This window comes from Wolffia australiana, chromosome 6 (assembly GCF_029677425.1).
Source record: "Wolffia australiana isolate 7733 chromosome 6, ASM2967742v1".
NCBI classification, from domain to species: Eukaryota; Viridiplantae; Streptophyta; class Magnoliopsida; order Alismatales; family Araceae; genus Wolffia; species Wolffia australiana.
This window is the reverse complement of record NC_135840.1, coordinates 1,165,369-1,237,457: the sequence shown is the minus strand read 5'-3', so window position 1 is coordinate 1,237,457 and position 72,089 is coordinate 1,165,369. Positions and strand designations below refer to the sequence as shown.

Here is a 72,089-nt window from a genome sequence, read left to right as displayed (position 1 = left end):
AATTACAGCTTGTGGGACAGTAATTCTTCATGGGTTATACTGCTCTGATTCGTTCGAATGCCCTTGAGATCATCGTGAAATTTACGATTTATGCTGTTATCTTTACTCCGCTTGATGATGACCTCATGGGTGGGGTTCTGCGCATGACAAAGCATACACTGGTACTTGTCCGGGTCAACTTCAAGAAATTGATCTAAAACTTTAGATCGATTGTGTCTTACGCTTCAAGATGACACATCATCATCGACCTCTACGGCATAGCACTCCGCATACACCGATGGCGTAGCCCTAGCCATTGATTTAGGAGCGGTAGCAGATGTGGAATCCATATCTCTATCAAAATTATTCAAAATATGCAGTCATTCATATGAAGTATGTGACGAGCAATTTCAACGCCGTATTAGAGTGACACTCAAATATAATAAAATTAATGGAGACTCTAATAGATGGTTACAACATTCGATGTTCATAAGGAAAACAAGTGCAGGAAAATCCTTTGGAGCTGACCATTGATATTACGCTCAAAACTTGGACTTATTGACTAATAATAGATGAACATATCGATAACCATTCTGGTGGACTCAAACATGGTAGTCACATAACACATGCAACAGAATGATTTATGCGCAACTTAAATTTTTTTTTATACAATTTGTATATCGGAACGATTGATATATGTATCAAATTGATATATAAATACCTCTTTTGGGTCACCAACAAATAAAGCTACAGTCCACAAGCTCCGAAAAGACGTGTACGGATCAACTGAAAGTACGTATAAGTGGCAAAATTAGATTATATTGGGCCCACTATGTATAAAATTAATGTTCTGTTGAAATAATCCAGGCATGATTAAAGAAACAATTACTCATTTACTAGAGTACCCTGGGCTACATGATATGGAACCAGAATTGTTTTGGTAAACATTGAGTGGCAGGGGGAGAATATAACAACTCAGTCAAAAACTCATTCAAATAAGCAACACAGATAGATAGATAGATAGTGAAATAGATAGGTCGACACTGAGATAGATAGATAGATAGTGAAATAGATAGGTCGACACTGAGATAGATAGATAGATAGTGAAATAGATAGGTCGACACTGAGATAGATAGATAGATAGATAGATAGATAGTGAAATAGATAGGTTGACAGTCAGATAGATTGATAGATAGTGAGATAGATAGTGAAATAGATAATGAAATATATAGGTTGACAATGAGATAGAAAGATAGATAGATAGATCATAAAATAGATAGGTCAACAGTGAGATAGATATATAGATCATAAAATAGATAGGTCAACAGTGAGATAGATATATAGATCATAAAATAGATAGGTCAACAGTGAGATAGATAGATAGATCGTAAAATAGATAGGTCGATAGTGAGATAGATAGATATATACTGAAATAGATAGGTCGACAGTGAGAAACATAGATAGATAGTGAAATAGATAGGTCAACATTGAAATAGATAGATAGACAGTGAAATAGATAGGTCGATAGTGAGATAGATAGAAAGATAGATAGACAGACAGTGAAATAGATAGGCTGATAGATAGATAGATAGATAGATAGATAGATAGATATTGAAATAGATAGATAGACAGTGAGATAGATAGATCAATATTGAGATAGATACGTAGCCATTGAGATGGATAGATTGATAGTGAGATAGATAGGTAGACCGTAGACATTGAGATAGGTAGACCATAGACAGTGAGATAGATAGGTAGATATTGAGATAGATTGATCGACAGAGAGATAGATAGGTGGACTGTAGACATTGAGATAGATAGATAGACAGTGAGATAGATAGGTAGATAATGAGATAGATTGATCGACAGTGAGATAGATAGGTAGACCGTAGACATAGAGATAAATAGATAGACAGTGAGATAGATTGATCGACAATGAGACATATAGGTAGACCATAGACATTGAGATAGATAGATAGGCATGGAGAATTTGAGATAGATTGATCGAGAGTGAGATAGATAGGTAGACATTGAGATAGATTGATCGACATCGAAATAGATAGGTAGACATTGAGATAGATTGATCGACAACGAGATGGATAGATAGACAGTGAGATAGATAGGTAGACAGTAAGATAGATAGATTGACAATGAGATAGAACGGCAGATATTGAGATAGATTTATCGACACTCGACAGTGAGATAGTGAGATAGAAAACATCAAGTGATGGATAGAGAGGCACATACCTCAACGTCGGGGAAGCGCTCCGCGACGATGCAAATGGGCGGGAGCCGACCTGGTTGATGGGGGGGAAGCCAAGAAGGTCTTCTTCTTTCGTTTTCGAATGACACAACTAGGGCGCGCTTGGTTCTTTCAAAAGGGAGTAGAAAATAAATTTCTTTAATACATAAATTTTCTTCCGGGACGAAGGACGAGACAGTTTTGCCCCGGACAGGACAAAAAACCATGCAGGAAATTTGGGACAGTATGGTTTTTTAATCACCGGATGAAAAACCGTCCCGTCCTTTGTCTCGGAGAAAATTCTGGATGTCAGAACGGACTCAATTTGTCCCATCCCGTCCATCATCCCCGTCCAGGACAATCCGGATCTATACATCCAAGGAGTTGCGGAGCTACGTGACACAGTTGCACTTAGACCCCCCAAGTACAAAGGTCATGAAGTAGTGGACGATCCAATTGCATGGCTGCATGAAGGAAGAGGTGAAGAAGCAATGGGAGAACGTGGACCGAGTGTCCCTCACTGTAGACGCACGGACCACGGAGAACGGTACTAGTCTTCTAGGCATCATCATTCATTGGGGACACCATGTCCTCCATCGTTCTCTAGGTCCTTGTAGATTTTTGCTAGCGGCCAAAGGTCATCATTCAACATCGAACTTCTCTTTGCAATTAAACATGTGATTTTATACGTGACCTGAGTTTATGCAGGTTTACGCTGTGACTACTGATGACAGTGATTGTGAAGAAGACAAAGAGTGTCAAGCCAACGTTTAGCGCCAAAATGCATCTCCCATGTGTTGCAACCATTCTGAACATTGTGATCCAAATGGCAATTATTTCTCATAGATGGTCTCATGCGCCACATTGAGGAGTTGGTCCAGAAAATTGAAGAGGATACTTTCTTCACTTGCGTATGGCGTTTGCATGAAGGAGATCATTGTAACATGGCGCAAGTGTGTAAGGCGATGCAACACAAGCTAGCGTAGTATGCAGAAATCTTGTGGGTGAATGATGCAATCATTAGTGTGGCAGAAATCTTGTAAGGGTCCATGTTTCGTGAGGGCGTCAGAGAGGCAACCATTGCATATGTAAGATCTCTATTACCTTGTGACTCGATGAGACATGCAACGGCTGGGTACTTTGAAACTGAGCACCCAAAAGGTAGAGAGGACTCTTGGCTATAGAGCACTATGTGAAAAGCCAACCTGCACTTGTGTCAATGAGGTTGACAGTGGACGAGTTCAATCAATACTTAACATAGGTCGTGCCTAATGAGGGAGTATTTACCCCGCTATCTTGGTGTGCAAGCATATGGGCAAAATGCTTCCCCTTACTTGCCTCCATTACAAGGGAGCTATTGTCCGTATGTGCAACAAGCACTCCAGCTGAACGCATGTTCTCTGTGGGCAACGCTATTGTCACGTACAAGAGAGCACGTTTGACACCTATAAGCATTAAAATACTCAACAATGTAAACTGTTGGCTTGCGGCGGACAACAAGATTTGCTCGAGGTACACATCCCTTACGTTGACTATCGTATGATGGGGACCATCTCACCGCTAGCGTAGAAAGACACCAACACCCCATCAAGCAGCTCGAGCCGACGCCCACGACACATCGTTCGAGTGCTATGCTTGACGACACATCAGCGAGCAGTCGTATATTACTGCTTATTTTGAATATAATTATCTTTTCAAATTGTGGACATGCCTATTTGTGTTTTGGGCCTCGTCCTTTTGCACTGATTTATTTTCGTTGTGTTGGGAGGGCTGCTCGTCATTAGATGGTTCCTTCCGGTTATGGCCAATTGGGAATGCCTTCGACCCTATATAAAGGCTGGCATGCCCAAGAGGACCCTTAAGTGAATTTAAAATGAAAAGTTGAACGTTGAGTTTCTTCCTTAGTTCTTTCATTCTTCCAGCAGATAGTTGTATGTAGATTGTGGGATCGTGGTCGACTCTTCACTCTGAAGATTACCATGGAACGCCGCCATCACCACCAGGTTCCTGATCTGATTTCTTCAAGATTCGCTCAAGAAATGCCGTCTTGAAGCATTTCTTGAGAAGCCTTTGTTGTTCGTCCACCGTGCCATCCTCTCATCGCGCTCAGTCGAGCCAAGTGCCCACGCCATACCTGCCCGCGCATCTACGTCTTGCCCGCGCGCCCGCACTCCGTCGCACGCACCTCCACCTATCGCATGCACCGCCTCCTTGCCACGCTCAGCTCACCTGCACGCCCACGCCCGGTGACGAGTCACAAATCGGGTATGTAAATCAATATTCATTAGGAGCTTAAGAAGTCATAAAATGAAAGAATTATGCATTTTTATGTTAAATTCTACCTTTATGTAATCTTTCAGTCATTATGTAAAACGTCACATTTTTAATAGGTTTTTGCGTTTATAAGCATCGAATGAAATTTGATGGTTAAATAAAAAGAAAATCAAAGAATAAAAAATTTATAAAGTAAAAAGGATATTAATAATATAAATAAAAAGGATCCAAGCCGAGCGCACTGCACGCGCCATCCGTAGTCGCAGCAAAGATGGCAACCGCAGGCGGTATGCGCAGCTCAAGCCCAGTCCAAGGTCGCGTCTCAAAGTAGTCATAGTACATTCGCATGCAACGCCCAAGGTAAGCGGTTAACTTCATTTCAAATGAAAACAAAATAAATATATACGAATCCCATATCTTAACTGCGAGCGGGCTGGGCCAGAGATGGAATGAGAGTGCTCGCGGCCCATCGGGCTGGGATTTAAAGAGGAAGACAAATAAACGCGACTGGGTTTCGAGCCAACCTGGCCCGAAGGCCGAATGAAAATGGTCTTTACTTAAAAGCTTTGTTTTAATCTTGACCGTCGATCTTCCTTCGGAAGATCGAATAGTCAAGATCTTATTTAATACTCTTTTCTCTTCTCTTTTATTTTCAGCTTGATAGCTCAACGCAGAGCGCCACCCTGGACGAATCGAACACGGACAGCTGGATGTTGAGGCTGAGGTGGCGCCGCAGACAAATCAGGGGACTACCGGAATAGAAGGGTTCCACGGCTATGATTTAATCGTAGCCGTTGGATCCTTTCAAGAGATGATCGGACGGTCAGAAACTCCTCGGTCGTTTTCCTCATCCCACCTCCATCTCCGTCGTCGGCAAAGTCAATCCGGCGACGAGAAGGCAGATTTCTGCCTAGTCGTTGCCGGAGACATCGCCGGAGATATCCCATACCGGTCAGGAAGGTCTTCGGACCATTCCTGACCTATAAAATGATCTTAAGTTGCAATAAAATGTATCTTTCACCACCGGAATATTGAATTTAGCATTTTAAAATTTAATCACCGGAGGAGAAGATCCTCCGCCTTCTTATCATTCTCCTCGGTCTCTCGGTCAATGACAGAGACAGAGCCGTGACCTGAAGGGAGATTAGAAGAGAGAAAGGAATAAGACAGAGAAGAAATGCTTACCTGAAGGACGACGCGACCGGAGCAGAGTCTGGAGCTGTTGGCAACTCCGAGTCGGCGCAAAAATCTTGTAAGTATTTCGATTGTTCTAAGCATAGAAGTTTAATCGAGAAAACACACCTTTTATCCTTTTTTTTTCTCAAAATTGAATTGAATCAATTTCGAGCAAAAACCCAAACTATCCCAAATCGTCTCTAAGCCATTTCTTCAAACTTTTGTTATGCACATCCTCTGAACGACTTTCAAACCATCATTTTAAATACTTTTTAAAAATTAAAATTATATAAAAATATTTAATAAACTCTAGGAAGATATAATTCCTAATCTACATCCATACTCTGATAAATACCTTAAAAATTCTATCTCGTTCCTTATAAAAAACCATAAAAATCTCAAATACTCCGCTAGGCATTTTTTCAAACATTTGAACTTCAGTATTTGCCCCTGCATTTTCTCCTACAAGTCGACCGCTAAACATTCACAAAAATATCCTAAAATTACTAATCTACTCCCTCTATCTATCTATAAAATCTGAAGTCTACATAAAATCTATAGGGAGGACTTTGTTTATAAAAATATTATTCAATTCTTCCCTATTCTCTCTTAAACACTACAACAAACACCTAGTGGTGTTTGCTGACTCTCCTACTCACTAGTTGAATTCTAGCTCTAAGTGCCAATCCCTGTGGAGACGACCTTGCTCATCTCTATACGATTTTGAGTAAGTTTACATATAGAATTTTTTATTTGATTGAAGCAAAAATAATAGTGACAATTTACACCCCATTTTCGCCTTCGTCACCCGGACTTGCCCGTGCGCCGGTGTCTTGCCCAGGCGCCCGCACTCCATCGCACGCACCTGCACCTACCACATGCACCGCCTCCTTGCCACGCTCAGCTCAGCCTCGTGCCCACGCCCGGACGTGCCCGTGCGCCGGTGTCTTGCCCGTGCATTGCCCATTGATGGAGGCAAATTGCAGTGTTAATTTTAATTTGTCATTGCAATTATTTTGCCTACAATCAAATAAATTTGATAAAATGTAGAACTTACTCAAATGTATAGTTGGAGTAAGGTTTTCTCCACAGGGACTGGCCTTTAGGTTTGTATTCAATAATTGAGTTGTCATTTATTAAGATATAGTAATAATATTAAAGATAAGACGGATAAGAAAACATAAGTAATAAGAAAGTATAGAGAATATTAGTTTAATAAGAAAAGTAGAGAAGAGAAAATATATGAGATTATAAATATATGTACTAGAGATACTAAGAATAATAAACAAGAAGAAGTGGTTTATTAAGAGTGAAGAATAAGTATAAGTAGAAGAAGCTAGATAGCTATATTAAGAGAGAACGAAAGGGTTAGAGTAGTATTTATAAATATTAAGAAGATAGATAAAGAGAGATTTAAGGACTATCTGATCTTAATATTCTAAGTAGTTATAGAGGTATATAGATATTAGAATAGGATAGACAGATTAGTATAGTAAATAAGAAGTATGCATATTAGTCAAGGTTCGTTTATAGTTATATACGTATAATATTTGTTCTATAGTTAGTATATATCTTCTAATAGTTTTTGTAGCTTTATATATTTTTATATGGTTTTAGTAATTGATTTAATGCAATAATAGGTCAATTTAGTCGAACACCCGAGAGGTGCTCGACCAAATACCCGTTAGGAAGTTGAAGAAGATATATATATATATATATATATATAGTATTTACTTAATAATAAGTTTTTGTATGAATTTTATAAGATTTTATGAGAGGAAATCGAATATTAGAGGGTGATTATGTCGAACGCCATGAGGTGTGCGACAGAATGCCGGAAGGAAGACGGAAGAGAGGGGAATATATTTTTATGTTTTTATAAAGTAGAGTGGGGTAGAACTTAGGTAAATGAAGAAACATTTATCAAACACACTAGGTGTTCGATGAAATGCCTGAACAAAATTGCGGTAAAACTGTTTGGATCATAGTGGATCAGATTTGGGATAAAACAAACTTGAGGCCAAATTTCACTATAAAACTGATGAAATTCAACAAAGAAGAGTTCGTATTACGAGATTCCGTCTTGAATCGAGGCAAGGGGATGGCGGCACCAATCGCCGCTGCCTTACTTTAGTATGCGGTCTGCCCCGTGCTTTTCTCCCTTGTTGGCGCAGAATCTAGCGATCCTAGCCCTTCTTTGAAGCCTCCCCGGAGCTTCTCAAATGATCAGGAGGTTGTCATGACCCTCTTGCCATCCTCGCCGCCGCCGGACGGGTCCTCCGCCGTTCTCAGATCTTGGTTGAAAGATTGGTTGGAAGATGATGGAATTCGAGGCATTCGACCCCTTTTAACGGATTGGGAGGGACCACAGAGGCCGTTCAATGGAGGGGAATGGCCTTGGTGGCCCTCCCCGGTTGTCGGATCATGGCTCGTCCCCTCTTCGCCAGCCGAGAATGGCCTTTGGCTGGCAAAGTTGATGGCCAGGGGTGAGAGAGGACATAAATGCCCTTGGCCGTTGGATCGCTCTTATAAAATGCCAACGGCTGTGATTAAATCGCAAGCGTGGACCCTATGATCTGTTGTACCCAAAGCCATGTCAGCATGTGTCATCACTGCCCCGTCATCAGTACACGTCCCCTTCACCTCTTTTGATTCATCCGTCACGGGCACGAACGAATCAAAAGAAGCCCAATTTAAGCCTGAAAGGCACGGGCTTCGGGCCGGATTGGCTTGAAGCCCGGTTCTTTTTTTCTTCCTATTTCCTTATGATCGCGGCCCGTTGGGTCGCGATCGTCCTTTGATTTTGTGGTTCAGGCCGACGCGGTTGGAAAATGTGTTATGGGATTTAAATCCCATATTGGGAACTTGTAAGAAACAATAAACTGTTGCGCTTCCTATAAAGAGAATCAAAACAAATTTCGTACCTCTCATGCGTGATTTCTGTGGGCCTGTGTTGGGCTCGATTTAGGCCTATGCATTAAGCTCCTTCTGAACGGGTTTCGCTGGCGGCTGGGCCGGTTTGAGTTGAGTGCTTTGCGCTCAGTGGCTTGGGTGTTGGTAGACATGGTTGTTCTGTTCTGTTCTTTTAAAACGAACAGAAAATTCGCACAAACGAACCACACAGGGGTGTGTTTGGTGTGCTGTTCTTTTTATGTGCAAAAATTCGAACAAATGTTCGAACAATTCAAACAAACGAACAAGATTCACACATCCAAACAAATTCGCACAACCGAACAAAATTCGCACCACCAAACAAATTCGAACAAACGAACAAATTCGAACAAACGAACAAATTCGAACAAACGAACAAATTTGAACAAACGAACAAATTTGAACAAACGAACAAATTTGAACAAAACGAACAAATTCAAACAAGCAAAAAAAATTTGCACAGGAAGAACATAATTGTTTGGAAATTTCATAGAAAGCTATAACTTGCAAAAAAAATGTTGTGCATAAAGTATAATTTACTCTGAATAATCTAATTTAGTAATGACGTTATCTTAATTTACGAATCGCAAGTCATGAATCACCATAATCAGTATAAAATTTGAAGTATAAATATAACAGTCATTAAATCTAGTGATAATGGCATTTATGCCATTGATGTAACTTAGATTTAAGAAAAAAATTTGGAATGATTCAACGAATTCGTTTGGTAATTCATCTCATTTCATTGGGTGACATAACTGAAATCATTCGTTCTAGAAGGAAAGGAATGAATTAATTTCATTAAAATGACATGCATGAAACAGAGTGTACTTCCCTATTTTCTAGTACTTGGTTAGAGGGTAGAATGATTAGGTTTCAATAAAAACATATTTAAGTATTTCAACAATAAAAATATAACTTTTGTTAACTTCTCATACAGTAACAAATTCAAGATGCTGTTTTTTAAAACAAATGTTAGTGTTCCTGGTTTTGTCAGGAAAGGGAGAGGGAGAGAGAGTGAAAGAGAGAAGAAGAGGGAGAGCGTGAGGGAAGGAATTTAATAGATTTTTTAGCATTAATTTCATTAAAATGACATGCATGAAACATAGTAATTAGGTTAGAGGGTAGAATGATTAGGTTTCAATAAAAACATATTTAAGTATTTCAACAATAAAAATATAACTTTTGTTAACTTCTCATACAGTAACAAATTCAAGATGCTGTTTTTTAAAACAAATGTTAGTGTTCCTGGTTTTGTCAGGAAAGGGAGAGGGAGAGAGAGTGAAAGAGAGAAGAAGAGGGAGAGCGTGAGGGAAGGAATTTAATAGATTTTTTAGCATTAATTTCATTAAAATGACATCCATGAAACATAGTGATTAGGTTAGAGGGTAGAATGATTAGGTATTTCAACAATAAAAATATAACTTTTGCTAAGTTCTCATATGGTAACAAATTCAAGATGCTGTTTTTTAAAACAAATGTTAGTGTTCCTGGTTTTGTCAGGAAAGGGAGAGGGAGAGAGAGTGAAAGAGAGAAGACGAGGGAGAGTGCAAGGGTGAGTAAGGGAGAGGAAGACAAAGGGAATGAGAGCGATGGTGAGAGTGTGGGACAGTGAATTGTAGAAGGAAAGAGATAGGGAGGTAGAGAGATGAAGATAAAGGGGGGATTAAAAACAGACAAAGGGAGATTTTGATAGATAGAGAGGGGGAATAAGAGATAGTGACAAAATCAAAGAATTAGAAGTAGAGAGAGAATCAAAGTGCGGAAAAATGAAGCTCAGCGAATGATAGAAAGGGAGAAAGAGATACTTAGTGCGAGAGAAAGATGGAGAAAACTGGAGACAAAGTTAGGAAATGAGAGAAAAGTAGAGAGGAGCAATATCTGTTTTCAAAATAAGTGGGTACACCATGTCTATTTTGAAGAGCACATCCCACTTTTAACGAAAATAACTGTCTTCAAAATTGAAGTCCCTCTGCAGACCCAAACCTTCAAAATTCCAGTCGGATTTCTGGCTGGGTATTTTGAGCTGCAGAACTAGCTTTCCGCCTCCTGGCCAAGTATATCTTTTGACGATGGTTGAAATTTGAGTAGCACCCTCAGGCCGATGAGGAGCCCTCTTTTTCTGCACATGTAAAGAAAGAGAGGTTTGAAGATGGAGTTACAGAATGAGAGGAAAGTGGAGAGTTTAAAGCGAGGAAAAGAGAGAATCAACTAATTTGAGAGATATAAGGAAGCGAGGCACAGAGTTAGAGGGAGAGAGTAACTTAGAGATAGAGAAAGAGAAAGAGACTTTCAGAGAACGGTAGTAAAAAAAAAAAGAATAATTACTAAGGTGAGAGGAATAGAGAAGAAGAAAGCCACATAATGATGGAGAGAAAAAAATGAGTAAGAGACAGAGAATGAGAGAATGAGAAACAGATTACGACATAGGGAGAGATGAAAAAAGAGAGAGAGGAAGGGGGAATGACCGAGAGAAAAAAAGAAATCCAGAGAATTTGATAGACAGACAATTAGAGAGCGATTGAAAAAAGCGAATCGGACATAGAAAAAGAGGAATTCGGACAATGAGAGTACCCTTGGGAAGGAAAAAATTAGAGCGCAAGGGAGGCGAAGATAAAAATAGGAAGAGAATTAGAGTTAGACAGAGAGAGATGAACGGGAATAAGAGAGACACATACAGAATATCAAAGAGCGAAAGAGCAAATAAGAGAGTTTTTGGGAAAGAACTGAAGAGAAATTAAGAGAGAATCATAAAGCATCAGAGATTTAGAACGAAAGAAAAGAGAATCAAAGAAAGACACAAGTCTAAAAAAACTTGAAAAAAAAAACATACCAAATGCCTCCACTTTGACCCTGTCCTAATCCGGCGCCAAATCAACTGGGAGGAAGTCCGATGTTTTCAAGCTCGGGGAGAAGAGACAAGAGAAAGAAAGAAAGAAAAGCCACTCTGGAGACTCGAGAGAGATGAACGAGAATGAGTGGCTCAGATTGTGGGTCGAGGTCATTCAGAGCCACTGAGAAGTGAGAAGTGAGAAAGATGGAGAACGAGGGAGGGAGAAGAAGACTCTGGATTCGCACATACCCAAATAACGAGAACTAGAACGAGAACGAGAGTAACGAGGGAGTTTTTTTTCAAAAAAACCTTTGAAAATTTTGCGCAATTCGCACAAAGCGAACCGCACAGCCCTGTGTGCGAAGTTGTGTTCGTTTTCAACATTGTTCTGTTCGGAAATCCAAACAGAACGCGCAATTCGCACCAAATCGAACAATCTGAACAGAACAACCATGTCTAGGTGTTGGCTTGAGGCCCGGCGATTGGGCTGCTCCTTAGCCAGCCCTATAAGGCCCCCTTTTTATATTTATTAATTTTTCTCTATTTGTTTTTTCTCTTAATTTCTCAAACTTCCTCTTCTTCCCTGCAATAGCATATATACTAAATAGAGCATTAGAAAATTAGAAAGGTCTTAAATATATTTTTACTAACAAATCTTTGAAGTTCTAAAACATGCATAAAAAATGACCTTAAAATGCATTTTTTATCATTTTCTCTATTAAGTGCATGGAGTGCAATATTTCATAAAATTAGGTAAAATAAACCTGAAGTGATCCCAAAATGCCCTTAAAATATGTATAATTACATCACATATTTTGGGTCTATCACCCATCAGGTTCTATCGTCATCCAATTCGTTCGCAGTTCGATTATTTCGTTTAGTACCATAGAATTGTGCTCTGTGCCTCTGAGAGTTAAAATTGCCAATTGTCATTTAGAACATAGCCCTCTCATCTTGTAGTGTCTAATTGGTCCAAAAGGACATTGAGAAGTCGATTGTGATCCAATTGATATTCGTCAATTTAATTGATCGTTAAAATTAAAAGTCATCTTTGTACTTGTCATTGACCCTTAAAATCCATGCCATATTAATCTTGCATCACTCGCACACACACCATCTCTTCCTGTGTTGTAACGCGTGCCGTTTGATCCCAGCTGATCACGTGTTACATCATCGTATAATGCATATTTTACATGACCGTGGGTTTTATTTGTTCTCTTTTGTTACTTAGGAAATGACCAAGTACAAACTATTGAGGAAGCCATGTGAAAATTCTAAGATGAAGGGTGTATTTTGATGGTCACATATTACAAAATTAGCCAAATTTTTTTTCCAAATTTTTGAGTTAAAAATTTTCAACATTCCCTTGAAAATTTCTAGATTTTTGCAAGATTAAAATTTTCCAAATACCTAATGTAGATTCTGCAAAAATACTAAAATAAATATTTAAAACTTGAACTTTATTCACTAATGTGATATGGGTTATATCATGCGTATCTATGTATTTAAATCATGTTTAAGATCAATATAGTGTGCACATTAATTGCAGAATTTCAACATTCCCCTAAATTTTCCAAATACCTATTGTAGATCCTGCAAAAATACTAATATAAATATTTAAAACTTGCAGTTTATTCACTAGTGTGATATGTATTGAAATCATGTTTAAGATCAATATAGTGTTGGCATTAATTGCAGAAATTTTAACATTTCCCTTAAAAATTCTTGATTTTATCAGGTAATTTTTTGGTGGATAAGGAGACATATTCACTACATACATGATATAACTTTAATGAAAATAAGCTTTTAGTTTAATTTCTAATTTCGAGGAAAATATTTTAAATATTCCTTAGAAATAGGCCCCTTAAAAAGATTATGTTACACGTTGCATGAGCATGAATCCAAATAAATTATTTATAAGGACTTTAACAATAGTTTTTTTATATAGTTTTCCTGGTAATATTTGGAGAACATAGAGTCGGAGGAGCATTTCTCTAATAATATCACAAGCAGCACATGTTTGCGCACACAACTTTATACAGGGGTTTATATGAAAAATGACTGCATAGCATTTAAACTTTAAAAAATCTTTGAATTCTTACATATGGGATTATAGCAATTTGGGGAAAAATATTCGAATATCGAGATCCAGATATCGATTTTGATATCCGACATCTGGTATCCAAGATCCGTCTCTGATATCTGTCCACATCTAAAAGATGGATATCAACCCATATCCATATCAGCACTGTCACAGTTTTTTTGCAGATATTTGATATCTTGCTGTCCGGTATCAGATATCGGACTGATATTCGTTGGACCAACACTACTACCGTAGTTCCTAATCACAAGGCTTAAGCCTCTTATTTATTTTTTTCCCTCTCTTGTTTGACAAGTGTCCTTGGCACTTTTAAGGCCAGGAATCAATTGTAAATACTGATGGAGATGAGAGAGAGAGAGAGACAGACGGACGGACAGACAGAGTGACAGAGAGACACACATATAGACGGATGGACAGAGAGAGATAGAGAGAGAGGCAGATAGACGCACACAGAGAAAGCAAGAGAGATGGAGAGACCGGGAGAGAGATAGACGCATATACACAGAGAGAGAAAGAGAGACGGAGAGACATGGAGAGAGGGGGATAGAGAGAGACATAGAGAGAGAGAGACAGGGAGAGACAGAGAAAGGGAGAGACAGGAGAGAGGGAGAGAGGGGGGAGAGACATGGTGAGAGAGGGAGAGAGATGTAGACAGGGAAGGAGAGAGAGAGAGGGAGACAAGGAAGGATAGAGACAGAGAAATAGAGAGAGAAAGAGGAAGGGAGGGAGAGAGAGGGAGAGAGAGGGGGAGAGAGAGGGATAGGAGAGAGAGAAAGAGAGATAGAGACAGGGAAAGAGAGAGAAGGAGACAGACAGAGAGAGAAAGAGAGAGGAAGGGAGAGAGCGAGGGATAGATAGGGGGAGAGAGACAGGGAGAGAGACAGGAAGGGGAGAGTGATAAAGATAAACAGGGAGAGAAAGAGAGAGAGAGAGAGAGAGAATGTGGTGGGTGGAAAGACAGTAGATATTCTTTATTCTTAAAAAACTGCTCAACACCCATTCATGTGCTTACTCATCCATCTCTACGACAAAGGTAATTGAATTGCAGACCGCCATATCTCAGCGTGTTAAGGTTTTGGAGCTGACATCCCATGGAGTAATCACCGTTCTCTAGGTCCAATACTTTTGGTGATAGAGGTAGAGATGCTAACTATATCATCTTCATGTATCTTGGCATGATGGCCTTGTGTTATTGTAGACACTCTATGCAAATAATTCTTTACCCCGTTCAAGAAAAGGAAGACACTGAATAATAATGAAACATATGTCTCTGTCTATTTATTCATTTGGCTATCTCATTTTCTCTATTCTTCTCTCTTTAGATGGTTGTCACTATGGAAACTAAGATAAAAAAAGATGCAACATCTTCCTCTCTTTTCATGTTCATATAGTTTTTTGTGTTTAAAATATACATGATGAAGATAACTATCTCCCTTCATCTTTACTGGAAATTTCCAATCCAGAGATGAGGTCTTTACGCATATATTTCACAAAGTAAGGAATCCTGAATACGCAAATATTCCCCAATGGGATGCATAATTGGGAGTATCGTCTCCCATTTGTGAGTGGTCAAAACTAACTTCATTTAGACCACCTTTTCATTGTTTTCTAACATATAATGTACCCTGAATTCCAATGATTTTAATATTCTGCCATTCTACTCCATGCTAACAATTACAAGATGCCTCCTGACTTCAAACCTCATTCATGTTGGATTTTGAGGCCACATGGTGGAAGACAAAATGTGATGGAAGACATAATGGAATCATAATAGATCATTAACACTATTTAAAACTCAATCATCAAATCACCTTTACATATCCACGTGATCCTAAGAAAGTTGAATCTCTTCCTTCTCATCTAAATGAGTGATGAATCAAAAATCAGATTAAAATATGTCATTATGAAGCTCTAAATTATGCAATAATATTTCTACAAGTTTTGTTAGTTCATGGTAAGGATCGAATCTATAGGTAGAAGGTAATGAGAGATTAAATTAATCGCTAGACAAATTAGTAGGAAACGATTTTACTAATTTTCAATATTTTGGGATTTTTAGATATTTTATATGGAAGTAAATTCATTAAAATGATGGAAACCAATCAAAAATATTTTAAATAGATAAATTCCAGATATATTTTTATTTTTATTAGATTATACTATTGTTATAAAACTTTTAGGACTTCTGAGATTTGTTAGAGCATAAATCAACTCAAACATCCTTAGCATACACTCAAACAACAAAATTTAGTAGCACTAGCTGGATCAAAATTTGTAGGCTGTGGTGCATCATATGTTGTGTTCTGTGTCTTGGTTCGTCCATGGAAAGTATGATTCCATGGATGTGGAAGCATGTTGATCCATTCATAATCGATTTAAAATAAAACATTGACTGTACCTTTTGGGGAACTCATTCCACCCATGACTTTGCGGCACTAAGATCGTTTTGAAGCCGTTCACGCATCTGGCATCTATAAGTATCCACACAATTTCTCAGAGATTGGATCTCTACGTCTTCTTCTTCAACTCTTCTTTAAAATCTAGAAGATCTTCTCACCATGAAGACACTCTCCTTGGATGAGTGGAGAAGAGAGTGGAGAAAAGGAGGGGCTCTCAAATATGGTTGTCCTGGGTGCTTGAAATGAGTGCCCCTTCCCTATTTATATTTTACTTAAGTTTTCTAAAACCTACAAAGAAAAATATATTCACCAGTGCCTTTATGATCTTGTGCATGTGACCCTCTAGGTTCATGTATCATTCTAGGTAATAACTTTAGTGGCTCAATAAGTATTATTGGTCAACCTTATTATTTAATTATAACAACATATAGATTAATTAAATAAAGATCAATTTAGCCAAATTGATAGGTTAAGTTTTCAGCCCATGGGTTGTCAAGCTACACCTCGTGCTCCAGAAGATATCGAGTAGTGTTGAACTCTCTCATGGAACCTTTTTGTCATCGGGTATCGTATATGTATAATCCATGATCTGCTCTAGACTCTTGAATGATTTAGGGTATGGTTTATTGTCAAACCCTAATCCGTCATTTGATTAGTACTGATGCGGAACGGGGATCATTGGATAATGCATTCTCCATTGTCCTCACTACCTTGGCCACTGATTTTCTGCATCGTCTTCCTTTAGTCAATCTTCTCTTATATCGAGGCAGATGATCCTGTCTTGACAACTCAATTATCTATGTGAGATTCTTAATACATCTGAGCCATGATTAAAAACTAGTGATCACTATATTATGCTCTCACCATAATTTGCTATGTCATTGCACGTTTTCATGGCCTTCATTATAAACATCACACAAGAATAATAATTAACGTAGTATTTTATTCAATGAACTTAAATAAACAAGCTGGCGTGATTGACTTGACAGCCTTATAATATCCATCATCATATAGAGGAAAAAATGTTGTAAATTCTGTTATAAGAGGAAGTTTAGCATGGTTTGATGTGCTACAAATCTTGATGCCTAGGATATAAACTAGAAGCTTTACTAAGAGTGAAAGGAGGAGATTTAAAACAAACATATCAGAGATCTCAAAAACCTCATAATCACGTCAACCAAGGTCCATGTGATAATTTTTCTTCATGAATCTTGATCCAACGTCAACCCTCTCTCCAACACTTTTTGTAGAAGAGTGGATAAAATAATTCTGATGCACTAGGCTGCTAACAACAAGTCGGGAGCTTAAATCCAAGATGGGATCAAATCTGAGGGGAAAATAATTTAATTGGAGTGTGATAATGAACTCAAAATTAGGGTTTCTGTTGGTAATTTTGATCATAAAAATAAAAATATAAACATGTACTGAAATAACTAAATGTAGCTAGTGACGAGTATTGATTCTCTCCTTGGGGCATGTTAATTAAAATTTTATTATTTTTTAAAATAGTGATTCAAGAGATGAGGGGATATAAATATAAAATAGGAGATAGTAGGATGATGAAGATGAAGTGTGAGATGAATAATATAAATTATAGTAGATAAGAGATAGTGATGTCAGCAAGAAAAATAAGAACGAGTGAGGATGATAATAAGGTAGGAAGATAGATGGATGAATAGGTATTATGTGATGACAAACAAATGTACCTAAGTGGGATGGAAGCTAGATGATCAAGACACGGTGATGTCAAGGACCTAAGACTTGATGTAATGGTCATAATAATATGGGTATAACCTATTGATGATGGTAAAAATAAATGATTGAAGGCAAAGATACTTAACATAAATCCTCATAATCCCCTATGATCACCAAAAATTGTGAGTGCAGGTAAGCTACCATCTTTTATGTTGCATATAATCCTTTATGTTCCCTCTTTTTAGGAAACAAGTTCAAGGATATTTCTACGCAGAGATACTCCTACATTTATATATTTGAGGGAATGCATGGAAGAGGAGACGAATAAGTAGCCATCCCCAAATTTTCAGCTTAATCGTCCTTTTAGATAGTCCGAAATCAACCCTTGGAATTACAACAATCATAGAATACTTTTAATGCAATATTCTCTTTCATTGTCAGTGTTGTTGTTGATTTATTGTTTTTGTCACCATTTTTTTAATCCTGTGATATTCCCAGTTTAATGATTGGAACTTTTTCCTCTTCATCTATGAATCGCAGCTCTAAGAGCAGCACTTGTCCTGCACATAAAAATAGAGAAAAGGTACATTATTTTAGTGGTTAATGTATGTTATGGTGATGTGTCATGGCAGGCCAAAACATCATTATTTATTTTCTTTAATGATATGTTGAAACATGTCATTTTTTTCAACATGAAGAAAAGGCATGCAATCACTATGTTATGTGGCGACTCAGATTGTGATATCACATCAACCTCATTTTTTTTCCTTCCCCTACTAATCAAATACCCGCATTGGTGCTGCATGTATGCATGTACATGCCACCTCGATGCGGCAGCACTTTTTTACTTTTCGCTTGATACAAAAAGTATCTTAATACTTTTTCTATGTTACTGCACTCATATTTATTATAATTTCAAATCTGGCCATTTTTCTCTTCGTCGACATCATCTTGAAGTTAAAATAGTAAACTTGGATTAGTAATCATTTGGCCTTCTAGTATGGTAACTTTCTATGCATATTGAAACTCTTTTTATTGATTTGTCGTGCTAATCATTGTGATGTCGGACGTTGACGATGGCGTCGTCCGACGGGTCAATTCACTAAGTGAATGTAACTATGTGATGCGTATGTCTTAGGTAAAAAGTACGTGCAGGGCTGACGAGTGGGAAATACACCGAGTTCTGAACTCCAGGGTGGATTACCGATGATGATGACGGTGACCTTCTGACCCTCATTGCAGTGATGACGGTGACTACGGCGCCAAACGGAGAAAGTACGTAGGGGCTTGCGTGCGATGGACGGGCTCGACCCGTACCCAAGGAGACGCTCAGTAAAAGTTTTCTTGATAAATCTCTCACCTAAACTAACCCGAGCGTGGTGGAGTGCAGGTGAAGATATATTGAAAGACGTAATTAAACTAACGAGCAAGGGTAACGGTGTACCTCGTTGCAGTGGCGTCGTCGTCGATGCCACTCAACCAACAGCTGGAGGCGGTGCAAGAGTCGACGTCAAAAGTAGGAGTCGAGGAAAGACAAGGTGGAAGGGCGAGCAACGGCAACACGGCTTGATGCTTCCAGCCGAACAGCCAGATGACTTCACGTTTGGTTAGGCAGATTTCAGACGTAGCACAATGGTGTGGGTGCGCAAGATGAATCAAAGTGGATGCCCGAATGTGGAACAGATATTGCATCTAGTGGGACACCCGTCGAATAGCGTTTCAAAAAATGGCCAAACGCCTAGAGCGAATGACTACCGTCAATGCGAGGGACGATCATTCAACGTAATGTGAGCAATGGCACCTGGTTTGGCAGTTGGTGGATAGTCCTGATGGCAAAGATGCACGGGAGTTTGTTGATGGATGCAGGCAGGCAGATGACAAGTAAACGATGCCGAGGAAACCGCTCGGTGAGGTCGCACTAGCGGACGAGCGGCAATCCTGTTAAGACGATCCATGTTCTTGGGCAGTTGAAAGAAGAAGAAGAAGAAGAAGTGGAGAGAGAGAGAGCGAGAGGAAGAAGAGAGACACAAGAACAAGAACAATGTTTAAGATCGTCTTATATTCCACAATAAATTACATTAATGTTGGTTCGTATTTATATTGTATATAGTTCTAGGTATAACTACTATAGTTAGTTTGTTATAATTGCAGTCGTTATAACAAGTTATAACGGCTAGTTTATAACAAATAATGGATGTTGGATCTTGGCGATAAATGTGAGACATATCTATGTGAATCCTATCTATGTGTATCTTATCTAAATGTATTCCTATCTATATTGAATCCTAAACTATGTTTAAACTTATATTGAATCTTACATTTATTTCTCTAACAAGTATATGGGGTACGTGTTCATTTCTAACTAGCTAATCTTATATTAAAGTCCCTATTGGTGCAGACATTGCTGACTCCGTTATTCAAGACTAAATTACTGGTTGGCGAGGAAAATAGAGAAAAGATGCAGAGAATGGGAGATGGATAGAAATGGGTTGTCTCTACTTAATTTTTTGATATTCCAATTAAATTAGTCAATTTTTTGCCAATAGACATTGAAACTAAATTATTCATGGATAACTATTTTCCTAAAACATCTATTTTAATCTCGTTAGATAAAGAGAAATTTATACGAACACAAAAAGAGAGAGTGAGTGAGAGTGATGACACATATTTAGAAGATATTTTGCAAGTGAGATATCACCATAAGCAAGAACCCTAAGTAAGACGGACTAAAATTAGCCCATAAATTACAACGGATAACCTTGGTAATCTAGAGAAATATATAAATATATATAGAGAGACAGAGACAGAGACAGAGAGAGATGGATGGATGGATGGATTAGATGGATTTATAGATTGAGAGAAAGAGAGAGAGAAAACATCAAACTGATGGTAAATATTTCAGGGTGGGACAGCTGCCAGAAAGATAATCAGAAATATCAAGGTTAAAACTAAATTACCCCATTTTGATATCGTGATCTGGAGAGCAAAATATAAAGGACAAATTCTACAAAACGTCAAGAACTCCATTTTTCGTTCAAAAAGTAGCACAAACTTTTAGTTTTGTTCAAAATATAGCAAGCGCCAATCAGAAGACGCCATTTGGTGTCTTTTTTTTTTTTTTGCCAGCGATGGTCCAGAAGCTGACGTGGAGTCCGCCTGGTAGCCAGGTAGACTCCACGATGGCATCCACGCCTGGTGGACTCCACGTCAGCTTCTGGACTTCGCTGGCCGTTGCCGCCGCTGCCCATCGCAGGCGGCCACCGCGGGCGCCCGTCTTTGGCCGCCGCACGTGGCCGCCACCCATCGCAGTCCGCTGCCGCCGCCGCCGTCCGTCTCCGGCTGCCTCAGCTGTCGCCGGCCGTCTGTCTTTTTCTCGCCCTCGCTCACCCTTCCTGTTTTCCCCTTCTCATCGTCTCTCCCTCTCTCCACTCGTTCTCTCTCTCTCGACCTCTCTCCCCCTCTCCGGCTCCTCTCTCTCGCTCTCTCTCCTCTCCATCTCACCCTCGCTCCCGCTAGTTCTCTATCTCTCATCCCTCTCTCGTGCTCTCGTTCTCTCGTGCTCCCTCTCCCCCTTCTCTTTCTCGTTCTCTTGGTCTCTTTCTCAGTTTGACTATTTTCGTTTCTTATTTTATTCCGTTGATATCTTGCACCTGAAATATCAAAAAACTGTGGAATCAACGCATAGCTCTCTATATTTCCCTTTAAATGAAGATATCAATTCCTTGTATCTTCATGGATAATTGACATGGTTCTTTAAGTTTTAGTCTTAACCTTGCGATATTCCACATTGAAATATGTGATGTCAGCTTCCCTATCGCTCTCTCTCTTCCTCACTCTCTATTTCTTTATAGGGAAAATTTTCCAAAATCACGAACTCCGTTTTTCGTTCAAAAAGTAGCACAAACTTTTAGTTTTGTTCAAAATATAGCACGCGCCAATCAGAAGACGCCATCTGGCGTCTTTTTTTTTGCCAGCGATGGTCCAGAAGCTGATGTGAGTCCACCTGGTAGCCAGGTAGACTCCACGATGGCATCCACGCCAGGTGGACTCCACATCAGCTTCGGACTTCACTGGCCGTTGCCGCCGCTGCCCATGGCGGCGGCCACATGGTGCCCGTCTCTGGCCGCCGCCCGCCGCCGCCGCCGCCACCATCGCCGGCGCTGCCGCCGCCGCCCGTCGCCGGCCGCTGCCGCCGCCGCCGTCCGTCTCCGGCCGCCTCAGCCATCGCCGGCCGTCCGTCTTTTTCTCGCCCTCGCTCACCCTTCCCGTTTTCCCCTTCTCATCGTCTCTCCCTCTCTCCACTCGTTCTCTCTCTCTCGACCTCTCTCCCCCTCTCCTGCTCCTCTCTCCCTTGCTCTCTCTCCTCTCCGTCTCACCCTTGTTCCCGCTAGTTCTCTGTCTCTCATCCCTCTCTCGTGCTCTCGTTCTCTCGTGCTCCCTCTCCCCCTTCTCTTTCTCGTTCTCTTGGTCTCCCGCGGTCGTTCTCTCCCCCCCACTCTTTCTCGCCCTCCCTGTCTCTTATGCCCTCTCTCTTTTTCGTTTTCTCTGTCTCTCATCCCCACTCTCTTTCTCTCTCTCTTTTTCCCCTCTCTCTCTCCCGCCCTCTCTCTCTCTCCTCCCCTCTCTCTCTCTCGCTCTCTCTCTCTCCCCCTCTCTCTCTCTCTCTCGACCTCTCTCCCCCTCTCCTGCTCCTTCTCTCTCCCTCGCTCTCTCCTCTCCGTCTCACCCTCGCTCCTGCTAGTTCTCTCCCTCTCTCTCTGTCTCTCGTGCTCTCTGTCTAATTCTTCCACTTGTTCGCTCTCCCTCTCCCCACATTTCTTAACAGCTCCCTCTCGCCCTCTCCCCCGCTCTCTCCCTCTCGTTTTCTTTTCCTCTCTGTCTGTCTCTCTCTGTCTCTGTCTCTCTATCTCTCCCTGCCTCTGTCTCTCTATCTCTGTGTCTGTCTCTCTCTCTCTCTCTCTCTCTCTCTCTCTTTAGCAGTGGAAAGTAAAATACAAGGTTTTCGCTTTAGATAATCCCGTCGTCTCTGATATTCATTGTTATTTGTTTCTTTTTCTCATGCGATTTCCAGCTCTGAAATATCGACGCTCGGAGGCTTTTCCAGAAAGATTTCTTTTTTATTTGAATTGGTTTCGGAGATCGGTGTGTAGGAATCTCAAAAAAATGAAATGAGTGCCGTGGGTAGCCTCCAAGGCTTGGATTAAAATGAATCTTTCGCTCAGACATGATTTGGAGATTCGAGTTATTTAAAACTTGTAGGCTACACAATCTCGCATTGGATTGATCCCTTAAAATCATGACTGATATTGTCGAGAGAATTGTGTTTTCCTCATCTTCATTGTAAAGTTAGTCAGATGCTTTCGCAGAAATATTTTAATCATTCCCAGAACAAATTGTTCACTTATATGATTATCATTCATTATAAAAAAACCAGAAATGTTCTTAAAATCAACTAAAGAGGAGTTTAATTAGGCCTATTGAAGCCCTCAATGGAGATCATCTTGACTTACCACCTTTCATATGCAGAATTCTGAACTTTATGTTGCCCAGGTTTCTTAGATCATTCGTTGCATCATTGAGTGTATAAAGGTCTCTCCTTTGGTAATCCAAAAAATCTTAGACTCACCCATCAGGATTTATGTTTTCAAGACGTTACCTGAGATTCCACCTCTCAGTTCTTACATACTTTATGAGATATATCTCCTTTGCAGTCCAACCAAAATCTCAATAAAACTCGAGGACAAGTGCGCAATCGATAAAGACGTCCTCGGCTACAACAATCAAACAATGGGTTTCTATTTTGCATTAACCAAGTTGTATGCCTATGATGGTCGCGAACTTAACGATCGCTATGAAACCTATGGCAATAAATCAATATTTCCACAAATCAATATCATCCCTCTCTCGTGCTCTGTCTCTTGTGCTCCCTCTCCCCCTTCTCTTTCTCGTTCTCTTGGTCTCCCGCGGTCGTTCTCTCCCCCTAAATCACTTTCTAAATCTTGTCTCCCCATCTCTCTCTCCCATCTATCTCTATCTTTCCCCATCTCTCTCTCCATCTCTCTTTCATCTATCTCCATTTCTTGTTATATCTTGTCTCCCCATCTATCTCTCATCTTTCCCCATCTCTATCTCAAGGTATACCTTGTCTCTCCTTCTCTTTCTCTCCCACATATATCCGTTTCCATATATCGTTGCGTACTGTCTCTCCATATTTCTTTTGTCTTCCTCCATCTCTAGTTATATCGTGTCCCCCCATCTTTTTCTCCCATTTATCTCCATCTCTTGTTATGTCTCCTCTCCATCTCTCTCATCTATCTCTCATCTATCTCAATTTTGTGTTATATTGTGTCTCCCCATCTCTCTCCCCATCTATCTCCATCTCTTGTTATGTCTCCTCTCCATCTCTCATCTATCTCTCATCTATCTCAATTTTGTGTTATATCGTGTCTCCCCATCTATCTCCATCTCTCTCTCTCTCATCTGCCTCTCATCTATCTCAAGTTCGTGTTATATCTTGTCTTCTCATCTCTCTCTCCCATTTATCTCCATCTCTTGTTATGTCTCGTCTCTCCATCTTTCTCTCATCTACCTCCATCTCTCGTTATATCGTGCCTCCCCATCTCTCCCTCCCATCTATCTCCATCTCTTGTTATGTCTCTTGTCTCCACCCCTCTCTCATCTATCTCAACTTCTTGTTATATCTTGTCTCCCCATCTCTCTCTCTCTATCTATCAGTCTATCAATCTACGGTATCGATGTGCATCTCTCTCTCATTGATCTGTGTCCTACAGGGTATGCGATGGAGGGCAACATCTCGATGAGAGGTGAGTGGATGGAGAATATCAGATGGTATAAGCGGACAAATAAGTGAATAGCGGAGGATTGACAGACTTGGAATTGAATGGTATCGCTGCAGGGACGGCAATTCGGCTGACCAAGGCGGGATACGCGGTCTACGGCGTAGAGTACGAAGGCCATGGAAAATCGTCCGGCCTGCAGGGCTACATGGACAGCTTCGATGCCATTGTTAACGACTGCGACGAGCATTTCGCTGGCAGCTGCGGTGAGATTATGATGATGATGATTGATGAATGATGATTATGATGGATGATGATAGACGATACTCCCTCCTTCTCGCCTGCTCTCTCACTCTCGCTCCCTCTCACTCCCTCTCACTTCTCGTCTCCGGCTCTCCCTGTCACCCCTTCTCTCTCTATTGCTCTCTCCCGCTTCTACTCTCTTTAGCTACTCCCTCTATCCCTCCATAACTCTTGCAGTCGCTCTCTCAGTTATTGATATCGATATTCCACACTATCAATATTCGATATCGATATCGATATTCCCGGAAATCAGTTTTTGGATATTGATATCGATATTCAATATTTCAATATCCTGAAATATACAGGGAATCCAATATTCCCCTGTACGATTTGTAACACTCGAGAACAAAGACGGGTGGCATACTAATACCTATAAAATATGCTGACTGATTAATATCTGAGTACTGACCAACAAATTACATAGTAGTTAATTAAAATGAAGAAACAATCAAACTTGGAACTTGGTCATGCTCTTCAACAATTTGATGAATCCTCCCGAAGAAGATAGCGATCCCTGTATGATTGTTCAAGATGTGCTTAATATCTCAGTTTACGGAAAATCGAGGATATAATGGAAGTTCAATATAAAACTCAATCCATACTTTGTATGCAGGTTGTGGCCTTGTATTGTTGCATGTCTTTCTATTGTGGCCGCCTTGGTTGCAGAGAGAGTAGTGCATTTGCACGCCTTTCTTGGTCAATCATACACCACTAGGACCGGCTTCACTAGCGTCAACTCTTCTTCTTGGCTTTCCCGGTTGTTTCTTCGCCAATGGGGGGAAGAGGTAGTTTCCCTCATTTTCCCTCCACAAGTTTTTCACATTCATCGGCGGAATACCATAATTGTAAGCTAGCTGGTATGAATCTCTCTTCAACCATTCGTTGACGTAATTAGTAGGGTATGTTCGGATAAAGTGAATGCAGGCAATAGAATGCGGGCATGGAATGACCGTGATAGCCCAATATCTGCAGGTACAGTGTTGGGCACGCAGATCAACCACGAACCCTTCTCCGTGTGTGCTGACCTCGAATTTAAGATAGCCTACATGAATAACACTGCATGTCATACACTTGAGTCTATTATCTTTGAGTACCCTACTTATCTGAGGGCATAAGGAATCAACACTCTCGGAGAATAACTCTCTCTTCTTCACTATACGCTCCATGACTGCCCTTCAAATGTATTCCAACATGTCGATGATAGGTTGAGACCTACTCGGCAAGATGAAGCTATTGAAACACTCAGACATGTTGTTATCAATAACCTCACATTTTGGCTTTTAGAAAATAAAAGCCATGCAAACTTTTTTATGCCTACCTCTACAAAATCTTGCGCAGCTGCTTCTTTCAATGTCTCCATTTGTCCAATAACCCTCTGGAATCCTTCACGGGTTGTGCACTTCACTACTTTCCAAAATAGGTTCCTCAAGATGTCACTGGAGTGTCCCTTCTTCTTCCAATTTGAATAAATATGTCTTGCGCAATTCCTATGCTCTGCATGAGGTAACAAGCCTGCCACTGCATTGGCGAGACCCTGCGAAATGTCAAAGCGTATCAGGTTTTTAGTGCACAACATTGGTTCTACCTTAACCAAGCAAGTCATAAGATAAGTAGAATACGGCGAATGAGAAAGTTAAATTCCTTTTGCTGATCGCTTATAATAATCCAACCGTAGCCATCAATAATTCTTAAATTAGTCATCAACAGGCTAATAAACCAAGTCCAAGAAGCTTGAATTTCCCCTTTTACCACCGCCCAAGCAATAGGAAACATCTGGTTATTCCCATCCCTCCCAACGGCGCTCAACAACTGCCCCTTCAATTCGGTTTTCAAAAAACAACCATCCAGCCCAATCACTGGTCTACAGCCCTCAAGGAACCCCCTTTCTAGAGGTTTGAAGTATATATAAAGTCTGCTAAATCTAGGCAAAGAATTATGAATGTCATGCACCACCTCCAACTGGAAGGTACTTTTCCTACCACTTTCTGTAACTCGGCCACATAGCAGGGTAGCCTGTGATAATGCTCATTCAAAGAACCATGAAGAATCTTGCGTGCCCAGGACCTTGCATTATAACATGTGCCCCGCGAAACTATGATTCTATACTTTTCCAGCAATTCTTGCATCATATGATCTACCTTATAGTTCATATCCCTTCGAATAGCATATAAGAAGTGTTCCGCGATCCAATGATAATCGGCTTGTATGTTCGTGGGAGCCCTATTGCACCTATGTTCATCATTTACTGCCTTTATGACAAAGGCCTCCCTCATAGGACCCCAACTGGCATATATCCTCCATGGACAATGTTCCTGGCATACAACTTCCACTATATTCTCCGTAGATCTTTTAAACCTATCATTGAACCCGTTATATACGGCCTAGTTCTTCACGGCTGCTTTAAATTGTGAACCTGATTCAAATATCATGCCCAATTGCATTGTAATTTTATTGTTGGGGCACCCAGGATCATATCTTCCACTGCTGTGTGTGCTCAAAATAATTTCACTCTCATCATCACCACATAGCTTTGCTTGACGTTCTTCTCTTCTACTTCTCCGCCCGTTACAAAATTCTTCATTCCATTCTTCACTTGAATATCCATCGGAGTCACTTGAGCACACATCACTTGAATCCAAACCAAAAAGAAAACTTCGGTCATCGACCCTATTTTACAAACAGGTACAGAAGCATAATGTAAATAATTATACAGAGGCAATTTGGTAATCAGTATGATACTTACATTCTCTTTTGCTTTGGCTGAATATCTTACAGCAGCACGACACAGGAGGATTCTTATGGTCTACACTAAAATATCCATATCGAAGTCCAAATATGAAAATCTAAAAGGTCGATATCGATATCCAAATATGGAAATCCGAAAAATGGATTCCAATGTCGAAATATGGACATCGTGGAATGTCGATATCTATGTCCAATTATATATCGATATCCATGTCCCAATATCGATAACGATATCCAAATATGGATATTGGAGTATCCACATTAAATATGTTGCAAGTGGATGGAAATAGAGATTGTGGCGTTGAAAAGAGAGAAAGAGAGAGAAAGAGAGAGAAAAAGGCTGCTATACCTGGCTTAAAGTGGCTGAGAACACCTCTCGATATTCAATAGAGCGAGATTGTGAGGGAGAGAAAATTGATCTCCAATAGAGGGAAGATGATGCGGCGTTCTCGAAGAGATGGACAATCGATCTTCAGTCAGAGCTGGAGACAGGAAGTGAGAGGGAGAGAGAGTGAGAGAGCAGGCGAGAAGGAGAGAGTTCAGTAGGGAAAGAGAGCGCGAGGGAGAGGGAGCAGGCTAGAGGGAGAGAGTATGAGAGAATATGAGAGAGATTGAGATAGGGAGAGAAGGAGAGCCAAAGTGAGGGCGAGCGAGCAAAGAACGAGAGGAAGAGAGAGGTGAAGCCGGAGGGAGGTGGACAGAGAGAGTAAGAGAGAAAGTGAGGGTGAGAGAGGAGGAGAGGGTGAGCAGGAGAGACGGTGAGAGAAAGGGCAAGAGTGAGAGGGCCTTGCGAAAGCAGCGGGAGAGCCGGTGGCAGAGAGAGGAAGGGAGGGAGGAATGAGAGAGTAGGATAGAAATAGGGAGAAAGACAACGGGAGGGAGAGAGTGAGAGCGGGAGAGATGGGGATATAGGAGCGAGGGAGAGCGAACGAGAGGGAGGGTGAGACCGGAACGAGGTAGAGAGATACAGGGAGAGAGCGGAAGAGAACGAGCAAGACAGAGGGCTACATCAGTAGCGGGAGAGAGAGAGAGAGAGAGAGAGAGAGAGAGAGAGAGAGAGAGAGAGAGAGACAGACAGAGAGACAAAGAGACAGAGAGACAGAGAGACAGAGAGACAGAGAGACAGAGAGACAGAGAGAGGGAGAGACCGAGACAGAGACAGAGAGAGACAGAGACAGAGAGGAAAAGAAAACGAGAGGGAGAGAGCGGGGGAGAGGGCGAGAGGGAGGTGTTAAGAAATGTGGGGAGAGGGAGAGCGAATAAGTGGAAGAATGAGACAGAGAGCACGAGAGACAGAGAGAGAGGGAGAGAACTAGCGGGAGCAAGGGTGAGACGGAGAGGAGAGAGAGCGAGGGAGACAGAGGAGATGAGAGACAGAGAGAACGAGAAAGAGAGAGAAGGCGAAAAGAGAGAGAGCGAGGGAGACAGAGGAGATGAGAGACAGAGAGAACGAGAAAGAGAGAGAAGGCAAAAAGAGAGAGAACGAGAAAGAGAGAGGGGATGAGAGACAGAGAGAACGAGAAAGAGAGAGGGGGGAGAAAAGAGGGAGAACGAGAAAGAGAGTGGGGATGAGAGACAGAGAGAACGAGAAAGAGAGAGGGGATGAGAGACAGAGAGGGCGAGAAAGAGTTTGGGGGAGAGAACGACCGTGGGAGACCAAGAGAACGAGAAAGAGAAGGGGGAGAGGGAGCACGAGAGAACGAGAGCACGAGAGAGAGGGATGAGAGACAGAGAGAACCAGCGGGAGCGAGGGTGAGACGGAGAGGAGAGAGAGCGAGGGAGAGAGAAGGAGCAGGAGAGAGGGAGAGAGGTCGAGAGAGAGAGAGAGAGGGGCGGAAAGAGAGAGAACGAGAAAGAGAGAGGTGATGAGAGAGAGAGGGGCGAAAAGAGAGAGAACGAGAAAGAGAGAGGGGATGAGAGACAGAGAGAACGAGAAAGAGAGAGGGGATGAGAGACAGAGAGGACGAGAAAGAGAGAGGGGGGGAAAAGAGAGAGAACGAGAAAGAGAGTGGGGATGAGAGACAGAGAGAACGAGAAAGAGAGAGGGGATGAGAGACAGAGAGGGCGAGAAAGAGTTTGGGGGAGAGAACGACCGCGGGAGACCAAGAGAACGAGAAAGAGAAGGGGGAGAGGGAGCACGAGAGAACGAGAGCACGAGAGAGGGATGAGAGACAGAGAACTAGCGGGAGCGAGGGTGAGACGGAGAGGAGAGAGAGCAAGGGAGAGAGAAGGAGCAGGAGAGGGGGAGAGAGGTCGAGAGAGAGAGAACGAGTGGAGAGAGGGAGAGACGATGAGAAGGGGAAAACGGGAAGGGTGAGCGAGGGCGAGAAAAAGACGGACGGCCGGCGATGGCTGAGGCGGCCGGAGACGGACGGCGGCGGCGGCAGCGGCCGGCGACGGGCGGCGGCGGCAGCGGCCGGCGATGGGTGGCGGCGGCGGGCGGCGGGCGGCGGCCAGAGACGGGCACCCGCGGTGGCCGCCTGCCATGGGCAGCGGCGGCAACGGCCAGTGAAGTCCAGAAGCTGATGTGGAGTCCACCTGGCGTGGATGCCATCGTGGAGTCTACCTGGCTACCAGGTGGACTCCACATCAGCTTCTGGACCATCGCTGGCAAAAAAAAAAGAAGACGCCAAATGGCGTCTTCTGATTGGCGCGTGCTATATTTTGAACAAAACTAAAAGTTTGTGCTACTTTTTGAACGAAAAACGGAGTTCGTGATTTTGGAAAATTTTCCCTATAAAGAAATAGAGAGTGAGGAAGAGAGAGAGCGATAGGGAAGCTGACATCACATATTTCAATGTGGAATATCGCAAGGTTAAGACTAAAACTTAAAGAACCATGTCAATTATCCATGAAGATACAAGGAATTGATATCTTCATTTAAAGGGAAATATAGAGAGCTATGCGTTGATTCCACAGTTTTTTGATATTTCAGGTGCAAGATATCAACGGAATAAAATAAGAAACGAAAATAGTCAAACTGAATAGTCCCATAGGATAAATATTTTCATCAGCTACCTTTCTTGAGATAACATTTTGTTAACATTTAACGAGTGAAATCTTAAAAAGGAATTAATCGATAGATAGCTACATAGAAAGATCGATAGATAGCTAGAATTTGACATGGTTTGATCGCCGGTGAGTTAGATAGGTAAAAGGGGAGATAGTTGGACCAACAGAAAGATAGATAAATAGATAGATAGAAGGATAGATCGATAGAAGGATAGATCGATGGATAGATAGAAGGATAGATAGCTAGATAGATAGGTAGATAGTTAGATAGATAGGTAGATAGAGAGATAGCTATATCAAAAGATAGATAGATAGAACAATAGATATATAGAGAACATACCTTGCCGACGGTGAATCACCGCTATCACTCGCAGAGATGGAGGAAGACAAAGCTGGTTTTCAGAAGGCAACACAAGCAACTCCCGCTCTCTCACACAGACGAAACGACGCCCGCCCGACGGCTCTGCAAGGTACTGGGTACGAGAGAGCTTCCCGACGGCGAATACCTTTCGAAGGACAAAACTAGGGCTGGCTGCCTGACTCGGTGAAATTCTCTCAATGTCGAAATTCGAATAATACTTTCGTCCGGTTGGGACGAAAAATCGTCCAGGAGACTGGGACGGGCCGAAAATTTGTCCTGGAGATATTGGACGGGGCGGTTTTCCAATCACCGGATGAAAAACCGTCCCCTCCTTCGTCCCAGGGGAAATTATGGACGTCAGACGGGACGAATTTCGTCCCGTCTCGTCCACCGTCCTCGTCCTGGATGATCCGGAAGTATAAATCCAAAGTTTCAAGATCATCGATTTGAGAAAGAATGGCACCGCTCAGCATCTCTCTCAATCCTTCTTCCAAGAGCAGTAGGAATGCAAACAAGAAAGACGCGAAGAAAATTGAGGCTGCTGCTGAGTGCCCTTTCATCGTGAACAAGACTATTCTTCCCCCGATCAGAGTTCCCGACTTGAGCTTGGTGAAGTGTACCGAGCAGTTTCTGCTCTCCTCTGTTCTTCCTTCAAAAGGTAAGAATTATGTCAGGATTGCTTTCCTGCTCTACTATTACGTTCCTCTTATGTCATCAACGTCAAGATACACAAGGGTTACAATATCATTGATTGACATGAGAATGGACGATTGCGTGCAGTCATCTGGATTCAAGTCCAATTTGGCATATATGGGAGAATTTTCAATGGATTACTTCATCCCAAGGTCATCTGCGCGTAAGATCATTCTGAACATACATAGAGAAGAGACTTTACTGATCTCAGGATTACAATGGGCAGCTATGCAGATGCAAATCTTTATAGAGGAGTCTGACTTCCCCACGAGTGTTCAATGATGCTATGTCTTCCATCTTCTACTCCTTATTTCTATCTTCTGTTCTGCAATGACTCAGCCTGAATGGCATTTTATTGAAGATCGTGATATGCGCTTCTCTCTTCTTCTCTATTTCCTCTTCTTGATCTAATATTGGCATCTCACGTTACTTAACAGTCAACAAATTTCCTGTTTCGGATCCCTTTTTTTCTTTTTCTTCCATCTGGGTCACTTTGGAGGCCCTGAGATCTATTATTTGTCATTAAACTTCTGATTTTGACGTATTCTACACTAATCTTCAGGTACCTACGTTGAATTTAATAATAATTATCTGCCATTTTATCCTTTAGTTCCTGTTTAATTTTATGCTACTTCTTTTTCTCTTCTTCTTCTCTCTATTCTTCTTCTTCTTCTTGCCTTATTCTTTTTGTCTGTCCTATCTTTTTTTCTTCAGCAGCTATAAATTCGCAGTTCTCTGTTCATTTTTCGTCTTCTTTCTACTCTACTTCCGCCATTTTATTTTGTTCGTCTACCTGTTTCTTCTGTTCTTTTTTCTTTTCTTCTTCTGTTTATTCTTCTTCTTCTTGTGTCTTCTCTTATTCCTATTACTTTTATTCTCGTGTCTTCGTTATCTTCTTTCTCTTCTTTTCTCTTACATTTTTCCTCCTTCTTTTCTTCTAATTTTTTCCTTCTCTCCTTCATTCTTTTTTCTGTTCCTATTATTTTTTCTTGTGGGGCTAGAAATTCTTCAGTTATTCTTTCTTATTTATTCTCTCCTTCATTCTTCTTTATTTTCTTCCTCTACCTTTTTCTTCTCTTCCTTTTTTCTCGTCGTCTTCTTCTTTATTTTCTTCCTCTACCTTTTTCTTCTCTTCCTTTTTTCTCGTCGTCTTCTTCTTTATTTTCTTCCTCTACCTTTTTCTTCTCTTCTTTTTTCTCTTCTGCCTTTTTCACTTCTTCTTCGTCTTCTTATTCTTCTTTATTTTCTTCCTCAACCTTCTTTTCTCTCTATTCTTCTTCTCGCATTTTTTCCCTTATGCATACTAATTTTATTCTTCTTGTCTTGTTTATCTTCTTCGTCTTCATTTTTCTTATATTTTTCTTCCTTCTTTTCTTCTTTTTTTCCCTTCTCTCCTTCATTCTTTTTTCTGTTCCTATTCTTTTTCTCGTGCGGCTAGAAATTCTTGCGTTATTCTATCTTTTTTCTTATATCCTTCATTCTTCTTTATTTTCTTCCTCTACCTCTTCTTCTTTTTTTCTCCTCTTCTTTTTTCTCTTCTTCTTCTTCTTCATTTTCTTCCTCTACATTTTTCTTCTCTACTTCTTCGCACTACTCTTCTTCTTCTTGTTTCTTCTCTTATGACTATTGTAAACAAGAAAAGAACAATTCTTGATAGCAAATGAAAGAGATTACAGGGTTTTATAGGAAGCCCTAATGGGCTGACTAGAGAGGGCCCTTAATGGGCTAACAAGGGAGAGAAAATAAAGACATGTAATACTCAGATCAACACTCCCCCTCAAGCTGGAGCGTGGATGTTATCCACACCCAGCTTGGAACAGAGCTCCTCAAACCTAGGGGCATGAAGCCCTTTGGTGAAGATATCTGCAAGCTGTTCAGCGGACGGAACATAAGGCGTGCAAAAATCTCCCGATTCAAGCTTCTCTTTGATGAAATGGCGATCGATCTCGATGTGCTTTGTACGGTCATGCTGAACGGGGTCATGAGCAATGCTAATCGCCAATTTGTTGTCGCAGAACAGCTGGACAGGAGAGGGAACTGGACACCGTAGCTCACGAAGAAGCTGTGTAATCCAAAGTGCTTCACACAGACCATGCGCAAGGGCACGGAACTCCGCTTCAGCACTCGATCGAGAGACCACTTTCTGCTTCTTGCTCCTCCAAGTAATCAGATTGCCGCCCAAGAAGGTGCAATACCCAGATGTGGACCGACGATCAACCACAGAGCCGGCATAATCTGCATCGGTGTAGACTTCAAGACGCAGGCCGGTATGGCGACGAAACAATAATCCACGGCCAATGGTGCCCTTCAGGAAACGGAGGAGACGATGAGCAGCATGAAAATGGCTCATGCGAGGAGTCTGCATGAACTGACTCAGAACACCCACTGAATATGCAATGTCCGGGCGAGTGTGGGTGAGATAAAGCAGTTTTCCCACAAGTCTTCTATATGGGCCAGGCTCAGCAAGCTCCTCATCCGCATCGGCACCAAGTCGATGGTTCGCATCAATCGGTGTCGAAGCAGGCTTGGCGTCCTCCTTTCCAAGCTCACAGAGAAGGTCCACCGTATACTTTCTATGACAAATAAAGATCCCGCTGGAAGAATAGGCCACCTCTATGCCAAGAAAGTACCTCAACGGGCCAAGATGGCGAATAGCAAATTTCGACAAGAGATACATAGCCAGCTCAGTAATGGTCGTCGTATCATCACCCGTAATAATAATGTCATCCACGTACACAAGAAGAATAGCGACTCCCCTTGACGTGGAATGGCGGTAGAAAAGGGTGTGATCACCATTACACTGACGGTATCCACGACGCTGCATGGCCGTCGTGAAACGACCAAACCAGGCACGAGGAGATTGCTTCAAGCCATATAATGCTTTCTTCAGGCGACAGACAACAGACTGCGGAGACGATGGCACTAAGGAAGTGTAGCCAGGAGGTAATGCCATGTAGATCTCCTCAGTCAACTCTCCATGCAGAAAAGCATTCTTCACATCATATTGTTGCAAAATCCAGCCCCGATCCGCAGCAAGGGCCAATAAGATCCGCACAGTATTCAGCTTGGCGACGGGAGCAAAGGTCTCCTGATAATCAATGCCAAGTTTCTGAGTGAACCCTTGTGCCACAACCCGGGCTTTGTGGCGCTCAATAGAACCGTCAGAATTATGCTTCACAGCATACACCCAACGGCTACCCACGAGATGCTTCCCAGCCGGTAGAGGAACCAGATCCCACGTTTCATTGTGAGCAAGAGCCTGAAGTTCTTCCGCCATGGCTTGACGCCAATGCGGAAATGAAAGGGCAATGTCCACCGTCGTGGGAAGGGAAGTGGCATCAAGGGAGGTGAGAAGGGCATGATAAGAGGGTGAGAGGCGATGAGAGGAGATAGATTCCGCAACTGATAGAGGGGAGAGGAACGGGAAGAGGGCAGCACGGCTAATGAGGAGGTGGCAGGAGGGGTGGAGGTTGAGGTAGACGGGGCAGCAGGAGACGAAGAAGGAAGCCGAGGCTTGCGACGAGCAAGGGTAATACCATAGCGTTTTTCAGGCGGGCAGCGATGGATAGGGAGCGGAGGAATCGAAGAAGGTGCAGCAGAAGGGTCGAGCGCAGGAGCAGATACTGGAGGAGGCTCCACAGGAGGGACTGAGACGGCGGCCGGAGGCGGGTCGGGAGGCACAATTGCTGGAGGAGCAACAGGCCGAGACACGTCGGGCGGGGCCGGTGAAGAGGGACGAGGGACGAGGATGAGGAATTCGAGTGGATCGGAGGGAGATGGGGACGATGAGGGTTCAGGAGAGGAGGAGGAATAGTAGGGGAGCAATTCATCAAACGTGGCATCTTTGGTGACGACGAACCGACGAGAGGGTGGATGATAGCATAAATAGCCTTTTTGGGTGGAAGAATAGCCAACAAACACACACTTGATAGCACGGGGATCCAGTTTATCACGACCAAGTTGGTGGTTGGGCGCATAGCATACACATCCAAATACACGAGGAGTAAGATGAGTTCGAAGAGAGAGAGTTGGAAAGGAATGCTGAAGACGGTCAATGGGAGTGGAGTAGTCAAGCACTCGAGATGGAAGGCGATTAAGAAGATGGATGGCGGTGGAGACGTCTTCCCCAAAAATACTTGGGCACATGCATATGGAAGAGAAGGCTCCGAGTCATTTCAAAGATGTGACGGAATTTTCTTTCGGCAACGCCATTTTGCTGTGGTGTATAGGGACAAGAAGTTTCATGGATAATGCCTTTGCCTTGGAAGAAGGTGCTTAACGTGGTGTTAACGTAGTCTTTAGCATTGTTGGAGCGGAAGCGACGAATGGATATAGAGAATTGAGTTTGGATAAGGGAGTAAAATTGAGGAATGACACGAGATATCTCCGATTTGTTCTTCAAGAAATATGCCCACGTGAATCGAGTAGCGTCGTCAATAAAGATGCATAACCACCGAGAATCGGAAGTACTATGAATAGGGGAAGGCCCCCACACATCGGTGTGAATAAGGGAGAATGGGGTCGAAGAATGAGAAGACGAGATAGGATACGTGGTACGATGATGTTTGGCAATTCGACAAGCAGTACACAAACAAAACGGTCCACAGAATGGCCTTGAAAGAGTTTAGGAAAGAGACGATAAAGAGTAGCAAAAGAAGGATGGCCGAGACGCCGATGAAGAAGCCACAAACGCTCGTGGGAAGCCGAAAGGGAAACTGCCGCAGCAGCAAAAGCAAGAGAACTCGAACAAGGACGAACAAGATAGAGCCCCTCATGCTCCTCAGCAATGGAAATCGTCCTCCCCGACACCTTATCACGATAAAAACATGAATTAGGAGAGAAGGTAAGGTCTTGTTTCAAGTCGCAAACAAGGCTAGATAGGGAGAGAAGATGATGAGTAAGGCGAGGAACATGAAGAACTTTAGATAGATGCATAGAAGAGGAAAGGGCCACACGACCAATACCCGCCACGGTGAGAAGATCGCCGGAGGCTGTTTTAACTTTGGAGGAGCCAGAAACGGGTGCATAAGTTTGAAAGGCTCGAGGATTTGGGGTCATGTGGGCACCGGAATCAAGAAGCCAAGTGGAAGAGGAAAAAGAATGGCCAGGAGGGGATGTAGGTGTGGGAAGACTGGTGGACATACCTGCGTGGGCCAAGGAGCATGAGCCCACGACTGGAGGATCAAGCAAGCGGCGTAGACGCTCCATCTCTTCCAGAGTGAAGCTAGCGAGCGAGGCACTAGTCGGGAGAAGACCGTACAGCATAGGCACTTGACCCGGGGGGGGCACGGACGAGGCGGCTGCAGCAAGGTTGCTCGGTTGTGCGCGTTTCCATTGAAGCTTGTAGCACGTCTCCTTAGAGTGACCTCGCTTCTTGAAGTAATTGCAAAACAGCGAAGGATCACCCTTTGGAGAATCCTCCGTCCGAGCCGTCGGACCACGTGGCAAAGAGCCGGGTGGTGGAGTCGACGATGGGCGTGCAGACGAAGAGGAATGAGCTACAAGTGCCGAAGCCGAGTTCTGGGCCTGCTGAAAGCGGGATTCTTCAACCCGCACACTGTGGAGCGCATCCTTGAAGGTAGGACCAGTCTCCCGATGAATAAGCTGAGCCCGTACAACTTCATATTCCGGGTTCAGTCCCATAAGAAACTGGAAAACCCGAAGTTGAAGAGTATATTGGCGGTCCACCGAATGGGGGTCGGGCGGCATGTAGTAGTCAATTTCATTCCACAACGAAATGAGCTCCGTACTGTACTCCATGATAGACCGGTCCCCTTGACGCAGGTTAGCGGCCCAATGTACCAATTCGTACAGAGTCGCAATGTTGTGCTTCTTGGAGTGGCTCTCAAGTGCTGCTTCCCAGACCGCCCGAGCCGACTCTAGAGACATGAATTCACCTTTAACACTAGGTGAAATACTGTCCAAGAGCCAACGATGAACTACCTCAACGTCCAGCGAGTCATAATACTTGGGATCGGTCCGGGAAGGTCCGTCTTCTAGAAGATGGCGCATGAGACGCCCTTTTAAAGTTATCTGGACGTACTGGCGCCATTGCAGGAGATTGAATCCAGTAAACATACCATCCGGAGGCATCCGAGGCAAAGAGGATGGTCCAGAGGAGCGACCAATTCCGGGCTAGAGAGGCACCGTAGATGCATGTGGCGTAGATACCGCGCCGAGTCTGGCGTAACAGTAGAGGTCTGGGCTTCAACCGGGTTCATGATGAAAGCAGAGTAGACCACAGTCGGCGCGGCGCCGAACGACGAAGCCGGGACTGCAGGTGCCGACGCTGCGCGCCGGGACGGTGAGCGGACGGCGGGTGCCGGACGCCGGGCGCCGGACGCCGGGCGCTGGACGCCGGGCGCTGACGCCGGGCGCTGGACGCGGGCGCTGGACGGCGGGCGCCGGACGGGCGAGCCGGACGCGGGCGCCGGACGACGGTCGCTGACGGTAAGCGCCGGACGCCGGTCGCCGGGCGGCGCGAGCCAGGAGGGCGCGAGCCGGGCGGCGCGAGCCGGGAGGGCGCGCGAGCCGGGGCGGCGCGAGCCGGGAGGGCACGAGCCGAGGTGGCGCGGGCCGGGACGGCGGGCGCCGGAGCGGAAGACGCTGGGACGGCGGATGTCAGAACGGCGAGCGCCTGGGAGGCCCGGAGCGAGACGGCGAGAGACCGGAACGCGAGATCAGGCGGTCGTGAGAACCGCCAAAGATCGGAGCGCAAGGTCGAGCCCAGGAAACCCAGATTAGGGTTAGGGTTAGGGCTCTGATACCATGTAAACAAGAAAAGAACAATTCTTGATGGCAAATGAAAGAGATTACAGGGTTTTATAGGAAGCCCTAATGGGCTGACTAGAGAGGGCCCTTAATGGGCTAACAAGAGAGAGAAAATAAAGACATGTAATACTCAGATCAACAACTATTAATTTTATTCTACTTGTCTTGTTTATCTTCTTCCTCTTCTTTTTTATTACATTTTTCTTCCTTTATTTCTTCTTTCATCTTCCTTATCTCCTTCATTCTTTCTTTTGTTTCTCTTATTTTTTATTGTGCGGCTGGAAATTCTTCAGTTATTCTTTCTTTTTTATTCTCTCCATTCTTCTTTATTTTGTTCCTCTCCCTATCTCTTTTTTTTTCTCCTCTTCTTTTTTCTCTTCTTCTTCTTTATTTTCTTCCGCTGCCTTTTCTTCTCATCTTTTTTCTCTTCTTCTTCTTCTTTTATGTCGTTCATCTACCGTTTGCTTCTCCTTTTTTCTCTTCTTCTTCCCTCTATTCTTCTTCTTCTTGTTTCTTCTCTCATGGCTATTAATTTTATTCTTATTGTCTTTTTTATCTTCTTCAGCTTCATTTTTCTTACATTTGTTTTCCTTCTTTTCTTCCTTTTTGCCTTCTCTCATGCATTATTTTTTCTGTTCCTATTATTTTTTCTTGTGCACCTAGAAATTCTTGAGTTATTCTTTCTTTTTTCTTTTATCCTTCATTCTCCTCTTCTTTTGTTTTGTTCCTCTCCCTTTTTCTTCTCTTCTTTTTTTCTCCTCTTCTTTTTTGTTTTCTTCTTTTTTTTTGTTCCTCTACCTTTTCTTCTCTTCTTTTTTTCTCCTCTTCTTTTTTCTTTTCTTCTTTTTTTTTGTTCCTCTACCTTTTCTTCTCTTCTTTTTTCCCTTCTTTTTTTTCTCTTCTTCTTCTCTCTTTTTTTCCTTCCTCTACATTTTTCTTCTCTTCTATTTTCTCTTCTTCTTTTCTCTATTCTTCCTCTTCTTATTTCTTCTTTTATGCCTATTAATTTTCTTCTTCTTGTCTTGTTTAACTCTTTCCTCTTGTTTTTTATTACACTTTTATTCCTTCTTTTCTTCTTCTTTTTTCCTTCACTCTTCGTTCTTTTTCTGTTCCTATTATTTTCTCTTGTGGGGCTAGAAATTCTTCAGTACTTATTTCTTTTTTCTTCTCTCCTTCATTCTTCTTTATTTTCTTCTACCTTTTTCTTCTTTGCTTTTTTTCCTCTTCTCTTTTTATTTTCTCCCACTATCTTTTTCTTCTATTCTTTTTTCTCTTTCGCTTTTTTATCTTCGTCTTCATTTTCTTCCTCTGCCTTTCTCTTATCTTCTTCTTCTATATATTCTTCTTCGTCTTGTTTCTTCTCTTATGCCTATTAATTTCATTCTTCTTGTCTTTTTATCTGCTTCCTATTTTTTTCTTACATTTTTCCTCTTTTTTCTTGTTCTTTTTTTCTTCGGTCCTTCCATCTTTTTTTGTTCCTATTATTTTTCTTGTGCGGCTAGAAATTCTTCAGTTATTCTTTATTTTTTCTTCTCTCCTTCATTATTTTTTATTATCTTCCTCTACAATGTCTTCTCTTCTTTTTTTCTCTTATTCTTCGTATTTATTTTCTCTTCTTCTTCTTCTTTATTTTCTTCCTCTATGTTTTTCTTGTCTTTTTTTCTCTCTATTCTTCTTCTTGTTTCTTTTCTTAGGCCTCTTTAGTTTATTTTTCTTGTCTTCTTTATCTTCTTCCTCTTCTTTTTTGTTATACTTTTCTTCTTCATTCCATCTTTTTCCATTTACCTTCTCACCTTCATTCTTTTTTCTGTTCCTATTCTTTTTTCTTCTCGCCTTCTTTATTTCATTCTTTTACCTTTTTCTTCTCTTCTTCTTTTTCTCCTCTTCTTTATTCTCTTTTTCTTTTTCATTTTCCTCAGCTACCTTTTTTCTTCTCTTCTTTTTTCTCTTCCGCTTTTTTTCTTTTCTACTTCTTTATTTTTTTCATCTACCTTTTCCTGATCTTCTTTTTCTATCTAAACTTCTTCTTATCGTTTCTACTCTTATGCAAATTAATTTTATTCTTCTTGTCTTCTTTATCTTCTTCCTCTTCTTTTTTCCTACATTTTTCTTCCTTCTTTTCTTCTTTTTTTTTTTTCTTGTGTCCTTCAATTTTTTTCTGTTCCTACTATTTTTTCTTGTTCGGCCAGAAAGTCTTCTGTTATTCTTTCTTTTTTCTTCTCTACTTCATTCTTCTTTATTTCCTTATTTTAATTTTTTCTTCTCTTATTTTTTTCTCCTCTTCTTTTTTTTCTTCTGCGGCTTCTTTATTTTCTTTCTCTACCTTTTTCTTGTCTTCTTTGTATCTTCTGCTTTTTCTCTTCTTTTTCCTTATTTTCCTCCTCTACCATTTTCTTCTCTTCTTTTTCTCTCTATTTTTCTTCTTCTTGTTTCTTCTCTTATGCCAATTAATTATATTCTTCTTGTCCTCTTCTTGTTCCTCTTCTTTTCTCTTACATTTTTCTTCCTTCTTTTCTTCTTCTTCTTTTTCCCTTCTCTCCTTCATTCTTTTCTATTTCGATTACTTTTTCTTGTGCGGCTACAAAATCTTCAGTTATTCTTTGTTTTTTGTTCTCTCTTTTGTTCTTTATTTTCTTCCTCTACCTTTTTCTTCTCTTCTTTTTACCCTTCTGTTTTTTTTTCTTCTTTATTTTCTTCCTCTACCTTTTTCTTCTCTTCTTTTTTCTCTTCTCTTGTTATTTTTTTTTCTTCTTCTTTTTTATTTCGTTCCTCTACCCTTTTCTTCTTTTCTTTTTTTCTCTTCTTCTTCTCTATATTCTCCTTCTTCTTGTTTCTTTTCTTATGCCTATTAATTTCATTCTTCTTGTCTTGTTTATCTTCTTCGTCTTCTTTCTTCATACATTTTTCTTCTTTTTTTCTTCTTCTTTCATTTTCCTTCTCTCCTTAGTTCTTTTTTCTGTTCTTATTAGTTTTTTTTGTTCCGCTAGAAAATTTTCAGTTACTCTTTCTTTTTTGTCCTCTCCTTCATTCATATTTATTTCTTCCTCTACCTTTTTCTTCTCTTCTTTTTTCTATCTTTTTTTCTCTTCTTCTTCTTAATTTTCATTCTCTACCTTTTCTTCTTTTCCTTTTTTCTCTTCTTCTTCTTCTAATTTATTTCCTTTCTCTACATTTTTCTTCTCTTCTTTTTTTTCTTCTTTTCTCTATTATTCTTCTTCTTGTTTCGTCTCTTATGCCTATTATATTTATTCTTCTTGCCTTCTTTATCTTCTTCCTCTTCTTTATTTCTTACATTGGTCTTCCTTTTTTCTTCATTTTTTTTCCTTCTTTCCTTCAGTCTTTTTTCTGTTCCTATTATTTTTTCTTGTGGTGCTAGAAATTCTTTAGTTATTATTTCTTTTTTCTTCTTCCTTTATCCTATTTTTTTCCTCTACTTTTTTCTTCTCTTTTTTCTCCTCTTTTTTTTTCTCTTCTTCTTCTTTATTTTCTTTCCCTACATTTTTCTTCTCTTTTTTTCCCTTCTGTTTTTTTCTCTTCTTCCTCTCCTTTAATTTTTCATCTACCGTTTTCTTCTCTTATTTTTTCTCTTCATCTTTTCTCTATTCTTCTTCTTGTTTCTTATCTTATGCTTATTAATTTTAGTCTTATTATCTTGTTTATCTTCTTCGTCTTCTTTTTTCATACATTTTTCTTCCTTATTTTCTTCTTCTTTTTTTCCCTTCTCTCCTTCAGTCGTTTTTATATTCCTATTATTTTTTCTTGTGCTGCTACCAAATTCTTCGGTTGTTATTTCTTTTTTCTTCTCTTCTTCATTCTTCTTTATTTTTTTCCCTTAACTTTTTCTTTTCTTCATTTCCCCTCTTCTTTTTTCTGTTCTTCTTGTTCTTTATTTTCTTCCTCTTCCCTTTTCTTTTCTTGTTTTCGCCCTTCACGTTTTTTTTCTTCTTATTCATCTTTATTTCCTTCCTCTACCTTTTTTTCTCTTCTTTTTCCTCTTCTTCGTCTCTCATTCGTCTTCTTCTTGTTTCTTCTCATATGCCTATTAATTTTATTCTTCTTATCTTGTTTATCTTCTTCATCTTCTTTTTCTATACATTTTTCTTCCTTCTTTCATTTTCCTTATATCCTTCATTCTTCTTGTTCCTATTTTTTTGTGTGGCTAGAAATTCTTCAGTTATTATTTCTTAGTTTTTCCCTCCTTCATTCTTGTTCATTTTCTTGCTCTACTTTTTTCTTCTCTCCTTTTTTCCTCCTCTTCTTTTATCTCTTCTTCTTCTTTTTTTGTTTTCTTCCTTTACTTTTTCTTCTCTTCTTTTTTCCGTTCTGCCTTTTCTCTTCTTCTTCTTCTTCTTTATTTTGTTCTTGGACCTTTTTCTTCTCTTATTTTTTATCTTATTCTTCTTTTCTCTATTCTTCTTTTTATTGTTTCTTCTCTTATGCCTATTAATTTTATTAATCTTGTTCTTTTATTTTCTTCTTGTACTTTTTGCTTACATTATCTTCTTATTCTTTTGTTATTTGCATGTGACTCTTGTCTCTCATGTATAAGTCTTCTTAATAATCTTTTGGCTCAAAGACTTTAATTTGTAAAACTTGCTAATTAATTATATGCATATATATATTGATCAAAGATGAATTCAATCCAATTGATAAATCACATTACCAGGCATGGGATTCTGGTAAACAGAATTTGATGGAAATATATGTTGCAGCCACCAATCTAATTATACCTTTCAAATATTCTTTAATGTTCATTAATACAATATACTCATTATAATGCATGTGAGATGCTTATGATGAAGTTCATGAATATAAGATCTGACTAAGTGAATTATGATAAAATCATAATACAGAGACTCATCTGCAAATTCTTCCCAAGAAGTTATAAATCTACTTTCCTTAAAATTATCTCAAAAGTGAAAAGCCCAGTTTTTTTTAAAACTTTGGCCCATTAGTATTTGTAATGTCTGATACAAACTTGTATTTAAAATCTTTATATACCAACTTGGGACTTTCCTTTATAGACTCCTACATCCTAAGCAGTATGGTTTTCTCAAGGGTTGACAGATCCATGACAATATTGTGGTGATTCATGAGCTAGTACAATCACTAGCCTACCACATTCCTATATCAAAAATCATCAGCCAACTCGATATGGAGACCTTTGATAGAGTTGGTTGCACTTTCCTTACCAGAGTGTTGTTGATGCTTCTCTTATAGATAACTGTTTTTCTCTCTTGGTAGACAAAAACTTCACTCAAATTTTCAATACCATGTGAGACCGACTTCTAGGTAGCCCTATCTCTCCACCCAGTTCATTTGGATGGAAGAGATCCTAAGCCAATCACACACACAGATAACCACTGGGGAGCTCATCTGACCATACTGTTTAAAAAGTAGTTTTCTGATTATCTTCCTATTGTGGATGATATAATCGTTTTCCTTAATCGATCTAAGAAACCATTGTGGGGCTTTTGTGTATATTTAGTGCTTATGATATAGTCAGCTTTATGGAAGGCCCTCCTGCTACCATAAAATGTTCGCTCACGTTACTTACCAGTGTGCCTACTTTGAATGCTTGCTTCATCCACACCTAATTTACATGTTATAATCATTCATCCTCCCCACATATTCCTTTCTAACAAACACCCATCCTTCCTTATCATCCATGTCATCTCATGGTAATGCTTATTCGATGAAAGATATAGTTATATCCCTAAATTAGAACTTTGAAAGGCTCGAAAGTCCTTATATATTTTCCCTGATTAGACACTCATTTTCTCTTATGAAGAAGATACCTACTTACTCCAAATTAGGGCAATCATTCATAAATCATTTTAAGTTAATTTTATATTATTATTTCAATACCAGATCTTAGAAAGTTTCTCCATCCATATCCACATGTATCTTCATGTGTGGATGCTTTGGGGGTAATATGAGATAATGATGGATTAAATTAGATATGAAAAAGCAGGACAAGCATGGAACTAGTAAATCTAAGTAAAATTTAGTGCATGAGCAAAAAAATTCAAAAGAATAAAGTGTATATTTTCAAATGTTAAGGAATTATCCGAGTATCCACTTTAAATAATACAATATATATTCTCAATAAAAAATAATTTATAAGACGTACTTTTCATGGAGTGTTGTATTTACATATATAGAGCCTCTCCTTTTTAGTTTCTTACTTTTTTCTCTCATCATTTATTGATGACTTCATTTGTTGATAGTTTATTGGTCTTGGGGATTTTCCCCAATTTAAAATATCTGATTCTTTATCAAGACTCTGTTATCTCTGATGGAAAGAGAAGGGTAATTTTATTATTTTGATTATATGACAGATAAAAATGTTTGTTATTCATCAAAAGTACTTTCATTTTATTGGATGCTTGAAAAAGAAGTCCACAACTTCATTAAGTACCTTAATTAGATTCATCGCCCTACTGTATTATACTCCAAATAGTATCTTTGATTTGATAGATTGCCTCGTTCATTTCAGTAATTTCACCTGGGATACTTTGAATTTTATAACTGTTGACATGGTTTGCATTTGAAATTTCTATTTTATTACAAATGAATTCAAACGTTTGATTATGCATGTTATAAGTATCCAAATGTAGAAGAAAAATAAATCTTCATGAAATTATGGATTCCATCTTATCAGGCTACTTTGAAACTTTTGTCAAATAATTAACAAGTGTCCTCTAAGTCCCTGGTTCCAAAACAGAATTTGAGACGTTGCATGAATTTTGAGGAGTTATGTTCTAAGTACTGAACGACTGTTTCTCATGAGGTTGTCTCAAAGACCTGGGAGGATATGTTTCAATTTATGAACCATTTCGGAATATATGTCATGAAGAATTCACCTGAAATTATGATGATATAGTCATATAATAAAATTCAAACAAATAGACATACTGAAAAATTTATCTCAATATAATTATTTATTTAAGTTTTATGTTCCTTGCTATAATGGTACCAGTACTTGTGCATATTTTTTTATATGTTTTGAGAGAATGGTATATTAGAACTCCAAGATTTTTAAAATTTTAATTTCTTTTAATATAGTTAAGCAGTTGTTCCAATTGGGTACTAACCTAATCGAAGTATCAAAAGTTGAGTAAAATTCGTGACATATAAGCTAATGTTAGGCTAACAAAGCAATCAAAATTGGATAAAAATTTAAAAATAAGTAGAATTATATTAAATGATTCAATAGGAAAGGTTATTGAGAAAATACTTCTTTATAACGGGTACCACTTAAAGAATTTATCTGCGGTTGTTATTTTACCTTGTTTTAATGATTGACAAATAATTTTATCCCATAGATATATATTTATTCAAATGTATGGATGTTACTAATAAAGAGAGATGAGAAAAAAATTGTAGTAAAAAATATGACTAATGGTGGGATGCAAATAAAATATGTAAATACTATGCATAAAATGTGTCAGGATGGATGATATATTGATAGAGAATATATGAGAGATAAAGTGTAGAAATGTGAAGGTATGATAATAATGATAAGTAAAGATAGATATGAATGCAATAATAAAAGTATTTGGTATTAATTGTGTAATAGGAGACAGTGGAATGATCAGAAATGAGGACGTCATGCCTATGATGTGATAAAATGGCGAAATGGATCTAACTAAGGGTTCTTTGACGAAGATGGCACTGTACATGCAATGAAATCACCATACATCCTTATATTCCTCCAAGATCATGGCAATTTGTGTAATAGGAAAGCCACTCAACTTATGTTTTGTCCTCCAAGTTGCATCAACCATTTGTACCATAAATTTTGATGGATCTCAAACTCAGTCTCCTTCCACCAGACTACCAATTTATGAGTCATTCAAGATATTAATTATAGGTTGGGAGCCTATTTATAGATTCAAGGGTATGGATATGTAGAAACAGAAATATATACCCCGCAAATTTTAGCGGGGAACTCCTAAAGGTCATTAGATATCACATTTTGAAGTTGAACGGTTCTGAGACATTGGTTTTTATCACTCTTTTATTGATCAATATGTTGGATCACCAGCGTATGGACGCATGTCAGTCTTTTTTCCTACTGACACTTGTCCCAGTTTCCCATTGCAATTACTAAATTTTTAGTCTCTATATTTTCTTGTGGTGTATGATGCTTTGAATTACAGTCGTTAAATTTTATTTCTCATATTTTTTTATTTTGATGTACTTGGGCATTAAAGTTTATATATTATTCAAATTATTCATGCACTATGCCATTATAAGTTATGATACCATAAACGCACTTTTTTTAATGAAGAGGGCAGCTGATCACCTGTCACAACTTTAGATTGGCAATAGCCAATGATTTTTCTGGAATTAACAAAAATTACATGGTGTGAATGCATGCGCTCATGATAAAAACAATTTTCAAATTCGTAAAGTACTTTAATAGTTCTCCAAAAAAATTCGGACTTAAGAAATTACTTTATTTATGATTATGATGTTGAAAAAATCCATGAAAGTAATAAAAAATAATGAAAATAAGTATATGATTAAAAAACAGGTGCAATCATTTTAATCTATATTACACATATACATTATCATTTTATTGTAGATAAACATCTAAATTTCATAAGATTAATCTAATTAACATGCTATTAATCAAATGATAAAAGGTGAATACATAAGACAACTAAAACTGGTCATAAAGAGCTCAATGGACCATAATCATCCACCATGCTAACCTGTAAATAACGAGACAGCTAAAATACCATCAAGTACATAGAACTACTTACTCAAATTAGAAAGACTATTTGAGAGGCTTCATCAATTGCAAAGTACGCCTAGGCCCAGTACTAGGGCTGGGCACCTAGGAAGAAATGTTAAAATGGCAATTTAAGTTGTGGGTTCGAAAAAAAGAGATATACGATATTGAAAATCAACCCTCCACGGAATTGGGTGAGAAGATTTTATCCTCATAGATTTGGTGTTCCTGTGTGTCTTCAAACACTCATAGATCGACTCACGGGTAAAGTTATCTGAATTTCCAGAAAAAGGATCAATTCACACACTTTTTTGTAAGAAATCCTTACAAAAGTTATAGCTCAAGAACTTAATCTATGAGCAAATAAGTAACAACCACGATCCCTACATAGGATAGTAAAGTTATCAAAGAAGATACTTAGATGATACCATAGATTCGCCTTGATATTTTTCTTATCACATCTCTTATATTTTCGAACACATCTCATCAGAATGACTTTGAATGTCAAATAAGTTTCTTGTAGATAAACAATATAAGTATGAAAACATGATGTTTTGCAGTGAAAGTATTGTGCCAAAATAGCTTGAGTTTGCTAAATAAATGTGGTGGCTATTGAACAATTATCCAATAATCTGCCCAATGAATATCCAATTCATACTAAGAAACTGATTGTGTTTGTATCTTACGGCTTGGCATACAACCTTTGTTTTTTAAGTCAATATAATGTGTATAAGTGGGTGTCTAAATTTCCAACATAGTTTTGTGAATTTGCAAGGAAGATCGAATGGCCCAATTTAATTATGATATGCAAACCAGTCAGAATCATGTAAAAATAAATTATATGCCCCTTCTTAAATTCACACACACCTATGTTAATACAGCAAAAAGCTTCGAAAGGTGATTGATGATAAATTGTACTTAAAATGGAGGCCTTGTGTTATTTTTATCCCAACGAATCATACATTTGACGAGTTCAGCTTATATTCATCACTTATATTTATTAAGAGCTAGTTAAATATGTTAGGAACTCCAAGAATTTCTTTTCTAAGACAGAAATTACTCTAATATTGTCAAGATTACCAAACCAATTAGAGATATTGTCATTATCAAATTACATGTGGTTCTTCACATGGCTGCACAAAAGTAGAAATGTCCCTTTTTCCTTCTCTATATTAATCCACATATCGATAGAGATCAATTGCTCACCAGGCTAAACAATGAGAAGATTGAGAAGATGAAATGGAAAAATGGGGAAGAAATGATAACACAACCAATTAAAGATCATCTCCCACAGGGCCGTGGCACGGGAACCAATGGATGGGGGCAGAGAAGACTAAACCTAGGATAATCACAGGCATCATCAGAAAATATACAATACAGAAGAAAATGCACACTACTCCTAATTTCCCCTTACCTGCACCACCATCACAATAAAAAGAGGAGAAAAAAGGCAGAATAGAATTAAGAGGAGATGGGGTCGTAGGGGTGGGAAAGCCAGGGGTGCTTGAGAGCTTCTGAAGCAGACGGGCGTTTCTTCGGGTTGATCTCAAGCAGGTGGGCGACAAAGCTGATGAACCCTTCGTCCCCCATAGGCAACCGGTGCCGCAGAGATGTCTTCTTCGGTATCAAGTACTCCAGCCGGTTCGTCTCCTGTAAGTCAACCAGAAACACCCGCATTTCATTGTGATCCTTTCTAAATGAACATCTTGGATTGTGTTCATCGTTCTCTCTTTCTCGCCTTCCCTCCTGTTCTTTTATCTGTCCACCATTGTGGTCCATATTTCACCAGCTATTTTCTATTAAAACAAACTTTGAAATGCTGCACAATGAGCTTGCTTCTTCGCTGCTACTTGCTCTCTCTCTCTCTGTACCTAGAAACAAATTATCACACTGCTCCTTGCTCTCTCTCTCTCTCTCTAACACCCACAATCAAATAAACTCAACGATCACTCTATAATCACAAACAAATAGTTTCACTGCTCCTTTCTCTTTCTCTACCCGCAAACAAAGAATCACACTGCTGCATGCTTTCTGTATACCCACACAAGTTCATAATCTCACTGCTCCTTGCTTTCCCTCTTCTTTGCACCCACAAACAAATTATCATACAGCTCCTTGCTCTCCCTCTCTCTAACCACAAACAAATAATCGCACAGGTCCTTGCTCTCTCTCTTTACCCCATAAACAAATGAACTCGTGGTTCCTTTATCTCTTTCAACCAGATCAAATCATCTTCTTGATTAGTCTATTTTGGCAACAAGTAGAAGCCTATCTGTGCTTTCATCTCCTGTGAGTTTCTCTCTCTAAACAATCATCTAAATATAAATACCCTTCATATTCTCTCCCACTTAGTCAGTGAATGACGGCTTCAGTCCAAAAATATAACGAAACATCCTTGTTCTGTCTCCTCTCTACCTCAAGCCACAATCAAATAATCTTGCGGCTCCTTTCTCTCTTGTTTAGATCAAATCATCTTCATTCTCACTCTTTGATCAACGAGTTGAATTATCACAGTGCTCTTATACCCCTTTTGGACCAACACAATTACTGAAACAACCTCCACGTTCTCCCTATGGTTCTTAGGAAATCATCTGCCTCCATAAAAAATGAAACATCTTCTACTCCCCTAGTACTAGTGAAGAGAACGCTTACCGGGTTTCGCTCATAGAGCATGTGGCCCTTAGTGAAGTACTTGTGTGTGTCTCGGCCCTTTGCCAGCATTATGGGCTCAATGGAGCCGATGATCCCAATCACACGAGCCAGCAACGTCGCCGGAGAATCGTTCTGCAGCAAAACCTGTCCAAATCCAGGACAGAGCAGCGTCAGCAAAAACTGTCGTTACAATATCAAAGGTAGGGTTTGACAAATCCCATCGACATTGTCGACAATATCGACATTCACAATGATGGCATCAACATCAACCATCCACATACTCCAATGTCATCCTCGTCAGTGGTACCCCGACAATGTCAAAGTCAATAACAGGACATTGGCAGTTGATGGGTGGTTGACGGGTGCCAAACCCAAGTGAAGCAAACAGGTAGAATTTTGTAGCGAATCTCAGAGAAGTGAGAAAAACATACATTCCCAGTACAGAGCTCGGCGAGAATGCAGCCGAGAGACCAGATGTCGATCTTCTTGTCGTAGGGGAGGCCGAGGATGACCTCTGGAGCACGGTAGGACCGGGATTGAACGTAGGAGCAGAGGTGGTCTGTCTCAAAGCAGCTGCTGCCAAGGTCGATGACCTTAACTTGGCATCGGCTGTAGCTCTTGATCAGAATGTTCTCTGGCTTCAGGTCGCAGTGGATGAGCCCCAGACCGTGTAAGAATTCCAGTGCTTCAAGACACTGGATTGTGATTGACTGACGCCACCCAAATAGACAGCAAGCTCACCGATTAGAGAATCAATGTGAAAGGGGGAATGGAAGGAAAGATAGTGCGTAGAGATGAGAGAGAAACCTGCAATCTGGGCATGGTGAAATAGACCTCTCCACCAGATTCACGATTGAACTTGTGGAATTCATACAAGTTTGCCTTAAGAAGTTCACAAACTATCAGGAGATGTTCCTGTGACAGAATTGTTAATCAACAAAGTATGAGGACACAACTAATCATCATGAACAAAAATTTTCAATAAAGAAAAAGGATTAGTCAGCGCTATTGTAGCAATAGAAGGGATGTTCATACCCGATAATAAAAGTAATCATAAAGGCGAAGAATGTGATATTTATCAGCAGGGTCGTGCTTATTGACAAACTTCAGGAGCTTGATTTCATCTAGGCTCTGGTCAAAAAAGTCCTTATTGTTCTTTATGATCTTCACACAAACATCCATCCCAGTGTGTAAATCATGAGCTTGAATCGCTTTGCTAAATGCTGCAGACCCCAAGTACTCAGTGACATGATAACGCCCGGCAAGCACTGAATTTAGAACGACCTGGAAGTTCTTCTCCTCCTCAAACCCAGTTCTGGTAATCCATAAAATATAGAAAGAAAGTTAGAACAAAAAAATAAGATAAGATTAAGGCTTACTAAATATATACCTATTCTTCCTATGAACAATCTTGAGGTTAAATGTTTCAAACTCATCTTCCTGGGATCTTATCTGCCTAATCTGTTCTTGCACGGCAGCAGCTTCTTCATCCTCCAATGCTGCGCCAGGGTCTTCTTGCCTGCCATCACTTTGATCATCATTTTCCCTCTCTATATCATCCCTGAACTGGTTGCGTGACACGGACGATGCAGTAGACGTTCCAGACCCGCCCCTAAGATGGGAATCATTCCTCTTCGGACGCCAAGTGCCAAGCATATCATCATTACCAATGAAACCATTGCAATAATCAGATTCAACCTCTTCACTGTTAGATTCCACCAGCAAGGCTTCATCGACTCTGATGGGAGGAGCAAAGGAAAATCCACCATCACCAGTGGGACCCACAACATACTTATCTGAATTCCCTTTTATACCCCTAATGTTCTGCTTCCTGGCCTTCTCAGTGTAGTCATCATGGAGAAACTCAACATCCCCCTCACTATTGCCCTCCAGCAAACTCTCTCTGACTTCACTTCCGATGTCTGCCGCATCACTGCTAATCCCCACACCAATTGACCTCACAGAACCATGAAGATCATCATCGACGCAGTAAATACCAGGCAAATGGGTCTCGCTTTCATTCAAAACCAGGTCATCAGGCTGGGAAACAAAGCCCTTCCAGACAGGCTCTCGACGCATTAGGTTAAGCTCTTCAACGTCCATCAGTTGCCCGTCATAGTCCGCAGCCGTTGAAGGTGCAACCGGTTCCCTTGAGGATCCAGCACCGTCAGCCTTCTTGTTGCCTTGGAAATATAGCTCGCCCGAGAAATATGAATCCTCTCCAAAGGACTGGTCATCATCATCGTCTTTGGCCTGAACACCAGTCTGCTGATCCGGAGTGCTCCCTTGTTCATGTCCCTTTTCATTATCACTCGGATAGTCAATCTCATGTGCCAGAAACCATGTCTCATCTTCAATGGGTTGCCGAGTATAGCCAACATCCTCGTCATCATCATATTCGTCAGAATCCCAGAACTCATTTGGATATTCCGCTGACTCATCACCTACTGTATTAAAACCTGAAACCAATTCAGCATCCTCCGCAATTCCTTGACTAACAGAGAGCCAACTATTCCCCAGAGCTCTTTTCCCTCCTATTTTTCAAAAAATGACAAGTCCGCACATTAAATTTTGGGTTAATAGCTGATCAAATTGAGAATTTTTCATTCATTGAAAGAAATCACGGGAAATCTGATTAGATTGTACTGTCATCGTTTGATCCTCCAACACTTTCAACAAGTCAAACAAAGAGAATGTCAAAAATTAGCATGAAGGTATGAAACTTTAACTAGAACCAATCTTTTTTTAGAAAAAGAATTTTAAAAGGATATTTAAGTGAACACACTTTGATCATGAACTACGAGCAAATAACCAAGCCTTCCAAAAAATAACCATCAGGGGGGAGGTTACTAACTAGAACATTTTCCCCAATTTCTCTAGAAAAATGAAAAGAAAAATGGGTTGCTAACAATTAAAAATAAGAAAAGAGAGGGTCAGCAGGACAAACCGGTAGAACTAAGATCTTGTCCAATTGGAACGTCAAGAAAAGATCCAATCAGAAACGAGCCATCCGCACTAGCAAGCTTCCCTTCTGACGTGTGATGATAAGCTTTTTCCTCCCAGTGTAAATTCAAAGGCCTCTCCTCAGACTTGAGCCTCACCGGCGGCAGCCTCGGCAGCTCTTCCTTGTGACCTTCAGCTCTCCTCTGCTCCAATGATTCGTGCGAATTCCCATTCGGCGACGTCAACTCCACCGCGTCTTCGATAAACTCGATCGCACTGCTATCGAGTTCCAGCACATTCCTCTTATCCTTCTTCCCATCCCCAGCTCTAGGAGGAAGATCACGGCTAGAGGAAGCAATTCCCTTGGGAAAAGGAAACACAGTTTTCACAGAACACTCTGCCCACAGATTATCCGATAGATCATCAGCATATATGGCAACACCTGCATTTGCACCTGATCTTGCACTTGCAGTATCCTCCATGTTTGTCTGAACAGAGGAATCACGACTGTTAGACGCATTGTTAATGGATTGATGACTGGGTCTTGCTGAGAGTGAAAGCGCAGAGAAGCTTTCAGAAATCATGGCGCTTTCCTTTGAGGATGCAGTTTCTGCCCATGGATAAAGATCGACAGAGGCGTTCGTTTTACTGTCATAGCGGTTTCTCACACTGCCCACTTCAACTTCCTTCACAACAAGCTCATTCGAAGTGTCCTCGCTTCTTGCACCGGAGGAGGAGCTCTGCTTCATGGCGACACTTCTCCCTCGAACTTCGCCCTTCTCTTTTTCTGAATCTGGCCTGCTCCCCAGCTCCCCTCTGAACGCAGCTTCAGCTCGAGCAAACTTATTCCTCCTCAAAAATTCCAAAATTTCGTCAACAGAATCGCCCATTGCCCCCACTTTACTCCATTCCAGCGGAAAGATCAAGACTTTTCCTGAAAAAACCAATACAAAACATCACGGAAGCTCAAACAACAGAGATCGCCCCAACCCACATCCAATAAAGGCTCAAAGAATGAAACCCTAGTTCCAAAAGAAGGTTTCCTACCTCGCGAAAACCGATTCCGATGAAGAAAATACAGTCACATACGGATCCACAGAGAGGAAGAAGACGATTTTCTCACTAGATCGCCGGAAATCGCGAAGCTCCCGTCGACGGCGATCTCCATTGCAGGCAGCGCTAGCAGCAACTCCATTTCGAGCCAAGCATCTGAACCTCCCCTCTCGAAGCTGTACTATTAGAAAATAAATAAATAAATATATCAAAACTCCTTTTTCTTTAATCTCTAGCGGGCCGGAAAATCCCCCGGCCCAAAATACCAAAGCCCAAGCCTGACTCTGTTACCATCATCCGTTCCCCTCTTACCGTCATCCGTCATCCTTCCTGACCTCGGCACCTTCGTCCCTGTCATTAGCTATCATCTCAGCGTTAACGTCGCGGGACGAATAATAATTATGTTCACCGTTGATGAATCTTCATTTTCATTGACTTCATAACCTTCTCTATCAATGACATCAAATCAGGATGATGGCATTGTCGCCGACAGGGATTGATGTCGATGTCATCTGTCTGCAGAGTCCCTTAACTTGTTTTTCGTTCACGTCGGCATCAGCATGTCAGTAGGCAGTTTTCCGGTCTCGGAGTTAACGCGGACAATTTGCTAGAGATAAACCACTAGAGTGGAAGGAAAGCAAGCACGACTAGCTGGGATGATAACATCATGATGACGAGCGTGCATCATGTGATGCAAGGACAGAGAGATACATGACATAGAGATGGTGATGGAGAGACCTCCAGAAAATTTGGGTAATAATACGATGAACTCAGCGTCGTCACCCTTGAATGACCCTTCGTGGTCTTTGTTTTCGTCGTTGAGGAAAACATCTATGTGCTATGTCGACATCATACATGGCATTGACCGTCGTCGTCACCCTTCCAAGACCCTACGTCATCCTTGCATTTTCCGTCGACATCATGCACGGCATTGACTATCGTCATCGTCCTTCATTGACCCTCCGTCGTCATCGTCTTCGTCATTGAAGAAGACACCCATGTGCTCCATTGACATTGACGACAACGTCAACGGATGGCAGACAGTGGATGACTGAGGATGCCTACCAACCATTCAATTTAATTCCGTCATCCGTCCCGTCATCCTCGCATCATTCATTAAGACGGGAACTTAAAACTACAAACTGCGGAATCCGTCCCGTCTTGTTTGTCTCGTCCGTCATCCGTCTTCCGTCGTCCACAAAACGGGCCGGGCTCGAGAAATTGCTTACGCCGTTGACTGATTTTTAAATCCGGAGAAATCAGTTTTGATCTGCATCTGACTCGCAGTTTTGATCGAACGGTCTGGATTGCACGGATCAAACAATTTGTGCAGCGAACGGTCCAGATGGAGCGCACGGATCGAGTAACTTCCAACTGTAGCGCACATGAATGTCTGCGCCAATGATATCTCTCCACGTAGACAAGTGGGACCCATGAAAATTCCCCTGAAATTAGCATATTTTTTTTAAAATAAAATTTAATGGCGATGGCACTGATTGTTGGACAATATATAATTATTGTGGGTCTGCCCATCGATAAAGTTTATTTACGACCTATCTCGTTGTATGGGTTATATATTGTTAAAACAACCACCAACCACCAAAAGAAATAAAATTCACCAACCACCAACCAAATTTAAACTAGTACTTGATTTCTTTCCAAGTTTATCCAGGTTTCTCTGTTTTATACACCTGTCCCTTCAATTTGTTCGTTATCTTTTTTAATTTCACAGAAAGATTCATTTATTGATGGGAAGATTTCATATGCATTAAATTTAAGTATTTACATGAAGAATGACAAAGCCATATGAAGGACTGTAATCAAGGGAAAATTTAAGTACCTGATGGTGTACCATTTATTCAATGACATTGAGGCTTGATGACGGATGACCATATAGGATGGAGGAGCGGGGAAGGCATCTCAGTCGGTCAGCCATCACACAGAGTCTAGAGTTTTGTTCCATTTCTATCTGAGGGAATAGATAGAACAGATGATAGAACGTACAGAAGGTGGTTGTAAGCCTAAAGTAAATCACATACACCTGTTATTAGAACAAAACATAATGGAATGCACAAAATGTTTCATATTGTTTTAATTTCCACGGCTAACACAGATGGCTCATTACGGTTAGGGATGGAACAGATTACCGATCATTATCCACCCCTGAGCCTTAGATGACATAGACATTGTGGAATATTTTATATTTGTTTTTAGATATTTATTTAAGGTGAGATCTCCAAGGGACGTAAGAAGGATTTATCAAGGACCTTAGAAATACTGCAGATTTGAGCTGTCCCAATTAGAGCGCCCATCTTATATGTATATTATAGACATACTATCTTAGTATATGCACCTCGCTTAAGTGATGTCATTTCAAAAAGCTTCGGTTAAATCTCTTTTCAAAGCATTTGGGCACCTCCATTTTCTCGCTCAAGTTATGTCACTGTATTTTTATTATAATACAGTGACATTCTAATGATATTTATCTCACCAAAAGACTGCTAGTAACCAAATATCAGGAAAATTAATTCAAGGTTCATTTGGGAAAAAAGATATTATAATGATGAGTTTCTCAATAAGCATACATTTACAATACAAAAATGCATCGATGATGTATCCCAAATTTCTGAGTGATAAATATTGCAATGTTATTTTGTTAATGCATTTATAAATTCTTTTATATCGACACCTGGTATTTCTCCAACGAAATCGACTTTAATATATTGAACCTCGGCGATGTCTCAATCCATGGAGAATATATGTATATATAATTTATTTTACTTTATTTTCATGTTATTGAATTCATTGACTAAATTGAACATATGAAGAATGATCATATATCAATGCCTCTTTATTTTGAAGGTGGGAAGTCATAGAGTGGGAATTTATAAGGTGATTATTCATAGTAAGGATTCTTATTGACTTTTAATTGGATTTTACTTCCATATGAAATCCAAATACGATGATTTTTCATGTTTTCAAAATTATTTCATTCACTTTATCATTTATTCTCGTGCTTCTGAGAAACAATAAATATATTGAATAACTAATAATCAAGACACAGGAGGGTTTCAATTTTATGTTATATTATAATATTTTAACATTATTTATATTTCCTATATCTTTAATTTTTATTTCTAAATATCTAGATGAATCAAAAATAGAAACATGATAAAGATAGTCATGATGTTTTTCATGATTCTGGGCGATCATTTTTATACCCTGGTGGAGTACTCTTTTTCCTCGGCGATTAGCAGTTACTGGGTCAACCATTAGTCCTGAATTACTTATCTAGTGTTGAGATTGAAATCAGTCAGGGTGTATCAAACTAATATTTATTAGCACTGTGAGCTTCAAACTATCAATGCATCATTTTGATCAGGTCAGGAAAAAATTCACAAGTTATTAGATGAAAAGGCTGGTGTATCCTTTGAAGAGATAGTAAATCTAAACCTATCCCTGAGATTTGATACTTCTTAATTTTCTACCAACGAAATGTGCAAGTGTAAAGATAAAGGGGAATGGATGGTTAGTGTGTCCCATTTTCAAGTGAATTTTATTGATCATTTTGATGTTACCCTTTTAAATATCTGAGTGAATATCTCGAAATGAATAATTTTTTACTACATTTTAAAAGAAAAAGAGTTATATAAGATTAAACTGTTTATGATATCAGGAAACATTATTGAGGAAAATGGGATTGAACTGATTAGGAGAATATTATTATAAAATACTTTTGTAATATCATATGCTTGATAGTCTAGGTTTTCTTATGAAAGCAATGAAATTCCATTTCTACACTCTTTCAACCCATGATAAAGTGATAGAACCTGAGGAAAATATTTTTAATTGTTAAAAGCATAAAATAAACAATGAATATTGATTTCATTCTCACTAAACATAAACTATATTTTGCCCATTATATGAACTAATCTTACGAACCAATTAGTGCATTAAGTCAAATTTGAAATATTGATTTTAATACACATGCATTGATTATTTTATACATGAATTTTAAACGGCATAAACTAAATTTAGTTCCTAAAATTTTCTTATGATGCACTCCTCCTCTGCTTTTTACTGCACCTTTTTTTCTTCTTTAGTAGATTTAGGTTCCTAGGTAGCAAAAGTCATTGAATATTTTACAGTGATATTACACACTAATCTATCTTTTAGAATACACTAAAATTGTAAAGAAACTTTTGTATTTGGACATGATTGATGGTCTGAGATGAGCTTCACATTTTATAAGAAATGAATCCAATAAAACCTTTAACTCTTAAGTGGACACTTTTCAATGATCCAATTACCTTGTGTAGAGTCAAATATGCTACCATTTGCTTCCTTGAACTTGCCACGAAGTCTTGAGGACATTAAATCTCTTATTATTCTACTTGATGTTTCTTGCTTGTTATCTGTAAGGATCATCTCACCATTCAACAAATGGAAGTATATGTGGCTAGCAAGCCAACAACACATCTCACATCTTGTTAAATATTCAATGATTCAATATTATTCAAATGATGCATTTGTGATGCCTATAATTAACTACATTAATATATGCTATAGCTCCATTTGTGATGAAATCATAATATGGAGATCATTGGTCTTAAAAAAATTGGTCTCAATATTCTTATTCATAGGATAATTAAGAAGGTCATCAAAATATCTGAGTAAAATAACACTATCTAATCTCACTCATGTGATGAGTATGCCAGTTTCATAGCTATCGGTAGGGAGAGATTAAGGACATATATTGGGTTTTCCTTAGAAAAATAGCTCATTGAATTCATCTTTATGAATCCTTGAATGTTATTATACCTAATTATCAATCTGGTAGATTTTTGTCAGAGTTGTGTAAGTGCTCATACTTGAGACACCAAATACATCTTATCAATGAAAAGGTGTGCTTTGACTATGATCTGTGAGTTTTCAATCATGGAATTCGTAACCGTCTTAGTTCAGATGTGGAGAGAATTTCTCTAAGGTGATGGAGTTCGTAGGATAGGATTATCTGCAATAATTATAAGATGAGAAACTCATGGAAGATTATGTGATGAACCCCTCGGCCAATGTATGGAATATCATAGATGATTTCTTTCATGATTTCCTAACATATCAGTATTAACTAGGATGAAAAATTAAGGATTGACACTTGACCATACCCTAATCCTTTGAGCATCAATTAGACAAATAATGATACGTACATGACAGCTAATGAAGGTAAATAATAAATAATATAGCTAACATACTTCGTTGTAAATTCTAGATCCCATGGTCTAGCTTGGCAACCCACAGGCTGGCAAGTCAACCTATCGATTATGTTAGATCTATGTTTAGTTAATTAATCAAGTTCTTTGTATAGATAATTAATAATATTGGCCCAGAAGGGTTATTAGGTAAGTGGATTCATTGATTACATTAATACATTGGTGTAATGAGTCACATGAAAGTGGTCCATTGGATGGTAGAATATAGAATAAGAGTAGATGGGTTTCTATTAAAATTCTAATTAACTATAAATGGGAAAAAGACTTCCAGAAATCATCAATGCAAGAGTTATTTTAAGTGTTTATCCTTCTTTTACCTTCTCTCCTTAGGGTCCCTACCCTCTAGATGTGATATGTATCGAGAAACAATGGAAGTGGATCAATAAAATTTCTAACTTAGATGAATGAGAATATTCAATGTATCAATGATTGTGTCGATACATCTAGAGGCTGAGGATTTGAACATCTGAATACTAATCATTTGAGTAACTGAGAAATCATGCCATCATTAAGTTTTAATTATTTGAAAGTTCTCTAACAATTGTGTTTTCTCTAACACCATTAAATTCTTAGATGGATCATTTTCATCATGGCCTCTAACCCCAACATCCATTAACATTGAGGAGAGAGAGTGCTCGAAGAGAACGGAAAAGACGGGGGGCTCTTGAGACTTCAGACTTTTGTTCCTTTTATTCTTGATTTGTTTTTCAAAAAACCCTTTCACTCTAAGTGCATTATTTTTTTAAAAATAAATTTTATTCATGTTACCCACAAGACCCATGTAACAGTCAACTTAATCGATCGATAAGTAGTGTAAACATTTATTGGGTAACAAAATGAATAAACTATAACTTACCAATAGATTAATTAATCATGGATAGATTCAACCTAATCAGTAGGTTGAGACACCCACACATGTTTTGTCAAGCTACACCCCATGTTCTAGATATTAGAGTTTTAAACAACTATTTCATGAAACTTATCTATCATCAGCTATGTGTAGATATAATTTTTCATTAATATGAACTTCTTAACATGGCTCAAGACATGGTCAACTATCAAACCATAATCAATCACCCTAATTGGGGATACTACATTAAGAAATCATTAGAATACTCCATTTTCTGATATTTACACAACCTTAAACAAAGATTTGATTTCATCTTCTTTGAGTATCTATCCTATGATTTTGAGGGAACCCAATCCTATTTTGACTACTAAATTCACCATTGCAGACTTATTTGTGCATGCAAGATGACTGTTTGGAATCTTTTGGTCAAGGATTGTAGCTCCTATGATTTTGAGAGAACCCAATCCTATTTTGACTACTAAATTCACCATTGCAGACTTATTTGTCAAAGCATAATCATTCACCCACCAGATGCCTTTCGGGTCTCACATGATTGAAATATATGGAATGCAAGATAGTCTAAAAATCCAGTCTCACTTGAGTTCGTTACTACATAAATATATTATTAATTACTAGATTAGTACATTAGGATCATTTGCATAGCTTAGAAGGATAATTTGAGTTCATTACTACACAAAATATATTATTAGTTATTACATTAGGATAATTTGCATTAAAATGATCATATGTGCATATTATCATAGCTTAGAAGGATTAAACTCGTTATTAAATAATGTAATGATTTTTCGGTATTTTATAGTTCTTTGAAGATTTTTTATTTTATATTTGTAAATTATTTTTTCTAAAGACGATATAATTTCATGAATCAGTGTAAGGATTTTATTGATTTAAATAACATTTATCAATATTAAATGACATTCCTTTGCATGATGCCATTGCAGTTGCTTCCTTTTTGGCCAATGAAGGCCATGTCAAGTACTATAAAGGCTTCCATTTTGCATCAAGATTGACTAGCATCATGTAATTTACCTTAATTGAGTCATGCAAAATACTTCTTTTGGTTAATTTAAAACATCATCTTTTCATATTATCATAGGAAAATATCTTACAAGGATGATTTATGTGATTTTCTGACATCCCGTGATTTTAATAAATGTTTTGACATTGGATTCATGTTGAAATGATTTTTATGTCAAAATACATTTCATATTGATCTAGTTTAGTTTCTTGAAAAAATTTTATTGTGTTTTAATTTAATTTATTCTCACTTATTTTGACCTGTAGTATGCAAAATCAAAATGACCAATCCACGACTAATCATGGTGCTTTAAGCATGCAGAGACAAGAGAAAATAAAGGTATCTAAAGCACAGTAAATGTGATTACCAACATGATGACATGGAACACAGTAGAAAATGCGTCGCCTTTTTTGCAATAAATACATACAATGTTTGATGGTCTGGTGCAATAAAAAAGGGTGCTTTTTGCAATAAATGCATCCAACCTATGTTGATGTGGCCCAATCAGCAAATGGAAGATTTAAAATTCATTAAATGTGATATGATATGCTCCAATTTTAGGAACACAAAATACATGATAATTGGTGTAAACTTTATATTGATTTAATTATTAAATGTCCATCTAATGTCAATGATTTCAAAAGGACAAGTGTACGCATGTGACTCATAAACAAAAAAACCAAGGAATGAGTTGGAAATTTTGTGCCATTTATATAAACCTTTTTTCAAGTTACTAAAATCATGGAAGGTGTTGCGAGATGGCGGTGATGTAAAGAGAGAAAATAACCAAGAATAATGATTGGCTAAACTTTATATGTGATATCTCAAAATCGACGTGTTGGATTGACTTAAAATTTTAAGGAAGTTTCATCATTTAGCCTTCTTTTAATCCATGTGGAATATCTTTTTTTTAAGATTGAGTGAAGGGAAAAATTATCTCAGGCATTTCCTCAATGCTGGATGGCATTGATAGACAAATCAAGCTTCTAAAGTAAAATTTTCTTGCCTTTCTAGGATTAAATCTTCAGGTTTATTTTACCTTATTCATATTGTTATTATTTTTTACAAAAGTATGATGCCCAATTTAAACGTACATGCTACAGGAGTGATTTAGAAATAGCATCATAGACTTCTAAGAGTGTAGAGAAAAATCTTCAAAATTAGATAGCTGGATTTAAACTAGTAGAATTGAGTCAAATTTCAAAAACTTAAAGTTTAATATCTTAACTTATTTCTAATTCAATAAAATCATATTGATATTTTCTTTAATAGAGGAGAAAGATCAAGAGGCTCCCATATTTAGTGGACTTAGATGCCCATATTTACATGTTAATTTTCATAAAATTGATTATAAATAAGTATTTTTAAGGCTCAAACCGTTGAAAATTGTTTGAATGATTTTTTAAATTTTTTATATCGTTGATTTTGCCTCCTCCTTTGAGAGGCTGTTTGAAATAAAGTGAGATTTTAAAGATCCATTACGAGTGTCTTGGTGTAAGTGTCTTGAGAAGTTTAATAGAGAAGAAAAGAGGCTTGCCTGCATCAACAAATTGACATGGTCTTGGTAAAACATAAGGACCAAGGGTAAGATGGCTTGTCTTAAATTGGTAGATCTGCATCACTTCTAGTGAGTTAGATCCACAATAATCCTCTTGTTGCATTCTATTCTATCATCTTCACTACATCCATCTTCTGATTTTTATCCAAGACCTTTACATCATGTGAAGTCAACCATACAGCTTAATTAACCCATTTCATCATTTATCCACTTATTAATAAGGTATCTGATGTCCGGCTAACAGATTACAATATCAGATATCGCTTACTAGATTATGACATCGGGATATCAGATGATTATATCGAATATCAGTTGAAATAGTAATATTATCTGATACCATTAGCGTAGGATTGAGTCCAACTTTTTATGGATTTTCTCTTCTCAACTTCCTCTTTCTATATTTATGGTTGGATAATTCAATCAAGCCTACATCAATGAATAAAAATTAATTAGTTATCAGGGGTAAAATGGTAATTTTTACCATGTAACCTAAGTATAAAAGCAGAAATTTGAGTTGAGGAGGTCCTTCTAGAAGGGGCTCTTTCACAGCTACAAGATAGAGAGGAGAACCAGTCTGGATCATCTGCATTTTGGTATTTTTTACTTCATTGTATTTGAATTTTAGTGTAATTTGGATTATGTGTTAGTGAATTAGTGATTGTTCTTCTTGATCTTTGTCTGCATTTATAAATCACTTGGCTTGAACGACATGTATAAGCTCTTACTAGGATTGAGAGGAGAGATTATGAAATTGATCTAGCTATTCCATTTTCACATCAGAAAAAAAATTATAAAAATTTTAATTTCCAGGATATATTATATTATGTTTATGAGATAGTAGCTAGTGAATTTGGATACCGAATTCCCCCAAAATAACCGAAATCAAATTTTCTTCTTAATCTCTCCACTTGACTCCTTCGATCCTTTTTCATTGAATCAAAGGAGTCAATTTAGAGGTGCCTAATTTTTCTATTCTTCCCGTATCTTCTACCCTCCTTTCTAAACTCTTCATCTAAATAGGGTGATTTGATCTTCTTTGAAGATTAAATTGACTCTAATTAGGGTCAAATTATTCATTATACATCTTAATTTAAGGTTTTATAAATTTTATTGTATAAGCTAAAATCAACAACCATTAGGGATAAACCTTGGATAATTATGCTTGAACAACACATGTTGAATATAAGTGTTGATAATCTTTTTAAGATGACTAAATATTCTAAATAATAAATTGACAAGGAAATTATGGATAAAGAGTTTTTGGATAAAAATTTGATGAAACAGCTATTTCAAGAAGTCATTTCAGATATTTTCATCTTATTTATGGATGAAGAAACTGATATAGTAATTTCATTTCTACTTCATCATCTCTACAAATTTTTTTTTTTTTTCTGATTTTCATATACTGTCTACTGACATTGAAAGTGATATTTTTATGAATGTACCTGAAGATTTTAACTATCATACTATTATAAGGGCAGGAAATGATGTTTTCGAGAATTCTTTGATCAATAACTATGATGAGATCTCTGTGAAATGTATGAATGAAAATTTAAAAATAGATTGTTGAACTAAGAGGGGGTGAATTAGTTCTACTTCTTTTATTTATATAGATTCCTTCTTTAACTCTCTCTTACTTCACTCAAGGGACAATAAATTTTTACCCTGCTTCGGGGCACTAATGTGCCCTTACTGCAGCCGTGCCTCGCCCGAGGAGTCGCCCTGACTCCACTAATCACTTTGGCAAATGCAAAGTGAGAAAAACTGTTCGCGATGTACAATCGCTCGCACTGATCTCAAGTAATCACACACTAAAAACACTTGCTCGGTGCCGACGTCTTCCTCAATCTCAATCGAGTGCCTTCTCAGCTTCCAGCAACATTCTGAGCCTCTCCTCAGTCCTTTCTGTGCTGATGAAGTCCTCACGTCTCAGGCCACCATCCCGTGTTCAAGTGGATGTGATCTTTCTCCTGTTAGTGCACTTCCTTGAAAAGCAATATAATGACAATATCTTTGTTGACCTTAAGTCAACTTTTCTCCTAACCCTAGTTTTCTCCTAAAATCTGTTTTTCAACTTTCAAGTCACAAATCGTGTATCAAATGTCAATTGATGTCAACTACCAATGGATATGATCAAATGCAGTCAAAATCTAAACTTATATCAACTGGTAATAACTCTTCTCAATTGTAATAAGAAAGTCCAATGAGATCAATTGATGTTTACTAATATCAAAAATATTCAAAGTAGACAATCAGATCAATCAATATTAAGGATCAATTGTCTTAACTCAAGTTAAATGTGATTTAACAAATATCAATTCAAATAAAGTAATTATAGTGAGTCTGATCGAATGTGATTTAGAAATCTCAAATTAAATCAAACAATTTCACTGTGTAAATCCTGATCGAATGTGATTTAGAAAATATCAATTCAAATCAAATAGTTATATCAATTCTGATCCAATGTAATTAGATGATATCAATTTAAATCAAACACTCATATCAATTCTGATCCAATGTAGTTAGATGATATCAATTTAAATCAAACACTTGTATCAAATCTGATCAGTTATAACAAAGATATATCAATTCAAATCCAATAGGTATATCAATTATGATCGAATATATATATATATATATGGGAGATATCAAATGTATTTGAATTTGCGAGTTAATGCATTCAAGAAATCGATTTAGATAGTTATTTAAATTTCATCCAATCTAAAATTCAAATTCAAGTTTACAAGATGAATGAATAATTTTTTAATTGAATTTCTTATATCTGAAGAAAACTGAATTTCAAGAACGTTACTTAAAATCGATTAGAATTAGGGTGCCTAAAATATTCCAGTATTTTGAAATCGAATTCAAAACTAATTTGAATTAATCAAAGAATTCAAATAGATTTAAAGCTGTCAATATATTCAATAATCAAGAAGTCCAATAAAGTTGGTTATATGATTTCAAATAATTGCAAACATCAAAATCGAATTGAATTTTATATCAATTAACTATGTAGTAAAAAGCGATTTAATCTTTAATCTCTATCAATCAAGATTTCAATTAGATTTTATATTTGATTTCACATAATCAAGAAACCAAAAACAACTTGTAATTTAGATTTCAGAAATCCAAGATCAAAATCAGTTTTTCAAATTATGAATGTTCAAATTTCGATTTTAGATTCTAATTTACGAAAGTCAATGAATTTCAAGAACCCTCAAATTAATTTCAACAGAGATCAAGAAATTGGCATCTTGATTTCAAGAAATCAAGAAATTGGTATCAAGAACCTTCAACAAGATATGGAACAATCTAACCAGGATTTTCTTGAAGAATCAATAATCACAAACATGCAGATAATGACGTCAATTAATTTCAACAGAAATCAAGAAATTGGCATCTTGATTTCAAGAAATCAAGAAATTGGTATCAAGAACCTTCAACAAGATATGGAACAATCTAACCAGGATTTTCTTGAAGAATCAGTAATCACAAACATGCAGATAATGACGTCAATTAATTTCAACAGAAATCAAGAAATTGGCATCTTGATTTCAAGAAATCAAGAAATTGGTATCAAGAACCTTCAACAAGATATGGAACAATCTAACCAGGATTTTCTTGAAGAATCAGTAATCACAAACATGCAGATGATGACGTCCACCAGTCTTGAATTTCCTCACCACCAGCCAGAATTTTCAAGAACTTTCAGTTGAGAGAGAGAGAGATCACGATTTTTCAAGAGAAGAGAGAGAATGAGCACCAAAAAGAATACCTTAGAAAGAGGCTACATTGGATATTTATAGCCTTCAACTGTTATTGGGCCCAATTTTCCTTGTCTTATTGGGTTTCTACCTTAATTATAAACTTATTATCCCTAATATACTCCATCACATATTTATCTAATAAATGTCTATATATTACTACCATATTCAACTACTTAATTAATTTCATTAAATATCTATTATATTAAATCATCAAAATCCTTTTCCTAACATAGATAATAACCATAAAAAAGTGGAATGAAAGAAGATAATTTTTATGAATCAGTTGAAGATGAAAGATATTTGGAAGATAGAACCTGGATATTTGGGAGAGAAGTTATAAAAGCTAAAAAGACTTCATATATATCATTTGTAAGATAATTGACTAGAATCCTTTTTACTGATTCGCATAAGAATTGGTTGGACAGAAAACTACATGGGTGATACTGTATCCATTAGTTCCAGACCTATAAACATAAAGTGATTTCTGCTTTCATATATTTTATAAAACTTGAAAAATATGTATGGTCTTTCATGAATTTCAATGATGGTTCATTAGACTCTGTTGGCCTACTCGAAGAAAAAAAAGTGTTATTATAAGTGGTTAAGGAGTAACCAATGGGGGGCCCATTACATTTCTTGCTATATTATCTTTTTATTCATAAGTAACCTAGAATGTTTCTATGTAGGAAACGAGGTAGAGGATATGGAAGACACAATTATTTTGTTAGATAGCTTAGGCTTATTCTTAGTGCTCTTTGGGGTATCCGTCCCAAAGTGATGATGTACCCTAATCATGTTTGTGTGAAAGCCCCTGAAGCAAATCACTTGGATAGAGGGCTGAACAAGGATACAAAAAAAAGAAAAAGTCAATGAAGCTCTGTCGTCCACAACCCTTAAAGTCTTCCACAAAATGACGTCGGTTGACCTACTTTAACTTGGCCCCCAAAGCCTTCTTCTAATGACCCCAAAGACTAAACCTGATTGACCACAAAGATCTAGAAAGAACAATCTATTTCTAAACAATGTGTATTTCTCCACTGCAGCACTTAGTATACAATCACTAAACTACTACTGAAGACAAGACCTAATTTCATGTATTTCAGTAGGATTATTTTTAGATCACGATTTATTATTTGAGAGATTAAATATTAAAAATGTAATTATGACTTCCCTACAGAAATACCTCCCTATTTGTTGTCCCGCTCTCCTCAAGTCCTCTTTTCCTCCATGTTTCTCTTTCGATAAAATTCATTGTTTCATGTTTGACCTTTGATGCTTAAAACTGAAATATCTTCTTCATTCTTGCATCAAATGAGACGATTCAAACTATTATGGTTTTGTCACACAATTAGGAACAATGATTATCTCATACAAAATATTTTAAAACAAATCAAATATATGTCAAAAGATCAATCTTTCCATGTTCTTCGTAAACAAATCAAATATATGTTGAAAGATCAATCTTTCCATGTTCTTAGTAAACCATCTGATTCCTTCGCGTTCAAGTTCAAATCCTTCTTGGTCTTTCAAAACTCAACCAAAATATTTATTTCCATATAAAGAAGATGTAGAACAATATCACTGAAAAGGAAGGAGTAGAATATAAAGACGTACGAAGGAAGATGAATAATTGAGTGGAGGAAGAGAAAAGGAAAAAAAAGTTTGAACTAGTTGAGAAAGTAAGTAGGCCTCTACTTGAGAGAGGGTGTTCAAGATATTTGTACAGATACCCAAGTGAGAAAGTAGGCCTCTAAAATGAATTGCTTGAGTTATTTTTAGTTACTTATAATTAGAATGCTGGTACAATAGAATACATAATGCGTTACGGGTGTAAAGTATTGTTCGGAAATTTTTATTGAATTAATAGTGCAAAAATCAGTGTGGAACAAAGGTGCAGACTAATTGTTCGATAAAATGTGCTGAATATAATTATGCTAAATTCATAATCTGATTCCATCTGTTTTATCTCGTATAACTATGATGTAATCGTATAATTTCATGTACAAAAGTTTAGAATATACTCTCACCATAATCTGTGTTGTTTAGAGGGTTGTCAATAGTTTCTAACCTTCTTGGGACTCTGCCTTAAGTTCTTTTCTCTATTCCCAGCCTCCTTTTGTCTACCTTCTGGTCAAAGGGTCGTCACCACTGAGGACCAAGAGATTCAAAGAGAGAGAAAAATACGAAGGGGATCCTCTCTCCATTTTATGTTTCAACATTCACATTCAAACTCGGTGAGAAAGACCCCATTCCCGGTAGGAAAAATTTGGTTTTATAGGTCAGAAATGCTCTAAAAACCTTCCTCATAGATAGGGACCACTCCCTCCAAGCTTTCGGCAGAAATTTGGAGGAGATTCCCCTTCTCGTTGCCATCATTTGGTCACCGACAATGGTGGCCTTGGGGTAGGAGAAGAGGAGATTGCCCCAGGCGATTCGGTTCCTATCGTCGAGGGTTCAATGGCTATGATTAAATCATAGCCATGTACAATCTTAAGTTTGGTGGTCGTAATCGTACTCAACAAGGTTCATTCAGCTTTTGTCTAGTTGGCCCTTCTTCCTTTGTCCACATTGGCACCTATCGCTCAATGATCACAAAAAATAGAGAGAAATATTAAATTACGTGAATTGAGTGTGACCATTCAATCTTCTGAGCAAAGATCAACGGTCATGATTAAAATGTTTTTCCTTAAGAAAAAAAGCCATTTTAACATGGCCTTAAAGTTGGGTTAGTGCGAAGCCAAAAATATTCCTTCTCTTGCCCTCGTCCGGCCCGCATTTTTCTGAGAGCTCTAGTTATGTTAATCCCAAATTGAAATAACTAAAATCCATTAACACTATATAAATTTTGGGATTATATCGCATCTGAATTTAATGAAATAACTTCCCACTTGTGAGCCCACATCGACCGATATTGTGTACCTTTCATGGTTGGGCCTGTTGTGTGCTCCCTTCATATGTGGCTGCAACCATAGCCCTTAGTGCTACCTTAGAAGCTGGGATACAACTGTGTGTGTGGTGCTGTATGGCCGCTTGATAACATGCATTTTTAGTAGCTTAATATGACCATATTTACATGTTTATTTGTATTAAATTAATTATATATGCATGTTGTCAAGCTCAAAATGATTAAATTCATTTTTCGAATGATATTCTAAATTTCTGTATTTTCATGTATTTGTGGAGATTTTTGTAACGGCATATTCTGAACTTTGTGAGTCAGAATATGACTTTCTGGAATTTTTTGAAATTAAATTCTGAAAGATATGAGTTTTCTAAGTCAAAATATTTATTTATTTGTATTTTCTGGGCATTTACGTTATCAAATATAAATTTTAGAATTTATTTTTTGTTCTCTATCTATCCATATGGGATGATCTATAATTGAGCCCCTAATATTTGTAAAAAAAACATCTTTAAGCTCACTTCCTCCTAGTGAGGCTGATTGAAAGAAAGTGAAGTTTTGAAGGTCCATCAAGTGTTCCTTGGTGTCTTTAGTGCTTGGGGACGTTCAATAGAGAAATCGGGAGGTTGATCCGTAGCAGGAAAATGCCTTGATCCTGGCGGAATATAAGGATCTAAGGTTAGCCTTTTGCCTTTCATTGAATCATCACCAACACATTTAGTTAGTGTAGTCATCTTCATTTTCCATCACTGTCATCCATTCCTATCCTTCATCCATTCCGTCATCATCCCGTATCATCCACTCTCAACCATTTCACATCCCCTCATGACATGACAATCTCATCACCTGCCTCTATCTTTCCCATTTACGCTAACATTCCTTTCTCCTTACTCAACTCATTATCCATCTCAATGCCACTATATCACTCTTCGAATCCACAACCTACCATGCCGTCATCATGATCCCATCTTGTTTCTCAATTCTCATGAATCTTAATCCCTATTTATAAAAACCCTAATTAGCCATCTCTTCAACTTATCATTCATTCTCATCACACATTCACTACCCTATACATAACTCTTCTCATCATCGTGCTTCATCGAAATGAGATCGTACTTTCCCTAATATCTATTCCCTGTGGAGACGACCCTTACCCATTACTAGCTCCGTAAATTATTTAATAGTATAGGTTAATAACTTTTATTTATTAAACTCAAATTTTCTATGAAATAATTTTTACCCTAATTTTGAGTTTGTTACCGCTGCTTCGAGGCCACAAGATTTTGTTCTCCTTTTATTCCTCTCTTTTTATTAAAATCATCAATTTTTACTTATCATATTTAGTTAATATTCATTTTCATGATCATGATAGGAAATAGTTAATATTCATTCATAAAAATAGGAAATTTTATAAAATATGTGTACTGATGCATGTAATGGAATTTATTCTTTGCATATCAAGAAATACGTGTACTAATTCCATCTTGTAGACAACAAATAACGTTAAAGTAATAAAATTCATGCATACATTTAAATATGTCCAAAGGGGATAACGGTAACTTTTTAATAGTACATTCATACATATTGATTTTTGATTAGAAAATATGAAATATTAATCCTTTTAATTTTGAATTTTTTTGTTTACTAGTTTACCAAAAATTCAAAGTACCTATCGAGTGTTAAGAGCATAAACTAGTCGTTATGCCAACGACTTCAGCTTTAAAATAATCTAAAATTTTGAGGTATGTTTACTACAACAGTTCACTCAAGATATCTTAATTGGATAGTAATATCTTGATGTAGTTAATGTTCATTAAATCATCAATAAATTCAGCCTTTGATACTCAAAGTTAGTTATTAGGAATTTGACAAAGTTCTTATACCAAACAAATGAAGTCAAATTTGGACAAATATTTTCCATTTGATAGAGAATATGTATATCTTCATTATATAGAAAATAAAAGTCCTAAATCCTTGATTTAACATGTTCACCAAAGTCAAACTAAGTAACCTTTTAATATAAGTAAGGGAAATATTTGGTTTTCAATCACAACAAGTCAACTAGTTGACTGAGGATCTATTGTGCTTGATCACTATCCTTTTTAAGGGATGCATTACTTTGAATATTTATCGAAACACATATTAAAGCATTTTACTAAAATGACCTTAAAGCTCAATCTTCAGAAAGATATACCTTAGAACATGGCATGTGATAGAAATATAGGTCCCAGGCAAGTAAATCACCCATTTTATGTTGATTAATACTAATTTATTCGTTAACACATTAGTATTTAAGTATGTGTTGATGGGGGACCATCCACCCATAAAGGGATATCGTCTATGTTTTTTTTTTATACCCGGCATATATTTGTTTTTTTTCCTAATTTGGACCCTCCCTTTTAAACTTTTGGGCCTTCTTCCCTTTTTCTAAAGGGGAAGGCCCACATTTCCCCTATAAGAGGAGGGGGAGTGTCCATCGTACGAAAAAGAGAGAGCCAAGAGAAAAAAGAAGAAAGTCAAAATGTTTTCCATTAGTGTTTTAGGGGTTATTTTAGGAGTTTTTTTAGTTTTTAGTGTGTGAGAAAATTACAGAAGTGCCCTCACGAAGGGGAAAGTTAGGGCATCCATTGTATCATTGCCAGAGCGCCACCGCCACCATCTCCGGTGTTGCCATTACCGGCACTGTCGCCCATGGGTTCGCCACACCGCCACCAGACTAAAGGGCATCCATCGTCGCCCAATGAGGCCCCAGCCGCGAGTTGTGGCCCCAGCCGTGAGTTGTGGGTCCAATAGCCTGCCCGCGGCTGCCATCGGGAGCAACAGGTGCCGCCGTGAGCAACGAGCGCAGTTGCCCGCAGCGGCCACAGCCGCCTGCAACTGCTCGTAATGGCCATGGTCGTCACAACAGCCACACCCGCTCGCAACGGCCACAACGTCCAGAGTGACCGCAGCCGCTTGTAGCAGTCGCAACTGCCAGAGCAACCGCAACTGCCAAAG

The 72,089-nt window shown here is 38.8% G+C and overlaps 3 protein-coding genes and 1 long non-coding RNA gene across 5 annotated transcripts; all 4 read right to left on the bottom strand.

The window, feature by feature from the left end:
• Positions 1–25,091: 25,091 nt before the first annotated feature.
• LOC144704234 (uncharacterized) lies at positions 25,092–26,492 on the bottom strand. The gene is made up of 2 exons (XR_013581774.1): positions 25,333–26,492; positions 25,092–25,244 (listed from the first exon to the last, which is right to left on the bottom strand). It is a non-coding gene; the product is annotated as an uncharacterized LOC144704234 (long non-coding RNA).
• A 1,842-nt stretch (positions 26,493–28,334) lies between these two features.
• LOC144704422 (uncharacterized) lies at positions 28,335–31,290 on the bottom strand. Its single transcript, XM_078576837.1, has 2 exons — positions 30,828–31,290; positions 28,335–30,041 (listed from the first exon to the last, which is right to left on the bottom strand). Exons 1-2 carry the CDS (start codon positions 31,288–31,290, stop codon positions 28,480–28,482), a joined length of 2,025 nt encoding a protein of 674 aa, XP_078432963.1. The 3' UTR covers positions 28,335–28,479.
• A 4,906-nt stretch (positions 31,291–36,196) lies between these two features.
• Positions 36,197–37,479, bottom strand: LOC144704882 (uncharacterized). Of its 2 annotated transcripts, none has more exons than XM_078577452.1 (2): positions 36,506–37,479; positions 36,197–36,350 (listed from the first exon to the last, which is right to left on the bottom strand). In XM_078577452.1, the coding sequence occupies exons 1-2, from the start codon at positions 37,428–37,430 to the stop codon at positions 36,322–36,324; spliced, it is 954 nt and encodes a 317-aa protein (XP_078433578.1). In that variant the 5' UTR covers positions 37,431–37,479; the 3' UTR covers positions 36,197–36,321. The 2 variants fall into 2 exon arrangements, with proteins under 2 accessions (XP_078433578.1, XP_078433579.1); XM_078577453.1 differs by having other exon boundaries at positions 36,198–36,350; positions 36,686–37,479.
• Positions 37,480–48,295: 10,816 nt separating this feature from the next.
• Positions 48,296–53,887, bottom strand: LOC144704108 (uncharacterized). The gene is made up of 8 exons (XM_078576349.1): positions 53,698–53,887; positions 52,655–53,584; positions 51,098–52,241; positions 50,743–51,022; positions 50,515–50,622; positions 50,139–50,417; positions 49,708–49,851; positions 48,296–48,705 (listed from the first exon to the last, which is right to left on the bottom strand). Exons 2-8 carry the CDS (start codon positions 53,538–53,540, stop codon positions 48,517–48,519), a joined length of 3,030 nt encoding a protein of 1,009 aa, XP_078432475.1. The 5' UTR covers positions 53,541–53,584; positions 53,698–53,887; the 3' UTR covers positions 48,296–48,516.
• Between the last annotated feature and the right edge of the window lie 18,202 nt (positions 53,888–72,089).

Bases quoted from the DNA above. Each gene is read 5' to 3' on its own strand.
- LOC144704422 (XM_078576837.1), bottom strand. From the start codon at position 31,290: ATGATCTTGAAACTTTGGATTTATACTTCCGGATCATCCAGGACGAGG. The intron at 30,042-30,827 runs GTATGTTCTCTA...CCTGGTAGCCAG, and splicing joins GGTGATTCACCGTCGGCAAG to GTAGACTCCACGATGGCATC.
- LOC144704882 (XM_078577452.1), bottom strand. From the start codon at position 37,430: ATGTCTCTAGAGTCGGCTCGGGCGGTCTGGGAAGCAGCACTTGAGAGC. The intron at 36,351-36,505 runs GTATTGGTCGTG...TATCGTGATAAG, and splicing joins CGATCTTCTCACCGTGGCGG to GTGTCGGGGAGGACGATTTC.
- LOC144704108 (XM_078576349.1), bottom strand. From the start codon at position 53,540: ATGGGCGATTCTGTTGACGAAATTTTGGAATTTTTGAGGAGGAATAAG. The intron at 50,418-50,514 runs GTTTCTCTCTCA...GGGTGGCGTCAG, and splicing joins TCACCATGCCCAGATTGCAG to TCAATCACAATCCAGTGTCT. The intron at 48,706-49,707 runs GTAAGCGTTCTC...GTTGACTTACAG, and splicing joins TGCTCTATGAGCGAAACCCG to GAGACGAACCGGCTGGAGTA.